The sequence below is a fragment of the Homo sapiens genome, chromosome 20, assembly GCF_000001405.40.
Source record: "Homo sapiens chromosome 20, GRCh38.p14 Primary Assembly".
Lineage (NCBI taxonomy): Eukaryota > Metazoa > Chordata > Mammalia > Primates > Hominidae > Homo > Homo sapiens.
The window spans coordinates 7,881,541-7,953,629 of NC_000020.11; the positions used below are offsets into that span (position 1 = coordinate 7,881,541).

General features: G+C 37.9%; 1 protein-coding gene across 1 annotated transcript, besides 1 other annotated feature; it reads right to left on the minus strand.

Moving 5' to 3' along the window:
- Positions 1,445–58,918, minus strand: HAO1 (hydroxyacid oxidase 1). Its single transcript, NM_017545.3, has 8 exons — positions 58,746–58,918; positions 52,944–53,095; positions 32,624–32,879; positions 24,614–24,789; positions 13,593–13,684; positions 4,166–4,324; positions 3,981–4,050; positions 1,445–2,123 (listed from the first exon to the last, which is right to left on the minus strand). Exons 1-8 carry the CDS (start codon positions 58,880–58,882, stop codon positions 2,053–2,055), a joined length of 1,113 nt encoding a protein of 370 aa, NP_060015.1. The 5' UTR covers positions 58,883–58,918; the 3' UTR covers positions 1,445–2,052.
- Positions 53,835–53,884: an enhancer, noted in NCBI's record as "active region_17535". NCBI's record gives its function as "activates an Ori minimal core promoter by ATAC-STARR-seq in GM12878 lymphoblastoid cells {active_cell/tissue: GM12878}" and the evidence as "EXISTENCE:reporter gene assay evidence [ECO:0000049][PMID:35858748]".

Here is a 72,089-nt window from a genome sequence, read left to right on the forward strand (position 1 = left end):
TCAGATATATTCCAACTCTGAAAAAATAAATGAAAATCTACATTCAAGGAGTTATTGTGGCTCAGGGAATCTTAAAAATTATGAGAAACTCACGAATTAAGACCAGTAATCCCCATTCTCACTGTTACTTGCATAAACCTTACATAAAACACCACTTGGAGATCTCTATTTTCTGGGAAGTTATCAACTTTTAAGCAAGCGCCCACACAACCACACACTGTGATGTAGTCAAAATGGAAATTCTGTGCCAACAGAGAAGGCATTTTGAATCTGTTGAGGGAATTAGAGGTGCTTACTATATACTTATTCATTGATCAATATTAATTGGAAAAGCATAAAACAATTATATGATATGATAGAAATATTTACTCTGCGTATTTTGAGAAAAAGTTAAGGGATAACTTTTCTTTTTCATAAAGTTAAGTGATTATTTTTTACCAGACTGGTATATAATTTCAGAAAAAAGTTTTTTGTGTGTTCATGCTAATATTTAGGAATCTCCTAGCATTTAGAAGGAGAAAGGGAGAGAGAAAGAGTTCTGGGAATAATAAAGCATAATAATAATAAAACATAATATAATAATCATATTTTCAGGTAGTGATTCTCTGAATTGTTTCATTAAGTACCTCACAGTGGTTGAACAACCAGAGAGATGACGAAAAATCAACTTCAAAATTACTTTGGCTACCTAGTTCACCTCCAATTTGTAAAATGCTTGGTTTGGGAATGAATATAAAAGTCACGTGATCAGGGCTTCATGGGCATGCTCCTCATGCAGTGGACAGGGCTCCATGCTCAGAAAGGGGACTTGGGCTTAGGGTTTGATGCTCTGTGGTTATTGGCTTGAAATACTTAATAATGTTATCATTGAATTTGTTTTATAAGTGATGCACGATGCAACAATGGAACTTGTGCCGGGGACACTGAGAGCCTAGCATCATACATTGTTCCATCTCCTGCCACCTCCCCATGTCTGCTAAGTGAGTTCTTGGTTGCTGGCTCAGGCATTCTGCTTAGTATTTTTGCCCTGCACCCCCAGCAGGGTTCTGGGCATGGGCACAGGTAAGATCAAGGCAAGTTGTAAGGCAATACCCCAGGCACCTGGAAGGCTCTACGCTTGCCATGTGGGTATCCCCATGCCCAAGGAAGCATGACATGAAACAGCAAGTCTCCATGACAGCTTAAGAGAAAAACTGTGGAAGGAAGGAAAAGGGTTTTGTCTTGCTTTTTGAACAAGGGGCCCATATTTTAATTTGGCATAGTCCTCACACATTATGTAGCTACCCTTGCACATGGTTATCAATGGTAAAGAATCAAAAGAGTAAAGAAAGAGAAGTAGGAGGTATAGGATAACCAATAAGGTATGCAGAAAGGAAACGAGGAGGTAATTAAGGTTCAGAAAATAAAATTAAAATTTCATATTGTTACAAAAGGACTAGATATATTCTTCCCAAAAATGCTTTATTTCTCTCTAAGAAGTAACATACATCCTAAAACATTTGGATATATTCAGACACTAAAGATGTGATTGGAAATCTACATTCAAAGAAGTATCACCAATTACCGCCACCCATTCCAATTCTCTCCAGTGCTACCTTCTCAAAGTTGTGAATCAGGCATTACCAACACTTTGAACCTGAGCTTACAATTTAAGAACCACTGTTTTAAAGACATGTAAACAGAATACAGGTTAATAAACAATGAGATCATTATCTTTTCACCTTAGTGTTTGCTACCTCCAATTTTACTAAAGGATACAGCACTTTAGCCTGCCAGGGGATGACGTTGTCTAAACACATTTTCAATGTTTTCTTTTTAACAGTTAATATATTTCCAGGATGAAAGTCCATTTCTTTCTAAAAGGTTCCTAGGACACCCATTGAAAAGTCAAAAGCAATGAAATAAAAGGGATTGCTATTTTGTTGGAAAAGAACGACACCCTTTGTATTGAAGTGGGGAATTACAGACTGTGGTCACCCTCTGCACAGTGTCTCTTTGTCAAGTAATACATGCTGAAAAAAAATAATACAGATGGGAAAATATTGTGCACTGTCAGATCTTGGAAACGGCCAAAGGATTTTTCCTCACCAATGTCTTGTCGATGACTTTCACATTCTGGCACCCTGAAAAAATAATGCATACATTTAATATGAACTGAATGCAATAATAATCAGGCAGGTAATCGTTTTCCCAAGGAATGTAAAATTTGACAAATGTAAGGTTTATGATTCAAGGTAGGCTTGCCAAATCTTATGTGGCATGAGACCATTTTTTATTACCTAAACAGTCCTTAACACAAAATGACTGGCACATATTTTTATTAACACAAAGAGTATATTCTTTCTGCCACATTTAATAGAGAGTCAGTGACTGAAAGCTCTCTTTTAGGATATGTCTGTAGCAAATTAAAATGCATAGTGAGGATTCACAGAATGGCATTCTTCTTGTTGAGGCTCTGTCTGCAGACTGAGTACAGTAGTGAGTAGACCATTTATCTGGGGAGTTTTATCTATGGGAACAATCCAGATGATATGGATTACAGAAAAGGAAGCCCTCTTTACCTTCAAAAATGCGGTAGCTGATAATCAACTCACAGCCATTCTTTCTAGCTACAGGTTCTTTCTGAGTCAAATTAGAAATAGTCACTAGTAGTATTTTAATGTGTATTTATTTATTTATTCTTTCAGCAAATATGTATTGTTTGTGTGCCAGGCACTGCTGTAGACACTGAAAATACTGCAATCAAGACAACAAAGCCCCCTGCCTCATGTATCTTATGTTCTAAAGGGGAAACAGACAATATATAATGCATATAATTTTAAAAGGAAATTCTATGATAGCTGATATATAGGAGACAATAGGTACTATGGAAAAAGGATGAAAGAAAACTGGAAAAGAAAACTGGAGTCGAATAGATGGGTGGAGGATAAACTGCTATTTTAAACACAGTAATCAGGATAGGCACCTTTAAGAAAGTACAATTTATGTGAACACATGAAAGATGAGAAGTTTTTCATGTAGCTGTCTGGAGGAAGAGCATCCAGGCAGAGCGAACAACCATTGCAAATACCCCAAGGCTGAAACATATCTCACATAGTCAAGGGACATCATGGAGGCAAAATGTCACATGGGCAGAATAAGTAAGGGTGACATTGGTAGAAGTTGGGATCAGAAAGATGACGGGAGTCAAACCATATGAGGCCTTGTAAACCACTATAAAGACTCTGGCATTTACTCTGAGTAAACCAAAAGCCACTGGGGGTTTTCTGATCAGAAAAGTAACATGATCTCAATGAATGTTTAAAAGAACCGTTCTGGCCGCCATGATCAGAACAGACTGGGAGAGGGGAGATAGGTGAGAATAGACGTGCCCACCCACAATGTCCATGGGATGAGAGACAATGATGGCTCCAGCCAGGGCGGTGGCAGTGGAGATGACAGGGAGGTCAGATTCTGATTATATTTTGAAGATCGAGCCCCTATGAGTAAGAAGGTGTGAGAGAAAAGAAGAGTCAAGAATGACTGAAGATTTTTGTACTGAGCAACTGAAACTATGGGATTAACATGAACTGATGGAGAAACTGCAGGTGGAGCAGGTTTAACGTGGAAAGTTAGCAGCTTAGTTTTGGACAGGTAAGAGTTTGGGATGCCACTTAGATGTCCAAAGGGAGCTGTTGACTATCCAGGTAGATGTATGTGTTCATGTGTTATGAGATGAGGAAGAATATGATGTTACAACCACCTCCAAGTACTCGTACTCACCAAAATATTCCTAATAAAGCTGTGAAAAACAGAGGTTAAGTAATTACTAGAGACTGCACATGCAGAGTTCCTCAAAGCTGTAAATATGGAGTCAACGTCAAATTTAATGTACTCAAATGATCCCACACTCTTCCCTTTCAAATTCACTTCTCTCCACCAAGGACCTTGACTTAAAGATCATAAAAGAAAAGAAAGTTGTAAACAAGAATGAGTCTTACCACTCAGAGCCATGGCCAACCGGAATTCTTCCTTTAGTATCTCGAGGACATCTTGAACACCTTTCTCCCCCTAACCAAGTGAAAAGATACAGAGTGATTCAGAACTAAATCAGTCTGACTTGTTTTATTCATTTGTTTTACTGTCAAGTTGTCTATTTTATATATTCATTTCTTTGTCCAGTTACCTGGAAAGCTAAGCCCCAAACGATTGGTCTCCCCACAAACACAGCCTTGGCGCCAAGAGCCAGAGCTTTCAGAACATCAGTGCCTTTCCGCACACCCCCGTCCAGGAAGACTTCCACCTTCCCTTCCACAGCCTCCACAATTTCTGGCAGAACATCAATCTGGGGAAAGAAAAGTTCAATAATGTGACTCTATTAACACTGAATTGTTATTCAACTCCACCTCCAAAAACCACTGACACATCCAGCTAGGGCTTAGAGTGAAAGAAGCCAAGTAGGTTTGGGGTAAATGGTAAAATTATTTCCTTCTCAAAGAAGAGAGGTACAAATGCTAGTAACTAAAACACCAACTAAATTTGGAAATGAGCAGCTTATTTTTCTTTTAAAGTGCAAGGTTGTCTTTTTTTCTGTTTCTTATATTCAAAGATTGTCATCAAAAAATTATAAACATAAAACACTTGATCTTTCATAACTTTTTTGTTTTTTTTTGAGAGAGGGTCTTGCTCTGTCCCCCAGGCTGGAGTGCAGTTTTGTGATCTCGGCTCACTGCAACCTCCATCTCCAGAGTTCAAGTGATTCTCCTGCCTCAGTCTCCCAAGTAGCTAGGATTACAGGTGCCCACCACCATGCCTAGCTAATTTTTGTATTTTTAGTAGAGACGGGGTTTCATCATGTTGGCCAGACTGGTCTCGAACTCCTGACCTCAAGTGATCTGCCTGCCTCAGCCTCCCAAAGTGCTGAGATTATAAAATGTATAAAAGTAAATTAAGTATTTTATTGACATAAATTATTCTGAACATTACTCATTGCAAGTCAATTGTTAAAATTCATACTCAGATAATAGTGCAAGCAGTGTGTAAAATGCAAACACAACTAATAATAAAACAACTTAGTCTCTTATTTTCTCATCCAAAATATTTTGCATCCAACCATATATTAAAGAACACTCTGTGAAAACATTTTTCTTGTTTTTAAGGAATATGACCACTTGCAACATAAAGATCTTGGTCTTGATTGGCAGTTGGTGATGATGGACATAGGTTGGCATCAAAGTGCACTTGCCTGCACCTTAGCCTTGGAAACTTTGGCTGATAACATGTGAGCAGAGCTGGTAGAATGCCATTTCTGAGCATAGGCCTTAAGCAACCTCATGTATTCCCACTTACTTTTTTGCACCTTGTCATTTGCCATGAGAAGACCATCCACCAGGTATTGTTTCCCCCTCATCTTTGGCCCCAGGATAAATATTCAGGAAGCAGAGCTAGCACAGCCAAGCCCAGCTGGAGCTGACAATTGGATACCAGCCACCTAGCTAGTACCAAGCCTAGATCAGTAGACACTGGTCAATACAAACTTTCATGGAAATCATTTATTTCAATGATTTAAATCACTGAGTTTGGGATTGTTCATTTTATAATGTCATATGGCAGTAGCTAACTAATACAATTGGCTACTTTGATGTGAATCTGCATTTGAGAATTAAAACAATTTACAAGGTGAGCTAGAGGTCAAAATCTGTAGAAATCACCCACATTCATCCCAAAATGTAAAAATCTAAATTAAGTACAATTCCTATTTAAAATGTATGCTGAGGAAGCTGCCATACACTCAAGTCCACCTTTTCCAGAAATAATTGTGCTGAAATCACTCAGAGGTTATCCCACTTCTACCCTAAAATTTTAGAGGGTTTTATGTATGAGGCTGAAGACTAAACAGGGCTACAGATTGGAAGGAAGTGAAGGTAACACTTGGCATGTGGTCCCTAAATGTTTGGCAGGTAAGGCGATTTTCCTCTTTCCCTTTTAGCTTTTCTGCCTTGCCAAACATGCTTTGGATCTATTTACATATGTCCCTTTTCCTATACATAGCCCTCTTTTTGCATTCAGGCAAGTTACATCAACATATAAATGCTATAATTTCCAAGCCATGATGCAAGCTATAATTAAGCATATTTCCCCATTTGAAACCAGAACCAAAAAAAAATACTATCTAGCTTGGGTTCAATACACATTTTCAAAGTCAGTCAAATCAAGTGTGTTTAGGTAATTTCCAATGCCAACCCTGGCCTAAAAGTAAACTAATAAAGGTACTTAAAAATGTGAATCCTGAGTTAAAAAACAGAGCCCAGATTTGTGTTTCGTGTGTCTGTGAACAACAATGTTCCATCTATTGCTAGGTGTTTCAATCCTCCCTTTTTTCTTTCAATAGCTGCAGTTTTACTAGGTGTATATTACACAAAATAATTCTGATCAAACAGATTAGATAAATAAATACAGTAGACAGACTCACTATGTTATGTCCCTGTTTATGTTTCCCTCTTTTCAGCTTTCTATACATCTGTGAGACCATTCATTTTAGCTATTTCCTTAGTGCTTCTTCGGGCAAGTAATTGTGGGTTTAACTCCACTGGAGTTAATCTCCAGGAAAATATGGTAAGATCCCTGTATACTGTTGCTCATTCATCCCTCTATTCACTGTTTTATCAAACACTTTATAAAGGACCTGGTATATTTAAGGCACTAATGTCAGGCAGAGTAAGGGATGTAGAAAGAAACCCACAGGGATCTGACTCGCAAAGAGAATCCTCTTTCTCATTTGTGTTCAAGTCACACTCTTCCAGAATGCTCCCTGCACAACTTGCTCCCCCAACCCCTCCCCCAAACACAACTTCTGCTAGCAAGGAGCTCTCACCTTTCCATCTTCCTATTGCATCGGTTGTTATACTCTTGATTTTTGACATTTTAGGTATGGAAACCTTTGTTCAAATCAAAATAGTTTAAAATAAACAAAAGTAGATGGAACCAGAGGTGCTTAGTTAAACGCAAAAGAGACAGAGTCCAAGTCACTGCCCATAAATCCTCCCTTGACTGTCTACCCACCCTACCCATCACACTTCACCACGCAGCCCTAAGGGGCTTTTCCTAAGCACACTTAGAAAATCACTGGTTCATATACATTTTGCTGATTGTTTGCAACTGCAAAAATGGCTGCAATGATCTCCTCTTTATCTTCATTTCCTTGCAACATTATGGGAGAAAGGGAAAGGAAGGAGGGTTCTGTTCTGCCACCTTAGATATGAATTGAACTTATGATTTGCTTTCATCAGTGGAATTGAGAGAAGTGACAGGATGCCCATTCTAAGCCTAGATCTCAGGAGGCCTTGCATGCTTCCACTCACTCTCTAGGAGACCTGCCACTTCATGAGAATGCTGGAAGATGTGAGACAATGCAGAGCCATCCCTGCTGAGCTCATCCTATGACAGCCTCCTAGTAGGCCTAGTAGCTGGCCACAGACACATGTGAATGAGTCCAGCCAAGACCAGAAAAACACTGAGCAGATCTCAGCCCAAATTGCCAACCCACAAAATTGTAAAATGTAATAATGACGATTGTGGTTTAGCCAGTAAGTTTCAGAGTGGTTTGTTACACAGCAAAAGCCATCTGATACATTAAATGTTTCTCAAAGATGGAATTGCATGGACTCTTTTTATAGAAGAAAATTTAAATCCCTTTAGCACTTCACAGAACATCCCCAAGAACTTAACAACCCAAATGCTTATTCTATAAAAATGTTTTGCCATTGATAATTTTCACTGTGAAAGAAAGTCATTATTTCTAAGCTTGAGGTAGTTTGTGTCCAGATAGCATCAAAATGAAAATGAAAAATTGAAAAAAAATGCTCATAGGATTCAAATACTCCAGAGAATCTTAATTTGAGAAGATCTAGTGCTATGTATTTTAGAAACCAATTTGATTCCATCCTATTATTCTCTAATTACTTCAAATCCAATCTGGATCACATTATAACCATGAGGTGATAAGCGTATTTTTAACACAATCTTATTTTTTAGTTTTTCTGGGGTGTAGCAGAGGCTGGCAACTCTTCTCAGAAGCAACATATTAAGATGAACTGAAGTTAAATTATTGTTCTAGGACTCCTAGTGACAGTAAGTATTTCTCCACATAAGCAAACTCTGTGATTTATATTAGCCTGGTGCAAAAGTAATTGCAGTCTTTGCCATTAAAAGTAATGGTGAAATTACTTGTGCACCAACCTAATAGAAGTGTATAATTCATATTGTTGTCCACTTTCTTTTTGTAAGCAACACAATACTGTGAAGATGTTTGGGCTTAAAAGTCTCATTGGCTTACTCACCTAGCCCTTATCCCCTGAGAAAGGTGAGACAAGACTCCCATTTCGGTGCTCTTCCCATGACATCATGCTGCCTCCATGGCTCTGACTTATGACATAACAAAATCTGCAGTATAGCAAGTTCTTCTGTGCAAGTACTGAGACCTGGACACCACAGCCTCCCCCAAGACCTTTACCGCTCACAGAAAAACCCACACACTGAGGGAACTTTGTACTTTGCGGTACACCAAATGCTTTCTCACATTTCTCTCATCATCATGAGCCTTAAATTTGCTCTAAAGTGTGAGGCAAAACTCAAGCAAGTATCTCCCCTCATGTATACGACATGCAAAGAGGAGGGTTATGGTTTGTTTTTTTTTGTTTTGTTTTGTTTTTGAGACAGAGTCTTGCTCTTGTTGCCCAGGCTGGAGTACAATGGCACAATCTTGGCTCACTGCAACCTCCATCTCCCGGGTTCAAGTGATTCTCCTGCCTCGGCCTCCCAAGTACCTAGGATTACAGATGCCAACCACCATGCCCGGCTAATTTTTGTGTATTTAGTAGAAGCAGTGTTTCACCATGTTGACCAGACTGGTCTCGAACTCCTGACCTCAGGTGATCTGCCCGTCTTGGCCTCCCAAAGTGCTGGGATTATAGGCATGAGCCACTGTACCCAGCTGGTTATTGTCTTTTGTTTGTTTTTTAATTTTAAATTTTTATTTTATTTTCCATAAGTTATTGGGGTACAGGTGGTATTTGGTTATATGAGTAAGTTCTTAAGTAGTAATTTTTGAGATTTTGGTGCACCCATCACCTAAGCAGTATACACTGCACCATATTTGTTGTCTTTTATCCCTTGCCACCCCCTATTCTTTCCCCCAAGTCCCCAATGTCCATTGTATCATTCTTATGCCTTTGCAACCTCATAGCTTAGCTCCCACATATCAGTGAGAACATACGATGTTTGGTTTTCCATTCCTGAGTTACTTCACTTAGAATAATAGTGTTCAATCTCATCCAGGTCACTGCAAATGCTGTTAATTCATTCCTTTTTATGGCTGAGTAATATTCCATCATATATATGTACCACGGTTTCTTTGTCCACTCATTGATTGATGGGCTTTTGGGTTGGTTCCACGACTTTGTAATCGTGAACTGTGCTTCTATAAATATGTGTGTGCAAGTATCTTTTTCGAATAATGACTTATTTTCCTCTGGGTAGATAGCCAGTAGTGGGACTGCTGGATCAAATGGTAGTTCTACTTTCAGTTCTTTAAGGAATCTCCACACTGTTTTCCATAGTGGCTGTACTAGTTTACATTCCTACCTGCAGTGTAGAAATGTTCCCTGATCACTGCATCCACACCATCTACTGTTTTTTGATTCTTGGATTATGGCCATTCTTTCAGGAGTAAGGTGGTATCACATTGTGGTTTTGATTTGCATTTCCCTGATCATTAGTGATGTTGAGCATTTTTTCATATGTTTGTTGGCCATTTGTATATCTTCTTTTGAGAATTGTCTATTCATGTCTTTAGTACACTTTTTGATCAGATTGTTTGTTTTTTTTCTTATTTGTATGAGTTCGTTGTAGATTCTGGATATTTGTTTTTCATCAGATGTATAGATTGTGAAGATTTTCTCCCATTCCATGGATTGTCTATTTACTCTGCTGACTTCATTTTGCTGTGCAAAAAGCTCTTTAGTTTAATTAACTCCCAGCTATTTCTCTTTGTTTCTATTGCATTTGCTTTTGGATTCTTGGTCATGAAATCATTCCCTAAACCAATGTCTAAAAGGGTTTTTTCAATGTTATCTTACAGAATTTTTATAGCTTCAAGTCTTAGGTTCGGTTATTGTTTTTTAAAAAACGGTCTCAGGGAACAAACTCAAAAGCCCTTCTAGACGTGTCCATATTCTCTCAGCGAGAGGGAAATAAGCAACACCATTTGGCTATTTTTCCCTTAAAATCTAGTTAGATTTGATTTCAGTAGATTTATATTTAATTTTTAGAAAACAATTTGGCCCGCCCACTAAGTCTACATCTCCATACACAAGTGAGTCATGAATCTGAGAAAAAGCTTTGTGCTGTGACCAACCTCTCCACCCTACTCAGAGGAGGTCTTCACTTTCCACGTCTGTTTACCTGCAACCAACATTTAATATCACCTAGAACAGTGTGTCTCTGGGAGCAAAACTGAGTTGCAAAGAGCTGACAACTTCCAGTTTTCATTACTTTTCATCTTTTGTTTGTTTGTTTTGTTTTTTGAGACAGAGTCTCACTCTGTTGCCCAGACTTGAGTGCAGGGGCATGGATCTCGGCTCACTGCAACCTCCAACCCCCTGGTTCAAGCAATTCTCCTGCCTCAGCCTCCCAAGTAGCTGGGATTACAGGAGTGCACCACCATGCCCAGCTAATTTTTGCATTTTTAGTAGAGACGGGGTTTCACACATCGGCCAGGCTGCTCTCGAAATCCTGGCCTCAAGTGATCCACTTGCCTTGGCCTCTGAAAGTGCTGGGATTACAGGCGTGAGCCACCACTTGACTGTATAATCCTACAATATACAAAGACTTACTTGGTTCCTACCATTAGTGCTTTAGGAAAAACTCAACGCAATATGCACACCCAATATTCCCTGCCATCATTTACTCCGCCATCACAGCCACACAATTGGTCTATGAATGTCACTAAATCAACCTGCTAGTTCAGTGAAACAACAGACCACTACTAGTTGGCTAAAGTATTTGTTCTACTCTTTTTCCAGTTGTGTGGATAAATTCAAATGGTCATCCCAATTCCAACCATCTATATAATAACTACCACTGAAGGGTTCCGATAAAAGGGAAAATATTTATATAAGAATCCAGTTCTGAGAGAGGTGGTGGTCTGGAAAGTTCACCCACATTACTTAGTAGATAGATAGATAGGTAGATAGATAGTAAATATATATATATGACAAATATATATATTACTTAGTAAATATGCATAGATATATAAAGTTTTGTTATATGATGCTAGTTACTTTGCCTGTGTAAATCACATTATGAAATATTACAGTTGAAAGGTTTAAATTTTAAAAGATGAAGAAACCAAGATAGGGAGCAGAAAGCAATTCCCTCTGTCCTTCTGCAGTTCAGGCCCTCCTTCTCTCTTTTCTTGGCTATGGTAATTTTAAAGACTACCTCATTGGCCTTTCTGCCTCTTGTCATGACAAAATCCACTTTATGAGACTCATTGCTGCTAAGCCAAGGCTCTTCTATTGCACACCCAATGACTCATAATAGTCAAGGATCTCCTTCCTTATCTATCCAGGCAGATGCATTTCCCAAAACTCTCCCACTCCCACTGAAACCGCCTTTGCAAAAATTATAACTGAGAAAAATATGTCAGTGAAAGAGATCTCGCCTAACTGACTCCATCTTGATTCTAACGGCCAAGCTTTCCTTGTTCATTGCTGAGTGTAGGCCAGACTAACTTTGGGAGAAACTTAGTTCATACTTCAATTTTGAAACAAAGATGATAACAGCTCTTTACCAAAGCAAAACCCCATTCCTGCCTGGGGACTAGGCTGCCTTTGCAGGACTAACAAATTAGTCACAAGATTAGAAATTATGGTTTAGGAGTCATGCAGCTGTAGGCTACAAGATTCTGAACCTCCCCAAATTGCTCCTGGGGATAACGTCACCATTGTAAAACCGAAAAGCAATGCTTGAGATGTTTTGCAGACCCTGTACCTGGATCAGTTGGCACCACTGTCTGATAAACTGGTTCATCTGGTATTGTGGCCTTCAACCAGGAACTGACTCAGAGCAAGAGGACAATTCGACTCTCTATGATTTTTATCTCCCACCTGACCAATCAGCACTCGCCACTTTCCAACCCCTTCCCCACCAAATTATCCTTAAAAACCCTAAAACCCAGTTTTTCAGAGAGACTGATTTTAGTAATAATAAAACTCCAATCTCCCAGTACAGCTGGCTCTGCGTGAATTAAACTCTTCCTCTATTGCAATTCCCCGTCTTGATAAATTGGCTCTGTCTATACAGTGGACAAGGAGAAACGGTTGGGCAGTTACAGCATCAGACACTGCAAACAAGATGGATTATTTAGTATTCCCTGAGCACATCTCACTCTTTCCCATTTTACTCTTAGGCTTATCACACTGCAAAGAGGGTCCACATGGGGCCAGAGCAGAAGCAAAAAATATCTGCAACATCATTGCTCCATCTACAAGAGGCTTGGCCAAATCCCCACAAGTGGACAGCACATAAGGGAACCACTTGATAGCACCCCACCAACGGCCCCCGGCCCCCATTCTGGATCATGGATCCATAAAATCCACCCCAGGAAATGTGTCCCTCTCCATGGCTTCGGATCCATTTCTGGACCCCCAGTCTCTGATCTTAAAATCTGCCCTAAGTGCCTCTGTCGGTTTTCTTGGCTTTAGGATCTTCAGGGTCTAATTGCTCTTCGATACAGTTGTATTCAGTCCCACACCTTTCAGGACAGTTTAGTTCACTTTTACATCTAGATTTTGGACTCTGATTTGCCTACTCCAGTGCATAAAAACCAAAGATGCACATTGGAATCTCCTGATAGCTTTAAAAAAATACTAGTGCCTATACACCCCTAAGCCCCAACCAGAGATTCTGATAAATAGACCTGGGGAGCAGATCAGGATTCTTTAAAGTTCCCCAGATGATTCCAATGTGCAGCCAAGGTGGTTCACAACTCAGCCAGAGTAGCCTATTTGCAGCTCACTTCCCGTTGCCCGGACCTAAGCCTTTTTTCTCCTTTTCCCAACTCTCCACCATTTCTCTGCAGCTTTTCAACCGCCACCCCACAGGAAATTCTGATTATGTCCCTCCTCCTGATTTCTTGTCTCAATTGTACTGATGATCTCAGATTCTACCACAGCCTTTGAAATCCCACAATTCTCTGTTAGCTCATGTCCTTGGACATTCATGGCATAATCCTTTCTTTCATACTCCAGTTTACATACCTATTGGTGTATCTATGAATGCCAGAATAATCCTTGCCCACAAATGACTTATTATTTAACAGAGACTTTCATAGGTTACAAATAAATGCACTGGGCTAATTAAACATAAATAAATTTTTAACTTGGGTAGTTATGTGCCACTAAACTTAAAATCCAAGATCTCACATATTTGCACGTATTTCACCTTGAGTGATTACACAAAGTACACACAGAGAGGAGGAAGACATAGAGATAGTAACACAGTGATGGAAATGGGAACTCCAAAAGGAAATCTTAGCGTCTGCCAAAACTCACAGTGGCTGGCACCCCATCGAGTTGTCGAGCCCCATGATTCGACACCAAGATCCCATTCAAGCCATGTTTAACAGCCTCCCTGGCATCATCACCTGGAGAGAGTAAAACAAGCACCTTAGGGAAACTGTAACTTAACAGGCAGCTTGGGTTTAGAGGCCTCCACATTCCAGTCAAATGGAGGCTGACTCCCATCTGCATACCTGGGTCAATAATCTTAGCATAAAAGTATACCCTAGGGTTAGCGCTAGAATATTAGTGGTAGTTTTCTTGGCCAAAAACAACAAAAAAATGTTACTACTTACGGCAATTTAATTGTAAAATATACAAAAGTATCAATAGATAATACATTGACATAAAGCGTGTTTATCTTTATAAGGGTATACTCTTGCTAAATATTTTCAATTAATAAGATTATACCATTTTATCATTTAGCAAAATTATTCCTCAACAATTTGGATAGCCAAAAAAAAAAAAAACATAAAAATGTCAAGCACTGTAAATGTAACAGGCAGTGGACAAACCTATTTCAAAAAACAATCTTTAATAACAAGTTGTAATAGCTTTAGTAACTATTTTAAGTAATATTGTTCTATAATTAAATATATGTTTGCTCATTGAAATGTATAAAAAATTGGCCAGGTGCAGTGGCTCATGCCTGTAATCACAGCACTTTGGGAGGCCAAGGCGGGCAGATCACGAGGTCAGGAGTTCAAGACTAGCCTGACCAACATGGTGAAACCCCATCTCTACTAAAAATACAAAAAAACAAAAACAAAAACAAAATTAACCAGGCCTCAGGCCTATTGGCAGGTGCCTGTAGTCCCAGCTACTCAGGAGGCTGAGGCAGGAGAATCGTTTGAACCTGGGAGGCAGAAGTTGCAGTGAGCCAAGATTGCACCACTGCACTCCAGCCTGGGTGACAGAGTGAAACTCCGTCTCAAAAAAAAAAAAATTAAAATTCTATGCTACATCTCTAATCATGTTTTAAAATATATTAATTTCTGAAAGTTCAGTTTAAAAATAGATTACTGTTCTCTTAAATCTACTTGCAACATTTAAAAACATATTTTATATTCTAAACTATTATTTTTAGCATGTCCTAATAACAAACCATTTGCTAAAAGAATCATGAAAACAACACTGGTTCTCAGGTTTAACATTCAAAATGCAATACTAAGCAAAACCAACTGGTTCAAGAGCGTAGCAAAAATCAGGCCTTGGAAATTTAAGCAAATGGGTATAGGTCATTGGTAATCTGTAAAATTAAGCAATGGAGATAATGGGCAGACTTGACTAAGAATAATTTTAAAAGACAAGATAATTATTTTATAAATTATATGCTATCATTTTCCAAACTTTGTTTTATACAAGGCTATTTTTCAACTATTCTTATTTTTTTCAAATGATGATAGTGATATTTTTCTCCTAAAATTATAGGTATAGGAAACTGTTAAACCTATATGCTATAGACTAAATATTTATATCCTCTCAAAATTTGTATTTTGAAGCTCTGATCCCCAATGTGATGGCATTTGGAGATGGGGTCTTTGGGAGGTGATTAGGATTAGATTAGATTTCTAACTGCCTTTCTTTTCTTTTCTTTTTTCCATTTACTGTGAAACTTCAGAATATTATCCAGTTCTTCAAACTTTTCAATTATTTGATCTAACCTATTAGGTCACCTTATTCCCCACCTGAAGATAACCCCTGGAGCCCTCTGCCTTCCTGTTCCATTCTGTTGTGGCTACTCACAAGACATAATGTCTGCCTTCAGCTTTGAGTTTGCTCTTCTTCTGTCTGAGTTGAATATCTTGTAGTCTGAGTATGCCCTCATTTGGTTTATATTCTCATTTGTTTGTAGTAGATTCCTTTGTTACTTTCTTAAAAAGGATCCAAGGGAGGTAAACTTACAGACCACCTAAATAGCTTCTCTTGTGTGTGAATGACAATTGGATTGGGTATAATAATCTAAGTGGAAAAACCATTTTCCTCAGAACCTTAAAGACATCAGTCCATTGTCTTCTAGTACCCATTGCTGATGCAAGGACTGACACCAGTTTGATTTGAATTATTTTATAAGTAAACAGTTTTATGTTTATTTTATCTCTTTATACACATTACTTTTCTGAAATTTCATAAGGAACGTGATAAGTTGTGATTTGTTTTCTCACTCTAATGACTTACATTATCAGCATTCGGAAATTGTTGGTCTTTAATAATTTCCTCCAGGCCTCTTTCTTTTACTTTTCTACCTGAAACTCCTATCAGTTGGATATTGGACATTTTAAAGTTGTCTTCATGTACATTCATGTAATAATTTTTTCTTTCTATTTATCTTATTGTTCTCATTGTTGTTTTACCCTTTGGGAAATGTTATTGACTTTACTGCTCAGCCATTCAGTCATTTCAGCAATCATGTTTTTAATCTTTGAGAGCTCTTTTTTATATTCGACTTCCCCTTTTTTAAAAAAATCAGAAGTCATTTTTCTAATCATTGGGAACTCTTCTTTATGCTCTAATTTTCTTTTCATGGCAGACTCTTCCTATTTATATGTATATTTTCAACTTTTTTGAGTATCATTTGGATTTTTTAAAATTCTTTTTCTTGTTTTATCTCTTTTTCCTGGGATAAGCTTTTCTATAGATTCATCTTGATTTGTTATGTTTTGGTGTTTCTGATATGCCTAGTGATGCTAAATTTTCCATTTATATTTAAGGAAGAAAGATTGAGGAACTGCCCTGTTTTGTAAATTAGTTTCATTCTTGCCAAGTCCTTGTCTGGAGTGGAAATTCTTTCTTGGAACTCCATGTAAGAAAATGCAGGAAATGTCAACTAAGAGGCAATTAGACTGTGAGCTCCTCAAGTGTCAGAATCAGGACAGCATCATGTCATATTGGAAATGCCACCCACCCATATTTCATCCCAGCCATTCATTAATGTCTTTAGAAAGGATCAGCTACTTTCTTATTGAGAAGTCAGTGCCAAGTGTCCACTGTTGCATAAGAAGTAGGGTGGGAGCAGGATTGCTGGCAGGCATAACAGCTTCCTATATTGATCTTCAGTCAGTCCCCTTGCGTTTCGTCTTCACTACCCTCTCTGCCATCCTTGCAGACTATATACCTACAGCCTCTCAAGCATTCTATTACATAATCTACCCCTACCTCCTCTAGGATTTCCTGAAAGCCTATCTCAAGGTACAGTTTTCTGTATGTTTTCCTGCTGTCAACAGGCTTTCAAAAGTTTCTTAAAATTTCTCTGCTGTTTCTGTCCTCTATCCTCCTTTGCTTTGCTGTCATTGGTGTATACATATTTGCATTTCTGTACTTTAATTTCAGTGGAGTCTTGACTTTAACAAGAGAATTCATATGTACTCAGTCCATCATTTTAAACCAGAAGCCCAGTACACTTTCATCTCAAACGTATTTCATAAATGGTTCTCTAAAGATAGGGCCTCAATGGACTACCATAGAACTTTCTGTGATAATAAAAATGTTCTAGATCTGTGCACTTCCATCATACAGTACCACTAGTCATGTAGCCACTGACCAACTGATATGTGGCAGTGTGACTAAGAAACTGGAATTTTGCCTCTATTTCATTTTAATTAACTTATATAGCTGTCATATTGCACAGCTCACCTTCAATGTTTCCATGAGCTTACCTGTCCTAATAGACATAGCATGGTATTTATTTTAAAAACCTAGGTGTAGTCATAAATAACCTTATTAAACAGTATAAAATAATATTCTGAATTGGTGTGGTTTGCCTGGTTATCTAGTTATGTACAGGATCCTGAACTTCAAGTCAAATGTAAAAAAAAAAAAACAAAAAACCACTTAAACATAGACAATGGTATTTTTTCAAACCTCGTAATTGAGCATACGTATAGCTCTCCAGTTTATATTCCTGTGTCTGCCACCATGTAGCTACAACCTGCATTATGAGAAATTAAATATTATCAATAAACAGATCCTGTACAGGAGGAAGAAGTGATTCACTGCTTAAGGTAAGTCATCAGTCCACCCGGACTTAAATCCCACATCTGCTGCTCGCTTGCTGTGTAAGTGGCAAGTTTCTTAACTTCTCGGTGCATCATTGTCCTAAGCCATAAAATGAGGATAGAGATCCACATATGATTAGCTTGTGGATTAAATGAGTTGAATGTGTGTTTAGAAAGTGCCTGATACATGTTGAACACTCAGATAAATATTAACTATTATTACCATTTTCCTCTGATGGTGCAGGGAATATAAACTAAAAAGATGAGTAGGTGGAGAAAGATTTATTTGCAGGATGCGTTTGGCAACTCTATTTGGGTTCTGTTTATAACAGTTTTATCCTAGTCAAGATTACTATGATAAAGTGCCTCCCATTTGAATTAAATGTTTCTTAAGTAACAGTCTGTTATCTGCCATCATTTCAAGTGGTTTTTATATTCTTCAGGTAGTATTGGGAATATAGGGAGAAATGACATAATGATTTGCTCAGAGGATAGGATTGTGAATTTCTAGAGAAGCAAAGACAATAAGGATAATTTATAACCAGATATAAGCCCCTTTTATTAGCTGCTTATGCAGCCTCGTCCACAGTTTTACAATTTATTTTAACACAGAGAGAAAAGCAATTTTGCCTTAATGAAAGGGCCAAAATATTCCCACTTAGCAAAATGTTCATGAATCTTGGATATTTTTATTAATTCTTAGAGTTTAAGAGTGTGGCATTCCATATTTGTGAATTTGCCATTAAGTACATTGATTGATAGACACAGTCGTCAATGGGCAGTGGCATTGTTTGCTATCTTATTAATATTTTATTTCCATATTTAATTTAAAACAAGGTATAAAAGTGAAAAATAAGTACTCAAGTACTCAAAACGTAAGTACTCAAGATTTGAGCTCAAGCCCTTGGAGCTTTTGGCCTAGGAATCTGTTCTGACTCAGAGGAGAGTAGTAACTAAATCCCGGACACATGACAGCAATTTTAAAACACAATCCAGGAACATTAAGCGCATATTTTTTTAGAGTATCTTGAACAATGTATACAGGCATACCTTGTTTTATTGCACTTTGCTTTATAGCAATTTGCAGCTACTGAGTTTTTTAGAAATTGGAAATCACCACCTTGATCTGTTAGCAGCCATCAACATCTAGGAAAGACCCTCCACCAGCAAGAAGACTACAACTCGCTGAAGACTCAGATAATCATTAGCATTTTTTAGCAGCAAGGTATTTTTAATTAAGGTATGTACAATGCTCAAGTGGCATTGTGGCAACCCCGCATCAAGCAAGTGTATCAGCACTATTTTTCTAACAGCACGTGCTCAATTGGTATCCCTGTGTCACAGTTTGGTCATTCTCACTCTATTTCAAACTTTTTCATTGTTACATCTGTTACGGTGATCTGTGATTAGTGATCTTTGATGTTACTATTGTAATTGTTTTGGGGTGCCATGAACCATCGCCTTTAAAATGAGGAACTTAATAAGTGTGTGTATTCTGACTGCTCCACTCACTGGCCATTCGCCCATCTCTCTCCCTCTCCTCAGGCCTCCCTATTCCCTGAGAAGCAACAATATTGAAATCAGACCAACTAATAACTCTACAATGGCTTCTAAGCGCTCAAGGAAGAGTCACATACCTCTCACTTTAAATTAAAAACCAGAAATTATTAAGCTTAGTGAGGAAGGCATGTGAAAGGCCAAGACAGGACAAAAGCTAGGCTCCTTGTGCCAAACAGCTAAGTTGTGAATGCAAACAAAAAGTTCTTAAAGGAAATTAAAGCTACTACTCTAGTGAACACAGAAATGATAAGAGAGCAAAGCAGCCTTATTGCTGATAGGGAGAAAGTTTGAGTGGTCTGGATAGATGATCAAACCAGCCACCATTCTCCCTTAAACCAAAGCCTAATCTAGAGCAACACCCTAACTCTCTTCAATTCTATAAAGGCTGAGAGAGGTGAGGAAGCTGCAGAAAAAAAGTTTGAAGTTAGCAGAGGTTGATTCCTGAGGTTTAAAGGAAGGAGCCATCTCTATAACATAAAAGTGCAAGATGAAGCAGCTGAGGGCTGATGGAAAAGCTGCAGCAAGTTATCCAGGAGATCTAGCTAAGAAAATTGATGGAGGTGGCTACACTGAACAACATATTTTCAATGTAGATTAAACAGGCTGTATGGCATCTTCTTCCAAACAAGCCTTCCTCATACTGGAAGAAGATGCCATCTAGGACTTTCATAGCTAGAGAGGAGAAGTCTATTCATGGCTGCAAATATAACCCTAGGAATTATACCAAATCTACTCTGCCTGTGCTCTATAAATAAAACAACAGTCCGAATGGCAGCACATCTGTTTACAACACGGTTTACTAAATATGTTAAGCCCACTGTCGAGACCTGCTGCTCAGAAAAAAAAAGATTTCTTTCAAAATATCACTGCTCATTGACAGTGCACCTAGTGACTCAAGAGCTCTGGTGGAAGAACACAAAAAGATTAATGTTTTTATGCCTGTTAACACAACCTCCACTCCATAGCCCATGGATCAAGGAGTAATTTTGACTTTCAAGTCTTATTAGTTAAGAAATATATTTAATAACATTATAGCTGCTATAGTTAATGATTTCTCTGATGAATAAGAGCAAAATAAATTGAAAACTTTCTGGAAAGGATTCACCATCTAGATGCCATTAAGAACATTTGTGATTTACAGGAGGAGGTCAAAATATCAGCATTAACAGGAATTTGGAAGATGTTGATTCCAACCCTCATGGATGACTTTGAGGAGTTGAAGACTATGGTGGAGAAAGTCACTGCTGCTGTGGCAGAAACAGTAAGATAACCGAATTAGATGTGGAGCCTGAAGCTGTGACTAAATTGCTGCAATCATGAGATAAAACTTAAATGAATGAAGAGTTTCTTCTTATGATGAGCAAAGAAAGTGGTTTCTTGGGATGGAATCAACTCCTGGTGAAGATGCTGTGAACATTGCTGAAATAACAACAAAGGATTTAGAATATTACACAAACTTCACAGATAAAGCAGTGGCAGTTTGAGAGGACTGACTCCAATGTTGAAAAAGTTGTACTGTGGGTAAAATGCTATCAAATAGCTTCTCATGGTACAGAGAAATCTTTCCTGAAAGGAAAAGTTAATCGATGCATCAAACTTCATTGTCTTATTTTAAGAAGTTACCACAGCCACCTTAAACCTTCAGCAACCACTACCCTGATCAGTCAGCAACCATCAACACCTAGGAAAGACCCTCCACCAGCAAAAAGACTACAACTCGCTGAAGACTCAGGTGATCATTAGCATTTTTTAGGAGTAACGTATTTTTTAATTAAGGTATATACATTGTTTTTTAGGCATAATGCTGTTGCACAAAATAGACTACAGTATAGCAAAAACATAACTTTCATATGCACTGGGAAGACAAAAAAATTATGTGACTTGCTTTATTGTGGTGGTCCAGAACTGAATCCACAATGTCTCTTAGGTATGCCTGTATATGAAGAGCTGACTAGAGAAAAGTTTCTCAGAAACACAAAGCCACAGTAGAAGTGAGACAGCCTAATTTAAATAAATTAAAAGAAAAAGAAAAGAACTCTAAAAGGCACCATGCCTTTGCTGAAAAAAGCCATTTGTTTGCTAGTGTGAGTTCTGACAAAGACCAAATTCTGTCTTAAGTACATGTTAGGAGCTTGCGTTGAAGTTCTCTAAGGGCAGTTTAACCACACACAGTAAGAGATTACATCTTCCATTCTAATTTGCATTCATTAAAATACAATTATTAAAATGGTGAGACAGTCAGATGTTTGGTCTAGATCTTCACAGTTGCTCATGATTTCATGTTCCTGAAAATATAATCTGCACTTTTCTGAAAAAGGAAAATGAAAGAGGATGGGTGACTCTCAGTCAATCCATGTGATTTCTGCATGAGGACCTGTGAAATGGAGAAAATTGGATTTCCCAGAACTGGCCCTGCCACTGCTCCCTTCCGATCCAGATTGAGCATATGTGTTACTTGGTGCAATTGTTGTCATAGAGATGATTCTTGTTTGTTAAATAAAAGAACCAAATAGTTACAGAAAAGTAGACGATGTAAACTGTACATGTATAAATAAGTTATTTCCCTTTAAATGTCAAATGTCCCATCTCTCCTTATCTTTTTTTTTTTTTTTGAGCTTTCTCTAATTAGATAGACTTATAGTTTTCATCAAGAAGTTCAGTAAATAAATATTTGGGCTATCTACTATGTGTAAAATGTCACAAAAATATTTAGAAACAAACCAGAAATCCATATGGATGAGAAGAAAAGAGAGGTGGTGATGATGGTGGTAGTGGTGGTCATGGTGGTCATGGTGGTGATAGGAGTGGTGGAGGTGGTAGTGGTGATACTGGTGGTGGTGGTGGAGGTGGTGGTGGTTGTCTTGGTAATGGTGGTGTTGATGGTGGTTGTGGTTATGGCGCTGGTGGTGGTGGTGGTCATAGTGGTGATGGGAGTGGTGATGGTGGTGGTGATGATAGCAGTGGTGGTGGTGGCAGTGGTGGTGGTTGTTCCTGGTAATGGTGGTGTTGATGGAGGTTGTGGCTATGGTGGTAGTTGTGGTGGTGGTGGTGGTCATGGTGGTAATGGGAGTGGTGATAATGGTGATGGGAGTGGTGATGGTGATAGCAGTGGTGGTGGGTGGCAGCAGTGCTGGTGGTTGTCCTGGTAATGGAGATTGTGGTAGCGGTGGTGGTGGTGGTGGTGGTGGTGGTGGTGGTGGTGGTGGTGGCAGTGGTCCTAGCTAAAGTGATAACAGAATGAAGATCTAGAAACCAAAATATTTTTCAACATAACATGTGATAGTAAATCTAATTCAATTGATTTGCACATATCTTAAGGAATAAAGTTGTAGAAAATGATATACACTGGAAATCCTAGATTGAAAAGGTGGTTAAAAAATAAAATGACCTCCTTCTTTGTTCCTTATTTGAAACAATTATGGAACAAGACTAAAATTCTATTCTTCCTTAGTGTTTTAAAGCCAGATCCCCTGGGCCGTCTCTGTGATTAACTGTCTTAATTTTCTAATTTAATTATACCTTCTCAGTCCCCTCCCTGCCATTACTCTAGGTCATCTCTACAATTATCTCTTTTCTGGGCAACAACATTTCCTAAATGTCTTCCCTGACCACAATTTTGCCACCTCCATCCATTAGGTCCGTTGTGCAAAGCATGATTTCTGTAAAATGCTTATATGATGAGGTTGCTTCTCTGATCAAGACACTTCAGTGGTTCTCAGCCACTTTAAAGTCTAAATTCTCTAAATGGCTTATGTGTTTTATAAATTGTTATGCATAATTGCTTTATTCTGCCAGTACTTCAGTCTGAAGTAGAGTCTATTGGCTTGATATCATGGCAAAACTCAAGCATCATCTTTCATTCTGAAAAGTGTTTTCTAACCCACTCTTACATTATTGCCCATATTCTTTTTTAAGCCATGCCCATAGATTTCTATGCAACATTTTATTGCACCCAAAATGCTTGTTTATATAACTGTCTCCTACAAGAATAGACTGTCATTTTATCCAAGGATCTAAAATTATTTTATTTCATAAAAATATTTTAGCACACAGTAGTTATGATATTTATGGAATGAATGAGTGAGTGAATAAGAGAATGGATGAATGAATAAATAAATGAATGGCACAGAACCTTCAGGTTAATATTATTTAGTCCCCACAGTTGAATGCAGCCACAGTAAGTAGCACTAGTAATCATGGATAACAACATGGATGCAAGTAAAGGAAGTGAAACCATTATTTAAAGGTGTCTGTAAACCAAACCAATACATATTCATTGAAGTATAATCCACAAAAATTTTGAACTAGGACAATGATTAGTAGGAAACAGTGAACAATTTTTGTAGAAGTACAGAATAATGTTTGAGATGACGGATATGCTAATTACCCTCATATGATTACTACACATTGTAGGTATTGAAACATCACTATATGCTCTATGCATATGTACAACTATTATATATCGATTTAAAAAACTAATTTAATTTGTTTAAGCACAGAATAAGAACATCTGGATTTAAACATATCTCCACTACTTAAATGCTGCACTGGGCTTAATTTCTTTTACTTTTATAAGCTCATTTCTTCACACATAAAATTAAATAGTCAAAGTAGGTAGACCTTTATAAATAGGGACCACATGACTCAGACATGTTCAAGTAAAATCTATGAAAAAGTTTTGATTCAAAGTCATTTAATAGACATACATTAATGGACAGACTCTCATCTTAAAGTCACTTACTCAAACATTTCAGTTAAAAAAAAGTTTTTGGCAGTTATCTATATAACCAAAGGTTATATACCACAAAGGTTTTCTTGCCTTTGTGGGTAAACACATTTACACTCCAAAATTATTATAGTCATTGGTATCTCCCTGTGGGATCTGAATACATGGGGATGCTGGAGGAAATAGTTAAGTTTCTTATTACCCATGGCTTGATAATTGAGCATTTGACCATACTAGTCAGCCATTCTCTTCAGAGAGGTGATGTGGGTTTGACCACACTCAAAAACTAGTCCTAGCCATTTGTACTGGAGGGAGCACAAGAAAAAGAGTAAAAGCTCTTAAAACAAGTCTGTCTGTCATAATATCTCCTTGGGGCTTCTCTTTGGTCTGAGAGCAACTGTTGCAGCTTTCAGGTAAAGCAATGAACTCATGACGTTCTACCAAGATCTTGCCAGGCTTCATGATTCAGTAACAGCTCTGAAATAAGGCAATAGCATCCCAATTCTTTGAAAAAGCTCACTTTGTGCTTCATGAGAGTTTAGCTCTGCTTCAGAATATTACCTAAGAATGAAGAAATATTTACTCACTAACATGAAAACAGAGAATTGAGAGTTGGAATGTCTCTCTCAATTTCCATGTTAATTTTTCCTTGTTATTTTCCTTTAAGAATATTATGAACGTATCCACAAAGGATCACAAAGTCAGTATGAATTCAAGTAGAGAAATAAACGAACCTCTCAAAATGCCCTTTGCAACAATTGGCAATGATGTCAGTCTTCTCAGCCATTTGATATCTTCCCAGCTGATAGATGGGTCTATTGCTTTAGCCACATATGCAGCAAGTCCACTGTCGTCTCCAAAATTTTCCTCAGGAGAAAATGATAAAGTACTGGTTTCAAAATTTTTCATCCTAAAATAAGAAATGCATAAAATGAGAAATTTGCCAAATTAGAAATACGTTTCCAATGATTCATTCAATGAAAAATGTTACCCTTTTCAAATCAATTGGCTGTTCACTGCTCATTTATCTATAAGTCAATTGCACACATATTTTCCATATTTTGATGTAGGACTCTAGACTAAATGTGATACTCTAGTGGTCTTAATCAGTGACCTAAATTTTATTTTACATCTTAGGCTGTGTTTACACAAACAAATCTGTTTCAAGAAAAAAAAATGTGTTCATATTCAAACATCTCATTTTTAAGCCAGTTTATGGATATAGACAATAGAGTTGACACGATTTTCAGCCAGCAATGCAAATTAATCACAATTTAAAAAGCATTTTTATGGTGCATTATAATTTACAAAGGGTTTTGTATGCCAAAATTATCACAATTTTTCTTTAAAAGACTCTTAGAAAGTAACATTGATACTCTATGATTCCCATAGAAAATAAAAACAGAGGTACAAAATGAATTGCCTCAAATATAGAACTAGCTAATAGCAGTATTTGAGCTCCAAACTGGGTCCCTTGACTTCATTCCTAACACTATTCTCTTTGCTCAGATCTCAGTTTCCTCCTGGTTATTGCACCTGACCTCAGGAAACCTTCCAATGCCCTTGTAGAAAATTCTAGAAGAGGTTGGAACCGCAGTAACAGGTGTTAACATGACTGTCTGTTGCCCCTGTAGACTCCTTCTTGCCTGCTATTGCAGTAGTGATGGTGGTGGTGGGCATGGGAGAAGTGGGAACTGTTTCCCAGCAGATGAGTTGTCACCTCTTGCCTTTCCCTCCCCCTTTTAGTTGTTCTCTCTGAACTTCTCGGTCTGCTGACTCAAACTTCTCTAATCTTCCAGACAAGTTTGACAACGACAAGAGCTTTTCAATTATCAATACCTTCATTTCTCTGCCAGTGGTTTTTTCTTGCTCCTGGGCCTGAGTCACAATCCACACAGCAGACTGGAGGCATTAGGGATGTTGAAGTGTAAATACCCCAGCTCCCTCACCGCTAGGTAGACTAACTCTGAGATAAATTCTGCCTAAGTTCCCAGAATTTTCCAGCAGGGTTAAGCTTCAGTTGCCCCGACTGTAGCTGTCTTGGTATTATGCCCTTTGTTCAATGCCTTCCCTCCTTTGCCTCACTTTCCTACTCCTCTAGCAGTATTCCCTTCACCTTCCCTATTAACTACTTGCACTGAAATCATAGGCTCACAGCCTGCTTCTAGGAGAACCCAACCTGAGACAAAGTACCACTGAGTTGCTTCCTTCCCGTATGACTATTTTTGTTGACCCAGCTTAGCCCAGTATTTCTCTAACTCACCTCTAAGATTCTGAAGCTGGCTTCCCCTGTGCCTGAGGTCTTTTCTCTTGGCCTAATATCCTGGCTAGATTTTGGCAGTTCCCCACTCTAGGGGCAATGTCTTTTCAGCCTGCACCTCTGACTCCTAGCTGGATGGATGACTTCAGGATACACAATAGAATCATTCCTGTGACTTATCTGCCCACAGTCCCAAATTCAGTTGCAAACTTCTCCTGAAAGGCTGTTTTTGAATAATGACAGTGACTGGACTCACCTTGCTCTTCTGCATACTATTAATTCCCCTGCCAGTCAATCTCCCTTTTTTTGGTCAAAGTATAGTTGTATGTATATTGATCTCTGGCTTAGTCCCATCTCTTTCTTCCCCTCCACCAGTTCTGTCATTAAATGTAGAGAAGATCATGGAGCCATATAAAAATTTATATATCGGCTGGGCGCAATGGCTCATGCCTGTAATCCCAGCACTTTGGGAGGCCGAGGTGGGCAGATCACCTGAGGTCAGGAGTTCAAGACCAGTCTGGCCAGCATGATGAAACCCAGTCTCTACTAAAAATTCAAAAAAATTAGCCGGACATAGTGGTGGGCACGTGTAATCTCAGCTACTTGGGAGGCTGAGGCACGAGAATCGCTTGAACCCGGGAGGCGAGGTTGCAGTGAGCAACTCCAGCCACTGCACTCCAGCCTGGGTGACAGAGCAAGACTCTGTCTCAAAATAAAAAAAAAAAAAAAATTATATATTATACTAGAAGAATCTAGGCACACTATTTAAAAATTATTTTTAACAATCATGACTTCCTTTAATAGAAAACTATGATTTTTTACACTTTAGAGTATTTTAGCTAACACAGCTGGTTATGTAGCTTAGGTGGCATATATTGTCATAAAGATATGAACATTCCTATCCCATATAACTCAATTCAAGCTATTAACAAGGCTTTCTCAATAAGGATTGAATAGTTAGTCCTATAGTTTCACGGACTCAGATGGCCATTTAAGATCATAGAAAATTTCATTGAGTCATATGGATGCCCATCTAGTCATTGGGCTTTGGTGGGGATTTTAGCTGAAATGCCTGGTCTTTCTTTTTATTTAAATCAAACCACTTAGGATTGTACATTATATCATAGTCCTTGGTCTTCTATGGTCACCCTAATTTGAATAAAGCTAACCGCTGGTCAATAAACACATCTTTACCATGGAGACCTATTTCATTACATACAAATGATTAAATGATAATAAATTCCAAGCTTTTAAATAATATTGTTAATAAGAAAAAGTCCAGTCTGTCTATCCCATAGCAAGACCGGGAAAAGAAAAAGAAAAACATCTGTATGTGTATGTAGTCTGCATGGCACCCCACCCCCATCCCAAACAAGCTCCAGTGTTTCAGCAGGGGTGGGGTGAAAGGGTGAAATGGATAGGAAAAAACAGAAACGTGGATAAAATTATATAAATAACTGTTGTTATTCTTGGATGGTGAAATGCGAATCAACACTTGAATGAATGTTGCCTTACAGAAATTTCAGTGCACAATGAAGCCTTGTTGTTACTCTGAAACTTTGTTCAAAGCCAGAAGCCAAGAAAAAGTTTTCAGATATCTTGACAGAGACCCACGATGGAGTGTTTTACCAAAGGCTCCAAAAGAAACCTCCATGAATGCTATTTTTATTCGGATTATGACATATATATATATATATATGTATATATATATATATATATATATATGCTTAAAGTGGCTTCTGATAACCAAAGTATTCCATTTCATAAGAAAAAAAGGGGTGAGATCAAAATAATAACACTATTACTTAGGGCTTAATTCTCCAAATCCTGATCTGTTTAATGACGCAAAGGTGAGAAACAAGATTTCTTCTTTGTAAGGTACTCATTATCTCTTGAGTGGCACTCAAATATACTTTTTAATATAGAAGTTGTTTTAGCTGTTAGTAATTTAGCATCATAAAAATAGTAACAACTGCTAATGTAAGTTAAACATTATTAAATAACCAATAGTAACACTATTAATCATGAATATTGAGTAATACATAATATTATTTATTATAAGTATTGATAATGCAACATTAAAGATAAAGCCACATAATTCCGTCTTGGGAAACAAAAAAATAACATGACCAGTAGAAGCTACAGCATCAACACAATATGAAAAGAAAGAGATTGAAAGAGGGGCTCATAAATACAGACACTGATACATGGGCCACCAGCCTTTAATTCTGTGGTTCGGAAAACACTTGTGTTGAGAACACAGCCCTGGTAATTTCTTCCTCAATGTGGCTGCTAGAAGAAGGTTCAGGGAATGAATTTTGAGTTCAAATCCCGGTTCAGCCTCTTACTAGTTATGTTACATTGGGAAAATCTTGTATGTTCTAGTATATTTTATCGATTGAGTCAACAATTACTTATTAAGCATCTACTACATGCCAGTGTTTTCAATGTTTAAGATATATAAATAAATAAAACAGTTAAGAATCCCTGCCCATGGTAAGCATAATCAATAAATTACAAAGTGTAGCAGAACATAAGCACTATACAAAGCCAAGAAAAAAGTAGAGCAGATTAAGAGAGATGTGAGTTTTCAGAGACTCAAAATGAAACTTTAAGTATGTATGGTAACCAGCGTTGGCAAAATTGAGAAGCTACCTTGAGAAAGAAATTAGTAGAACTGTGTTTGTGGTTATTTGTTACAACAGCAATAAAAATAACATGAAGGTATTATATTACAGTTCCAAATGTCAGAAGTCTAAAATAAGTCTCACTGGACTAAACTCAAGATATCAATAGGGCTGTATTTCTGGAGAATCTAGGGGAAGCCCTATTCCCTTGTCTTTTCCAGCTTCTAGATACCCCCTGCTTTCCCTGGTTCCTGACCACATCATTCCAACCTCTACATCTGTCATTTCATCTCTTTCTCTGACTCTGACACTCTTGCTTCCCTCTTATAAGGACCCTTTTAATTATATCAAGCCTACTGATAAAAACAGGAAAAATCTTCCCATCTCAAGCCCCTTAAGTTAATCACATCTGCAAAGTCCCTTTTGCCACATAAAGTAACAGGTTCCCGGGATTCACTCATGGACACCTTTATCCTGCCATACTTATCAATGTGAATGATTTCTTAACCAAAAATTTAAGAGGCTATTGTGCCATTTAAGAGGCTACTGTGCCAAGTCCTCCACTGACCTCTCTCCCCTGCCCCCACCCTGTTATCTTGCTCATATTTGCATCTCTACCATCAATTTTTATTGTGGTTTCCCAATATAGACATGTATATCCATTCCTAATGTCAAGACTCAATGGAAGTGAGGCTATTAGTCATGCGTTGATTCTGCGAATGACTGTTACAGACAGAGGGAACAGCCAGTGCAAAGGCTCCGGGGTTCCAGCATGCCTGGCATATTGAAAGAACCGCAGGGAAGCCAGAGTGCAAGAGTGGGTGAGGATGTGAGTGCTACGCAGTGAGGCAGAGGTCATGGAGACCTATTCACATTGAGTCTACTTTAAAGCAGGCCACTTTAATCATGAGAGACCTGAGAAGACAGTGGCAGGCTGATCTGTTTTAGTGTGATATATTCTGGCTGCTGCGATCAATAAATCATTTCTGGGCTTAAGAAAACATGTCACTGGCAAATCATAGAAAGGATAAGTGTCATGATTTACCTTGATCTTAGTCAATGATCAGAAATTACTTTTCTTCTCTTTAAACTGCCTTGGCACTGCACCGAAGGGCCAAATCTTAATTCAGGGTAAATGAACCATCTCCATGGGGATATGGAGAAAGAAAAAGTTCCTGCCCCAAAGCCTCAGGAATCAGTCTACTGAACTGGCTTCATTCCTTGCTTCTTCCAAGAGCAGATGAGAAGTCTCCTTACTCCCTCTCAGTTTCAGGAACCCCCTTGCCATTAATAATGTATACACATACATGTGTTTTGCATATGGACCAAGCAGAGACTACCAAACCTCTGAACTCTTGCTGGGCCCAGATGCCAAGAGACAGGACCCTCCCCCACACTTGGGCAGAGGAAGTAACAAGGGCTGGAAGGAGCCATGCTTTACAGGCTCATTCTCCTCTGGATTTCCTGCCTCCCTTGCCTGCCAAACTTCACTTATGAAAAGCCAGGCTTCACTTTCTATGAGTCAGGTCAGTTGCAGAAAGAAACCGATTTCATATCAGGCTATAACAGATGAGCTTTTGGGGTGTATTTGGCCTCAGGCGGAAGCCTGGACCTCCCGTTAGCATGCTCTGCCTTTAAGAGCTGAATGTGGGCCACTGAGGAACTGACCAGAAGGCACTGGCCTACTCCGAAGTCCACTAGGACAAACAACACCAATGTGCACTCTGAGGGGCTGGGGTACACCCAGCTGCGGGGTGTTTCCCGTGTTCCCTATAACCTGGATGTGTTGCTCATTATTTGATCATCTTCAGACCGGAGATGTGACAAGCTAGGAAGCCGCAGCCAGTTCTATGCACACCGACAGCTGAAAAGAGTCTTTGTTTCATGGCCCGTCACATCATCTGGGAAGGAGCCCAGGAGCAAAAGAAAAGGGGGGAAAGCAAATCAACCTTCCTGCCACTCACTGAGTAGCCCCAGCAGTGAAGAAGCAAGAGGTACCTGCCAGAATTAACAACTGTGTCATCTGCACCCCATCTAAGTAGATGCCTCTGTGAAACATATTTTGGTATCCAGAACAAGAAAGTATGTCTTAAGTTAAAAACAAAACAAAAAACCCTACTGTACTTACTATTGTTGTTACTATTGTTAGTAGTAGTAGTGTTAAGAGATGGAGGAAAAGGAAGAACAAATTCCTTTTCAAATAGCCAAGGGGAAATAATGAGAAATGTTTCCTCTAAGAAGCCTCGATAGTGGGAAACTATTTAGAAAGTCTTTAAAAAAAAAAAAAAGTAGTCAAAATAGAGAAATAATGTAAATACGGGATTCATATTGGGGGAATTTGAATCCATCAGCTTTCTGACGAATTTGGCAAGGAGTAAGACTATGTCAGAGGCTTTTGTTTTTGTTCTCTTTAAACACAGGTTGTTTAGGTAACCCTGAGTCTGGGATATGTGGAACAGTTTTATTGGCCAGTTTGGCAGGGAGAGCACTTTCTTTTTCTGTCATTGGTCTAATCCTGGTGCCACATACAGAAATGATATCCTAAACCAGCCTGGTAGTAACAGGGAGGTAACATCACACAGCTAATTCACACATGGCTCAACAGCAAGATTTTATGCACAGTAGTTTATTCTCACATAGGCACAAACACAGTAAAACTATGTGAAACTTATACAAGACTGCAGCAACTTTCGTGGTGAGATTCACTCCACAGTCACTGAAATAGATATGAAATTCCAGGGGAATATTAATTTGATTTTGGATCTTTTCATTTTTTAATATTTTAGAAGAGTAAACACAGTATGTTTACATGTGGCTTCTTTCGTCTTTTATCTTTTTTCAATTTTGCTAGCCCTAGTTTTTTGTTTTTTTTTTTTTTTCCAAATACAATTCAAACATAGAGTAAGCAAGGGCCTCTGTGGCATGAGATCTGGGAACACAGGAAGACATTCCTCATCATCTTACATATTCTGATGGATGCTGTAGGAGTCCATCATAAAAATGTCCTCCATTAAAACTAAGATTTTGATCCCTTTTAAAATACTTATAGGCCTGAGGTACATTATACATTCATATGAAAAATCCAAGAGCACATTTTGGTGGAAACTGAAGGAAGGAAAATCTGATGGGGAAAAGAGGTGTATAGCTTAAGGAGGTTTGAGTCTTTCCCAGAGACTTCCACTCAGTTTCCAGCTTTGACTCAAGATGATTGTAATCCCAAAATACAACCAGGAAAGAGATAATAATTCACAGCTTGTGGACAGGGTGAATGAATGACCTGATGAAACCTTTATAGTTCAACATCAGATTATGTGATATATTGTTTTTGCTAAGATGAATGATTTGAGTGAATGAATCAATGAATCTTGACCCATGGATGAACCACAGTGAAAGGAATATTGCTGAAAGAAGAAGTAGACAGTGAGGGATCAAAGATGTGGCTTTTTTAAACCTTCATTATTTTCTTTCTTCAATCTTCTTAGCCTTAGCTGTCCCATGTACCATTAAAAATAAAAGGTAAAGGTGGCTCTTTGACTTTAACAAAGAAATAGGGCACCAGGATGATAATAATAAACTGCTGCTTGGGCAAAATTCAGTATCTTCCATCTGTATAGCAATTCATACTTCCCAAAGCCAAAGCCCTTAATGCACTCTGGTCTGAAAATTTATTGGACTTTTATAGAGGCCATTTCTGTTTCTATTGTGTATCTCAAAAAAAGTGATGTCTACAAAAGGGATGTGATTAGCTGAAGATTAACTAGATGTTTAGCAACGTTGCTATCAGTAGAACCCAGACCCTAACATTCCCAGTCAAGATCCCTTTCGCCTCAGCTCGGGGCCCACATGATCATGGTTACCTGAGTTGTGGCGGCAGTTTGAATCTGTTACGCACATCATCCAGACGGTTGCCCAGGTAAGGTGTGTCCACTGTCACAAATATGGCCTTGTAGCCCATCTTCTCTGCCTGCCGCACTAGCTTCTTGGTGACTTCTCGGTCCTTGTAGATATACAGTTGCAGCCAACGAAGTGCCTCAGGACCAGCTTCCGCCACTTCTTCAATTGAGGAGGTGGCCCAGGAACTCAACATCATGCCCGTTCCCAGGGACTGACAGGCTGAGAAAGAAAGGGGATGATCAAGATGGGCCTGGCATTGCTTACCCTCCCAAACCTTTGAATTGTAGTTGGATGAGTAAAGACATCTAGAAGGGCAATTTGGCAATATGAAGTCAAATCTCTTAAAGAGAGAAGAAAGTCTGGCCCATACCATCTATTTCCTGATTCTACCTCCTCTGATACAAATGGCTACTGGAGTTATTTCTGCTCAGTGTTTATTTTCCAATGATTAGAAATATACATTTCTTTCCACACTTTGTATATTGTTCCTGAAGAACAAAATAAATCCAATAGTCAAAGGTGTCTGTAAATACGGGCAAAAAATATTAAGAACCTGAACATCCAGCCTTAGGGGATTGGTTAAATTGTAGGTCATATATAAAATGAAATGAACACACCCATTAAAATTAATATTATTGCTGGGCACAGTGGCTCACGCCTGTAATCCCAGCACTTTGGGAGGCTGAGGCGGGTGGATCACCTGAGGTCAGGAGTTCGAGACCAGCCTGACCAACGTGGTGAAACCCCATCTCTACTAAAAAAACACAAAATTAACCGGGCGTGGTCATGGGCGCCTGTAGTCCCAGCTACTCAGGAGGCTGAGGCAGGAGAATCGCTTGAACCTAGGAGGAAGAGGTTGAAGTGAGCTGAGATTGCAGCATTGCGCTCTAGCCTGGGTGACAAGAGTGAAACTACATCTCAAAAAAAAATAATATTATTATGATAATCAATTTTCTGCATCAATATGCTAAACCATGGTGCCCAGATATTTGGTGAAACATGTCTGAATGCTGCTATGAAGGTGTTTTTTAGATGAGATTAACATTTTAATTAGTAGACTACAGGTAAAGCAGATTATCCCTCATAATGTGAGTGGGTCTTATCTAATCAGCTCAAGGCCTTAAAAATAAGTCTGTGAAGGAGAATAAGAAGAAGGGGAAGGAGAAGAAGAAGGGAAAGGGGAAGGAGAAGGGGAAGAGGAAGGGGAAGTAAGACTGCTAAGAAAAAGAAGAATTCTGCAAGGAGCCTGCCTTCAGACTGGAACTGCAACATCAACATTTCCCTGGTAGCTTGCCCACCTACTCTGCACATTTGAACTTGCAAGCTTCCACAAACACATGAGCCAATTCCTAAAAATGTCTATCTATGGATAGGTGTTTTAGAGATAAAGATAGAGATAGAGAGATAGACTTATGTATGTATCTATCTGTATCTATCGAGAGAGAAAAAGATGAGAAATCTCCAAGGGGGAGATCCTATTAATTCTGTTTCTCTGGAGAACTCTGGGTATTACAATTTTAAAATAATATAGACATAGAAAAATGTTTATGATATATAGATATATTAAGGAAAGAAAAAAGTTTACAAAATGACATGTATTACATGATATCAAATTTGTACAATTCTACTTATTGGTAGATGAATCTAAACAAACTACATGCTAATGATGGGTGGGAGAATTATGGGGTTAGTTTAATTTTTTTCTTCCTTTTTAATTTTAAAATTTTGTCTTTCAAAATTGTATTAAATATATAGTTTACCATTTATGTTGTCTTTTAAAATCTCATAAAATGTGTGTGCTAGATATCCCAAGTAGACACATCCTTTTGAGCAAGGTAGCAGTTACATTTTGGGGGGAAAGGTAGCAAGAAACGGGCAAATAAATGGAAAATTAAATAGAGTCATCTAACTAATAGTTTTAGAGGGTACTTGAGAGAACATGAGTGATAGGTAGGCTTTCTTCCAAAAATTGGTAGTAAAATTGGAGTAAAATTGGAGTCAGCCTTAGTGGAGGAGAAACTGATATAATGTTTATATGCAATATATAAAACAGTCAAATCTGTTATAAAGTATAAATATATTAGAAGTATAAATATATAAAAGTATATTATGTAAAACTCTATTCCTTCAAGTCATTTGACTCATCTGTGTGCCTACCATGCATCAAATGGGTATAAATATACTTGTCCAAATGACACTCACAGGATGTTGATAGGAATCCAGTGAGTTGCTGCTTATAAAGCTATAATGAGAGGTTAAAAAGCTTCCATGATTCTCAAACTTTAGCAGGACAATCCCCTGGAGGGCATGTGAATGAAACACAGATTTCTGGGTCCCACCCACAGAGCTTCTGGTCCAGTAAGTCTGAGATGTGGCCCAAGAGTTTGCATTTCTAACCAGATTAGGCTGATGCTAGATCACACTTTGACATTTAAATAGTACCATAGCCATTAGATAGTAAAGGTCTAAGTTCAAATGAAATAAAATGTATTTTGTTTTTGATAAATGTTAATTTTTCAATGCCTTTGAAGATGTTTTTCATACATGTTCTCCCGGTCAGTGGTTAGCTACAGAAGATCTGAGTTGGAGGTCATCATGTCTATAGATCACTAGTCTGTTCTCCCAAAGAGTTCCTTCTATAGGAATTCATGACTGGCAAAATATTGTCTAAAACCCACATTTTATTAAGTAAGAACACAAATGAACATATAGACCATTGTCTGATTTTCATTAAGATTTGGAAATGTGGAAAATAAATTCAGGTCACTTACTGCTGTTTGAAAGGAACACCAAGGGACATTGATTGCTTGGATCAAAATCCTCCAACAATCAATTCACCTGAAATAAATTATGTCCTGGCCAGGGTTGGTGGCTCTCATCTGTAATCCCAGCACTTTGGGAGGCCAAGGTAGGCAGATCCCTTGAGGTCAGGAGTTCAAGACCAGCCTGATCAACATGATAAAACCCTATCTCTACTGAAAATACAAATATTAGCTGGGCGTAGTGGCGCATGCCTGTAATCCCAGCTACTCAGGCGACTGAAGCACTAGGATTGCTTGAACCCAGGAGGCGGAGATTGCAGTGAGCTGAGATCACACCACTGTACTCCAGCCTGGATGACAGAATGAGACTCCCTGTCAAAAAAAAAAAAAAAAAAAAAGTCCTGAAGAGGATGTTACCTAAGGTCACACAGAAATGAGCAACAAAGTAGGAGAACTCAGCATGGCTGAGCACTCTCCCAGGGCAATGATCTTTCTAGACTCCCTACATGTCTAAATGACTCCCTGGTACCATGCCTAGATAAATGTACTCCCTCAATATTTCAGGGCAGTGACATCCAAGAGAGTAGGTTTGCCATGTGCATGAGAGACACTGCCATGCATTGGGAAGGCATGGAATCTTAGAATCCAGTGGGAAGGTCCTCCGTACACTGGAGGTGCAGAGTGTGGATGCACAAAGGGGTCTGGCAGAGAAAATCACTCAGATGATAGGGCATGTTTTTGTAGTTAATACAAAGACATCATGTAGTCAAGCAGCAGCTCTGCCAATAGGAACATCAAAATCCACAAAAGGATTCCCTTGAACTCATGAGAAATATCTACAGACACTCCACACAGATTACCAAAATGCTGCAAAACACACATAATTTCTACTTCTCTTAAACCATCTGACTTGCAGGAAATGTAAGCCCTTCACAAACATTTTACCCAAATCACTTGGGTATGCATATTTAGAGAGAAGCAAGTTTGGTCCATACCATCTATTTCTTGATTCTACCTTGATACAAGTAACTGCTGGAGTTATTGCTGCTCAGTGATTATTTTCCAATAAGTAAATCATACATGGCTGAAATTTTGAATTGGCATCCCCAAAATTATTCCAAGAGAATGCTCCTGCATGTAGGAGGAATATCAGAGTCTGTGCTAAGGTATTATCATTTGAAGCTAAAATACTAGTCCTAGGAGAAAACAGGAGCAAAACAGCAGGCTCCCTTCTCCCCAGAACAAATATGAGTGATCACTCTGATCTCAATCCACTTGTGACTATTTGCTATGACAAAGGAAAATTATTGATGAATTACATTCATTATTTTTAATACAGTTTTATGTTAGAATGAGCTAAGGGAGCCTGGGAATTTATATGAACCATTCAGAGAGGCAATAAAGAATTTGCCTATTTCTTAAGGACAGATCTGAGATGAAGTTGGTACATACCAGAATGGCAATTATGTTTGTTAAAATATTAAAATACTTACACTCCAATTGGTAAATAGCCACGGCTCTGAAGTTTATCACCCCAGCCCCCGAGTCTCTTCAATATGTCGTTGTGCTTCAATATGTCATCACTTCCTTTTCTCCCCAAGGAATCCCCAGACTTCCTCATAATCCAGCAACTTAAACATCAGTGCCGGCAGAGCGGGGGGCATCCACCCTGTTAGAGCGCTAGAGACCAGCAGCTGAGTATCTCTTCCAATTGCTCAAAGTCCTTTGCTAAATAATTCAAATATTACCTTTGCCTGAGAGACAATGATAAACCCTTTGAGTTCACACTGCTCATTTTGGGGTAATACTTACAAGCTTCAAAATTTTATAAATGGCGTAGCATGGTCAGACTTCATCAAAAAGTTCTGACTATCGTTATCCTAGCCTATGGCTTGAAAGCACAAATGTTTTAAGCCCTTTTACTCACCTTATCCATTGTCCACAATGAAATTCTGACTCCCTGCTCCCAAAGCAGACACTGTCTCATTGCATTTTGCAAAGGACAGGGGTTGGATTTCATTCTTGCTCCCAATGTGTGGCTATGTATTAGACTGTAACGGAAGATTCCAATGATATGTGTTGCAGTTTTAAGATGCCTGGCAAAATGGAGCTCACAGCTGAGGTCATATTAACATAAAGGCAAAACCTGGCTCTTGCCTAGAATGAAGTTCCCTAATGTTGATCCAAATCTAAAAATCTTGGCTTTTGTAATAGACGGTATATCCTAAAGATGAAATACCTAGGAGCCTACACCATCAAGTAACACTGATCTTGTATGAAATCCCAGGACTCTCTTCTCTTACTCACTGACTCTTTCATTGTCCTTAAGACATATCTTCAAAGATAGACACCTACACTTTTAATGTTACAGATATATTCAGACTTTATTCGTATGTTTGGCATTTCTTTCTCTTCTTTAATTAAACAGTGATACACTGTGCCATTGCTATAAGGAAATTGCATATGACACACACACACACACATACAATCACTAAAAGGGACACTGGCCAGGTCTCAGGTATTGAAGCATCAAAGATAAGGCTACCTATATAAACTGGGAGATAAAACTTTCATTTCAGAACAACAACAGGGTAGAATGGATTGAAAGCCTGTCCTAGAGTCCCAGTCTTGCCATCCATGAAGTACGTTCTATCTGCACAATTGCTATAGCCACAGCTGTTCTGCCTACTTCATAGCATTGCAAGATCATCTACTGGGGCAATGTTTCTGAACGTTTTCTGTGTAATCTCTGAAGCCATGCAATTGTAAAGGGTAAGGTGAGAGGACGCCTAATGCATTTGGAAAAATAAGTTCTGGATAGCTTTGTATGTATTTCTAATTTTGCCAAGGACCTGAATTTCTTAATGTCATTATTTGTTAATCTTCTCCACAGCCAGCTTTCCTTTGCAATTATTTTTAATTTATTTATATTTATTTTTAATTGGAAAATAGTAATTGCACATGTTTATGGGGTACAAAGTGATGTTTTGATCTATGTATACATTGCAGACAAATTTAGACAAGCTAATGACCATATTCATCACCTCACCAACTGATAAGGTTTGGCTTTGTGTCCCCACCCAAATCTTATCTCAAATTTTAATCCCACGCATCAAGGCAGGGAACTGTAATCCCCATGTGTTGAGGGAAAGAGGTGATTGGATCATAGGGGTGATTTCCTCCATGCTGTTTTCATGCTAGTGAGTGAGCTCACACGAGATCTGATGGTTTTATAAGGGACTCTTCCCCCTTCACTTCACACACAGGATCTCTTACCTGCCACCATGTAAGACATACCTGCTTTCCCTTTCACCATGATTGTAAGCTTCCTGAGGCCTCCCCAGCCATACAGAACTGTGAGCCAGTAAACCTCTTTTCTTTATAAATTACTTAGTCTCGGGCAGTTCCTTATAGCAGTGTGAAAGTGGACTAATACACCAACTTACCATTTTTTTGTAGGGAGAACATTAAATACCTAATCGTTTAGTAATTTTAAGATATACAATACATTACTATTAACTGTGGACACCATGCAGTACAATAGATCACTAAAACCTATTACTCCAGTCGCACTGAAACTTTGTACAACTTTGATCAATATGTCACTTTCCTCATTCTTTTCCTTCCTCTCCCAGCCTCTGGTAGCCACCTTTTTATGATCTGTTTCTGTGAGACCTACCTTTTTAGATTCCACATATAAGTAAGATCATATAGTATCTGTCTATCCATGTTGTTACAGAATTTCCCACTTTTTAAAGGCTGAATAGTATTCCTTTGTGTACATACACCTCATTCTTTATCCATTCATCTGTCAATGGATACTTAGGTTGATGGCATATCATGACTATTATGAATAATGCTATAACGAACATAGAAGTGCAGATATCTCTTCAACATGCTGATTTCAATTCCTCTCAATAAATATCCAGAAGTAGAATTTCTGGATCATATGGCAATTCTATTTTTAGTTTTTTAAGGAATTGTGTGAAACTAAAATGTTTCTGCACAGCAAAGAAAACAATTAACAGAATCAAGAGACAACACAGGTATTGGGAGAAAATATTTGTAAAGTGTATATCTAATGAGTGCTAATATCCAAAAAAAAAAATAAGGAACTCAAACAACTCAATAGCCAGAAAACAAATAACCCAATTAAAAAATAGGCAAAGGACAGCAAGAGAAACAATCAAAGGAGTAAACAGGCAACCTACAAAATTGGAGAAAATATTTGCATACTATGCATCCAACAAAGGTCTAATATCCAGAATCTTTAAGAAACTTAAACAAATCAACATGACAAAACAGATAACCCCATTAAAAAGTGGGCAAAGGACATTTGCAGATACTTCTCAAACAAAGGCATAAAAGAGGCTGATAAATATATGAAAATGATGCTCATCATCTCTAATCATCAAAGAAATGCAAATCAAAACCACAATGATATACCATCTCATACCAGTCAGAATTACTTTTGTTAAAAAGTCAAAAAATACTATGTTGGTGAGTCTGTGGAGAAAAGAGAAGGCTGATACACTGCTGTAGGGAATGTAAATTAAATAAGCCACTATAGAGAGCAGTTTGGAGATTTCTCAAAGACCTGAGAGTTTTTCTACCATTCGATCCAGCAATCCCACTAACTGGGTATATTCCCAAAGGACAATAAGTCATTCTACCAAAGAGACACGTGCACCTGCATGTTCATCACAGCACTATTCACAATAGCAAAGACATGGAATCAATCCAGGTGCCCACCAATGGTGGATTGAATTTTTAAAATGTGGTACATATCCACCATGGAATACTATGTAGCCATAAAAAATAACAAAATAATGTCCTTTGCACCAACATGGATGCAGCTGGAAATCAATAACCTAAGTGAATTAATGTAGTAACCAAAAACCAAATACCACATGTTGTCACTTATAAATGGAAGCTGAATATTGGATACACATGGTCAAAAAAATGGTAACAATAGATGCTGGGGAATACAACAGTGGGGTTGGGAGGGGGAAAAGGGCTGAAAAAAACTACCTGTTTGGAATTGTGGTCACTACCTAGGTGATGGATTCATTTGCACTCCAAACCTCAGCATCATGCAATATACCTTTGTAACAAACCTGCACATGGCTCCCTGATTCTAAAATAAAAGTTGAAAAAAGAAAAAAAATTGGCAAAGGATCTGAACAGACATTTCTCAAAAGAAGAGATATAAATGGCCAATAGATATATGAAAGAAGCTCAGTATCACTAATTATCAGGGAAATTTAAATTAAAATCATAATGAAGTATCACCTCCAACTGTTAGAATGGTTATTATCAAAAACACCAATGATAACAAGTGTTGGTGAAGATGCAAAGAAAAGGGAACCCTTGTGGAGAAAAGGGAACCCATTGATGTCAGGAATGTAAGTTAGTACAGACATTTTGAAAAACAGTTTGGAGATTCTTCTACAATGATTTTGATGCTCAAGAGACCCATTCCTCTTTTCCCTTGCAAATATAGTGTCCAATGCTCAATACCTTTATGGAGAAAGCTCCTAAAGGAGAGTGGAATCTTCTCCAATTCCAAGAATTCCCTGTGAGGACATATATAGGGAGAGAATATCTAAGGAGATAATTTCTGCATTCCCAAGGTACACATTACTTTGGAGAGCCTGGAACAAATAATCCAAGAAGTGAAACAAGAACATGCTTTTCCCTATCCCCACCCTAACCTGTTCACAAATTTCCATGGGGGGAGCTGCAGAGTGAGTCTAAGGGGCTGGCAGCACTTGCATAGTCCAAACATCAATCAGTAATACTTGGAAGAAAAATTGTAAAGTTCCCAGTGTAAGTTTTTGGTTTCTCTACTCTTCCATTTGCAATGTAACTATAAATATAATGATATAAAAATAAATGAGATTAATATCCTTGTTTACTATCATCCATTCCCCCCACTCCATCTCAAAAAATGGGCTACGGCCAGTGGCATGATTTCTGTTTTATAGAATAAAAGTTAATCTCAGACCCACCCATAATAAAGATTTCTATTAGAGTTAAATCACATGTCCTAGGGTGGAAAAATGCCACAAGGGTCTGCAATAACCTGACATAAGGTAAGTGTAGCTCGACCTTTCTAAACTGCCATTCAATAGAGGGTTGGCTAAATTTCCTATACTATGGAACCTACAATCAATGGCTGAGATTTAAAAGAACTCATCAAGTATGAATGCAGCTACCTCTGGGGACGCTAATCCGGAACTCCAAAGTACAGTGATTTAAATGAGCTAGGACAGGTAAACAGCTTTGGAAAACAGCAAAAACTGGCAGTGTTCTCCCTCTGGCTGGGAAATGCAATTGTTCTTCTAGAGCTTGGCAGAGTTTTGTTTTGTTTGTTTGTCACATCAAGTCTTAATGAAAACATTTATTTCTGATCCAGGTAATCTGGATGTGAAGAAGCAAAAATAGGAAATCCATTGTGTACATAAATTTTAGGGGCCTGCATACTAAGCCTGCCTGTCCCAGGTTTTTATCAAAGACTACTGTGAACACATCTCTTAATTATCTAGAGTCTCCTTGTGACTTCTCACTCATTTCAGGCAGTCATTCTGAACTTAATAGGCTCTCAGAAGACCTTGAGGGTCTTCAGAAGGGAACAATATCCATCTACATCTAATAGTGTCATGTGTGAAGACCTGAACTATGCCTTTGGCTTGGAACCAACAGGAACTTTCATCCCAGGCTCTGATCAGGGCTTCTCAATCTTTGAGGAATCACATGGGTATGTTAACAAAATTCAGATTCTGACTCAGTAGGTCTGTAGTGCGACCTAAGATCTGCATTTCTAACAAGCTCCAGAGTCCTGCTGACGCTGATGTTCCAAGGACCATACTTTGAGAACCATGAGGTAGATATTTTCTTTCAAAAGGACTCATCCAAATTAGTAGAATATGTGTGATGTCCTGAGCAAAGTTGGGGCTCATTGAAAACGGGAGGGAAATATGGAGCAATGGCAGTGAAGTTGGTAGTGGTTGTCCCATGGTTTGCCAATGGCCCGCCATGCCTTGCTGATAAATCTGCCTTTCTTCTAGCCTGGCACCCTCTGGAGAGGGTCACAGGTACATTTGCCACATTTGTTTATGTATTCTTCTCTTATTAGTTTTAAAGCCAAGGAATTAAACTGTGTTCGCATAATGGCCCCTCAGTACACTTAACCATTATCCCATGATTTTGGTTTGGTTTAGTTTGGGTTGTGTTGTTGTTGTTGTTGTTGTTGTTGTTGTTGTTTGTTTGTTTAGCTTGCTTATCTGGGATTTGTCCAGCTTCCTAGATCTCAGATCAGAAGCAGAAGTGAATAATAAATAAAAATAAAATGGTATAAGATGAAGAAGAGAGCGCTTACTCAAAGCTGAGAAAGCACAAGTTATCAATTATAAAATAGTTTCCAAATGTTTAATGTCAAATCCAACAATCTTACACACAGAAATAAGATGATGAACCATCAGGCAAAACTGAAGTTTATCATGCTGGGCTTGATGAGGAAGGGAATTATAATATATTTGAGAATGATGTTCATCCACAGCCACCACCACCACCACAAAACAATAGAGGGAAATAGAAAATATTAGTTATCAATGAGAGTAAATTATTTGGAACATCAATTCATATGGGACTAATCATATACCTAGATTCAAGCAGAACAATTAAGTAACATGTTAATTTAGACCCAAATAATTTCTTTGAAAATAATTCTCTTTTATGGGAAGGCAGAATCAAATTTCCAAATTATGGTTTTAAGGAAAAAGAGGAAAGAGGAAGCAAAAAAGTGTAATATGTTCAAAGGGCCTAAAGTGTTGGGGTTTTCTTAGGTGCATTTGATTAAAAAGCTCCTACAAAACTTAGTCATCAAAACAGCTGCACTGAAAATAATTTTGTTGAGAAAACGCATTTTGTCATCTGCACAGGAAGTCATTACGTAATGGGGAAAATATGCGATGACCAAGTACCAAGCAGTTGTGTGGTTCTAAACTCAGGGCCTGTCATAGTGAAGTGTTTGTATAACTGTGCACCATAATGTCCATTGAGTGTGTCATCCTATCTTCACAGGGGAACTACCATCATAAAGGTCTTCACAGAGGATCTACCATCACATAGACGCAGTCAACATTGTTTTATGAATGTCTAAAATTACAATTGAGATTAACCAGAAAAATAAAGTTCTGAAGTCAGTGATCTAAAAGAACAAACCTTCAACTACAATTATGCTTGAAATACTTAAAAGTTGTCAAACAGATCTTAATTTACAATTTATGGAACTGAACCAATTTAAACACTGCCAAGAAAGACCAAGAAACCAGATTTAATCGTTGCCGTGCTTTCATCATGGCCCATTGAACGAATCCGGAGCTATATAATCTTGAGTGATCACACTGCCACTACACCTCTAGACCTCTTTTTTACTTATGAAAATATTTTCAAGGAACAATTAGTCTCAGGGACATCTTAGCTCTCCCTTCCTTGTTTTCACTGTATTTCTAGGGCAGAACTCTGCAACAGACTAAAACATTAGCTCTACTGCAGTGATTCCTGTGTTATTATTCTGTCATTTTACTGAATTGTCAAGTCCTGGCATAAATGGCAGATCATATGGAGACCATAACACAGTGATAGGCCTTTAAATAATGGTTTTAAGGAGTATTGAGTTTGCACACAACAACTTCAACCAACCTCCCAGTGTTTAACAACTTCAGTGTTGGGATACACATGTGAGCCTCTGACTTTTTTCACTGTCACATTTTAATGTCATCAGGCACATTAATAATTCTGAGAAGAAGCAATCTCATGCTCTCAAGAAAGCCACCCAATAGCTTAAATTTTGGTGCAAAATCGTAGAAATCACTCCATTCGATGACTGTCTTTAATATGGCTAGATTCTAATTTTTTAATAGGTGTTTTAATCAACAATCTTGTTTCATTGCAAAGTGATTTTAACACTGAAGCCACTATTTATATGAAAATACTTTAGCAATGAATTATACATTTTAGTATATGTATATATATCAAATGTCCATAATCTTTTAATACATATATAAGCATATGTAATACGGATGTGTGTTTGTGTGTGTGTGTGTGAGTGCTTACACACAGAAAGAGCATGTCACTGACTTTTTATTGTTAGAAAAGCAAGTCTAAAACATAAAATTTGGTTACACTTTAGAGTGAAACAGACTTAGGTTCAAACCCCATCACCACCATTACTGGCACTAGACCTTGGTCAAGGGCTTCCTTCTTCTCTACTGTCAAACAGAATGAGAATTACTTCACAGGCCTATTGTAAGGATTAATCACAAGAACGTAAAGTCCAAGCATTGCACCTGATACATGACAGGCACTCCACTTCAGAAAGAGTAAAAATGTTCCTTAAAGCAAGTCCAGTGCTTTGCCTGGATTAGGTAAAATTGAGAATAATGGGGATATTTTCCTAGTAGGTATGCTGAAACATATATCTAGTCGGTCGCCTAGCACAACACATAAATATATAAATCAATAAAGCTTTCAAAAAATACATCGTTTGGGTTTAGAGCAAAGGAAATGACAATTCTTCCTGTTGAATGGTCTTTCACTCATTGTTAAGGTTGATCACTTAATCTTGGAAAATCCAGAAAATTCAACAGCTAAAACTCTCACCTACACCCTAATGCAGTCATCTGGGGTCTGTGTGGCTCTTTGTGTTACTCTGCAATCTGTTCCACCTGCATCTTAATAGGTGGTCAAGTCATAGCTGAGTCCCAAAACTTCACTTTGGAATGTTCTGGCCTTTTAGGCTCAAAAAGAAAGTGTTTAGATTTAATGGTTTTATGGCCCATCAAATCCAGTGTGGTAGCCTCTAATTGCATCCAGGGGCTGGAATTTCTTTTAAAACTTTTTTTTTTTTTGACAGTTTAATAAGAATTTGCTAATATGCTGAACATTCCTGGAACGCATTAGGTAGGTTTTAATTTTTCTTGATATGAGGTCCCAGCACTCCCTCATGTGGCACTTGCCCACATAACAAGTCAGAAGCAAAAGGATAAATGAATATTTAATCCTTCTTTTCTCTTTCTTTTTGATTTCTCATGTTTAAAGGGAGAAAAAAAATCTCAAGTAGCTCCATGAAAGATGAAGGAAAATTTTATTATAGCTACTGTGCATAAAACCTGAGAGGTTTCCATGGCAATGTTCTTAAAGCACCAAATGGTATAGTAAGCATTTTATTAATTGGATATTTGAGAAGTCAGAGATGTTCTACTTATCCTGGAAGACTAAAATTTAGCCTAATGATACCACCTATTTTATATGTGTTAGCATTTATGTTTATTATTGCTATTTCCTTCCATATGTTAAATATTCATAGAAATAATTTTGTATCCTTCTTTAAAGAATATAAAGAAAAAAATTCAAAAAAATAAATAAAAATGATCTGCTAGAGTTTCAAACGGATGTGCCATTATAAGTAGAGGCACTTATAAAACAGCTTAAATATTATAAGATTTACAACTATTAAAATGTTGATTAAGTAATCCATTGAATCAAATTTTTTATTCGTAACACAGTGCATGAAAAACTGCCCTCCATTCAGTATTTTTCAGTTATTTTTTTCCACTTTAAAAGACTTCTTAGAATTTTATCTTTTGTTTGATTGTAATTCATGACCCATTGTTTATGCTCCCAAATTTTGCAAAAAGCGAATGATTTCCCAATTAATTTCACTTCTGTGGCTTATTTTATCTTCTCAAAGTTAAAAAGATAAAACAATAAAACATAGGATGTTTGCAATAAATATTTTAAGATGATAGCATAGTGCTTGCCTTAGGATTCTTGCTACAGTTAATGACGTTTGGAAATACCAGTAACAGAGCAGGATATTATAGGTAGCACTGCCTAAGTGATTAATAATCTGAGCAAAGCATTAACCTCTCTAAGCCTCGATTTCCACACCCACAGGAGTTGGAGAAAGTTTCTCAGGGTTTTGCACTCACATATTTTAAGATGGTGGTAAAGATAGATGAATAAATAATAAAGTCAAATTGCGTGGCACATACTAATTGCTGTATAAATGCTGGTGATCATCATTTTTCACAAGACTTTGAAGTATCACTTTCTGAGTTTATGCAACATTTATTAAAGACGTTTGTGTTTTTAGCAATAGTCAGAGATAGTTACATATCTTGTTCCTCTCCTATAGACCAAGAATGTACTTTGAAAAATGGAAATTAAAAGCATTCAAATGCTCACTGCCTCATCTAAACCCTCCAAGGCTGACATAGTGCAGTCGAAAGAAGTGGGCTGACATAAAGTGCGTCTAAACCCTCCAGGGCTGACATAAAGTGTAGATTTCAGTAGAGTAAGAAAAGGTAGCTCTATACTTTGAATTGTTTCTTTTTGCATTTGATAAAATTTTAAATGGGATCAAAATCATTTATTTATATACTGAAAAAAATTGCAAAGATCATCCACTTCTATGCCAGTTTTCTGGGTTTTTGTTTTTGGAGATTTTTGTTGTGAAAGTTTTTTCTTTTTTTTTTTTTTGTCTTTCCAGCAGAACTATTTAAAGAACTTTTCTTTTGAACACCAAAATGCAACACAAGTAGCTCATGCTCAGTATCACACCTAAGTTCTGTAAGATCCCTGGAAACAACCCCAGCCTCCTTGGGACGTGGCATTCAATCCACTGGTCTTGCTCAAGTAGCTCACTTTATCAATGAAGAAACATAATCCTAGAAAGTGAAAATGACCTGCCACAGAAATAAAACTAGTTCTCGGTAAATTTCCACATAAATCAGATGTCCCAGATGTACAGCCTAGGGGACACTTGTAGCCCACAAAAGTATTTACTTTGGCCCACACATTGTTGCCCCAAACAGTGTTTTAGGGAATTTTGATTTATTTGCCCACATTTAAAAACCAGGAGATTGTACATAGAAATCAAGATTTCTGGCTTCTTAAAATTTTGGAAGATTTGGCAACCCCACATCCCTGCTCCCTTGGGTCATCAAGAGCTAAGATGTGGCTGCCCCCTTCTGATGGAACATGCAATCTCAGACTCACTGCAGTCTCCACACAGGAGCTTGCACTGTTTTTTGTTTGTTTGTTTGTTTGTTTGTTTGTTTGTTTGTTTCAATTTCATCTTTTTTGGACATTTACATTACAAGCCTGGCTCCTAAAAGTACCTTTTTTTCCCTGAGGTTTCTGCATAAAGCTTAAAATAAAAATATTTTTCACAAAGAAAAAGAACAATTTTTATTTCCACTAGATGTAAATGGAATATACTTTTCTGAAAGTGAGTTTTTGTGTGTGAAAGATAAAGATTTCAGAGACTTTGGGCTCTGAGGGGCAAATAAAGATAGTGTGTAAGCATTTCTAGCATTTATTTCATGAATCCTCACAAGAAATCCTCAGGTGAGAGCTCTTATTCATCCAGGGTTGCCAGATTGAGCAAACATACAGGACACCTATGATTTGTTGTTTATCTGAAATTCAAACATAATGGGCCCTCTGTGTTTTATTTGATAACCTTGTATTCATCATCATTTTGAAAATGAAAAAAGTATAGCTTCATTGGTCACTCTACAAACATGCAGCAGTGTAAAAAAGTAGAGTTCAGACAGGGCGCGGTGGCTCACGCATGTAATCCCAGCACTTTGGGAGGCCAAGGCAGGCAGATCATGAGGTCAGGAGATCAAGACCATCCTGGCCAACATGGTGAAACCCTGTCTATACTAAAATACAAAAAATTAGCCAGCCGTCGCGGTGCGTGCCTATAGTCCTAGCTACCCAGGAGGCTGAGGCAGGGGAATCGCTTGAACCTGGGAGGCAGAGGTTGCAGTGAGCTGAGATAGTGCCACTGCACTCCAGTCTGGTGACAGAGCAAGACTCTGTCTCAAAAAAATAAGAGTCGAGCTCAGTTCTCGGTCCCAGTTAATAAGGTGGATTATTATTATTCCACAGTTGTGAGAGGAAGGGCAGAAAGGCCCTTGAAGTTGGACTCTGAATAAATCTGGAGAGTCAACGGGGAAAATGAGACTATGGCACCATAGCAATTCCCAGAACTTTCTGGAGGCCCATTCTAATTACTCAGGCCAGACCATTGCCTGTGGGCACCAATGGGTTTCACTTACTCTCACTGACCCTGCTGAGGGGGACACTTCTCCAGGGAGATTGATAACTAACCCGTTTTCTGAACCTGGCCCCAACTTCTCTTCCTTGCTAGGGTCTAAGTCCCTGGAGACAGGAATGCTTAGCGGCCAGATATTTAGGAGGGTAACAAAAAAAAAAATACTCCACAACAAATTGCATAGATTTCCCAATATTCCCAAGGACTGGCTTGCTTGAGAGGATTTCCATATTCTTTCTGGGAATGATGGAATAAATACAATAATAACTTCATAATTCCATGTGAATTTTCTGAGTTTTTATAAATAAATCTCTGCCAAGTATGAATATTCTTACACTGTTACTTAAATTTGCCTGTGGCTATCTATAGCCTTCAGTTAGCTATTATCCTGGTTTGCATACTTCAAGAAGCCAAAAATGACACAGAGATGTGAGAGCAAGTCATCTTATTTGGAAACAATCTCAATGAATTGAAGGAATGGGGAAGTGAGAAAAGAATGGGAAGGAAGCCAATAAAAGAGGGTGTGTTCATGGGCAGGCAACCTCAGGGGGCAACTGGGACTCAATCCTTCCAAGGAACACTGGGTGACCATATTAGAAAATGCTTCAGTTACCTGAGCAAAGAGAGCTGAGGTATTTATCCACCTACTGCTGTACATCATTAGCTAGGGAACCCTCTCTCCCATTCCCCTACTTCAAACACACCTATCCATGGGCTCATGTTGCAACAGATAATGTCAGGCAAAAAGTGGTAGGTCTGATGGAAATGGGAAGTAAGAAGGGAATACATGCAGAGCACAAGCACCATCTACTCCAGCCATTCATCCTTTCCTTGCAAGTAACCCACTGTCCCACAACATAAACACACCAGCCAAAGAACACCTGCTATGAGCTGATGACCATCAGCTTTCTGGATACACCTAAATATTAAATAGACTAATAACCTATAGATAGTCTTTAAAACATAGGTGAAAACTTAGAAACCCTGGAGAGAGGTTTCTAGTATAAATACAGAATAGAAACTCTGATGTTGCTGCCCTGATAGGAACCCAATGGAGGACCCTATGTTTTTGAGGGCAACATGTGTACACTTCCATTGCCTTCTCCAATTCCTCTGCAATCTCGATGTCACCACCCTCTCTTTGTTCTGCTGGATCCACCTTATCCAAATGTCTATTGTGTAACTTATCTTCCTGAGGGGTCTGCTTTGCATGCTCCTAAAACTATAATTACTTCTAGGGGATCATAATGGGCTTCTCCTCATGACACTTCATAGGAGTTTCTGAAATTAAAGCTCTTGCAAAGTGGTGAGGAGCCCAGATTCTGGAGACAGAATACCTCTGTCTGAATCCCATCTCTATCACTTATGAATTGTGCATCCCTAGGCAAGGTTATTCACCTGGCGTGTACCTCAGTTTCTCCTGTGTAAAATAGGTTTAATAATATGATCGATTTATTTGGGCCGCTCTGAGCCTTCAATGCTATAATACTCGTAATATACTTAAAATAGTGTCTGGAACATGATAATTGCTTTATAAGTGTTAAATAAATCTAAGGGGATAAGACTGTAATAGGCATTTAATATCTTCTTATGGTTACTTCTGGAGGAAATAGTCCTACTTACACTGTCAAATCATAGTTTCTAAGGAAGCTTTCTTTTCTTCTTTCTTCTCCTCTTTCTTCTCAGCCCAACTCCACCAAGAATAAAGACTGGTCTTGGAACCATCAAATGTGACTTGGAGAATAAGTCTGTCATTGACGAGCTATGAAAAACTGTTTTCTCTGGAACTTTAGCTACTTGCCCACAAAACAGGGACAGAAACACCTGTCAAATATCAAATAAAGCAATATGTGTTGGTATGGTTAGGCTTTGTTTCTCCATCCAAATCTCATCTTGAATTATAATCCCAGGTGTTGAGGGAAAGACCTAGTGGGAGGTGATTGGATCATGGGGGTGGTTTCCCCCATGCTGTTCTCATGATAGTGGGTGAGTTCTCATGAGATCAGATGGTTTTATAAGTATCTGGCATTTCCCTGCTTGCACTTCTCTCTCCTGCCACCATGGGAAGAAGGTCGTTCCTTCCCCTTTGCCTTCCACCATGATTGTAAGTTTCCTGAGGCCTCCCCAGCCATGTAGAACTGTGAGTCAGTTAAACCTCTTTCCTTAATAAATTACCCAGTCTCGAAGAGTATCTTTAAATCAGTGTGAGAAGGAACTAATACATGTGGTAAAAATAATTTGCTGGCTCCAGGGTGCCTTACCAAGTGAGCTCTGCTTTTTGCTTTCTCTGCTTCCTTTCTTTATTTCCATTCTCTTCATGGTCCCTTGTCCCTTTATCTCTACTCTTTTAAATCTAATTGTTATCATTTCCTCCTTACAAAATAATTCAAAGAAGAGTTTATAAGGTTGAGCCAAAAATCAGAAGAGTATAAAGTCAGGAGTAATCTCATCACTTATAAATAAACATTTGTAAATTGTGATCTTTGAAACTAAATGTATTTTAGGACCTGACTATTGTTTGCAACTGATTTCTCACAATTTTAAATTAAAATATCATTCTACATTATTGCACTCTTCCTATAGTATAATTTTTAAATTTGATGTCATTTTTATGCATCATATTTTTTGCAAACTATCTCCAATTATAAGATGTTTGGGTATTTTTTTCAAATTATTTTCCTGCTAAAAATAAGAAGCATGAAAATCCTTGCAGAAATGATTTTTTTCCTCAAAAATCATAATTATTTCCTTGGAATTCCTAGAAGAGAATTTTTAACATCACATGGAATTTACATTTTTAGAGCTTTGATATACAGTGCCAGATTATTTTCTAGGAAGATTATTCCACTTTATACTTTTCTCAACACTGTTTGAAATGCACATTTTCTCCCTAACCTAATCATACTGCCTGATCTTAAAATAAAAATTCGATATACGGAAAATAAAATAGATGGTCATAATTTCCATGTCTTTGCTTATTAATGAAATTGAATATTTTTCATATGTTTATTGGTCACTTTTATGTCTCCATTTGTAAATTTCCTATTTATATCTTTTGTTCACTTATTTCTCTTTTTCCCTTTGAGCAATATATTATTTTCTTCTTCAAATATAAGGGCTTTTTACGTGGAAAGGACATTAACCCTTCACAGTCTCATATTTTTTTTCCATTTCTTTCAGTTTACCATTTACTTTTTATTTTCATTGAGATTTAAGAGCACTAAAGTTTTAGTTTTTTGATGTTCATTTGTTTTCTTTTGTTCTAAGGTTGTTGCCTATAGTTTCAAGCCTGAAAGGGCCTTTATTATCTTGATTTTGTATAGATATTTACCCATTTAGTATTTCCCTTTTTTTTTCTTCTCTCTACTTATGTTTCAGGATTACCATAGACAAAAGGCTGAGGCCCCAAAGCCACTTATTTGTATGTGGTCCTAGAATTAAGGAAGCTGCTAAGTCTGTCCAGCAAAACCTCATTGTGCCATTCTGATATCCCTGACAGAATTTTATGTCAGACATTTCAAGAAGGGAAGTGAATTCACAAGATCCTTAATTCTTAAAACTAAAATGTTTTAAAATATTATATAGTCGTGTTCTTTTTCTGCTCTGCTTAGCATCAAAATAATTCATTTCCAACTTTTATATTAGTTTCTGGAGCACAATTTGGGGAGATTTTTTACTCTGCACAGCCTTTCAAATGTTCACAGTTGCTAGAGAACTGGAAAGTTAATAAATTAGCCCTAATAAGAGATTTCTTTACATCATATTTGATTTTCTCATCACTCCCTCCTAAGACAGCTGGAACTGCTCTATTGGGAATATAACTCATCCATAAAAAAGAATCATGACCCAAAACCACGGAAGAAAACACAACCAACCACGTTGCTCCATTTGCAATTTGGCTGTGAGAACCACTTTGGTTTGGGGGAAGCAGGAGGGTTTTGAGATAAGGTAGCCACAGGGCTGAATTCCAATTCTGTAACTACCTAGCTGTGACTTTGGGCAAGTCTACCTGTCAGAGATCCATTTCCTGAGACAGTACTATTAATACCCATAATATAACCAACAGTTACTGAGCCCCTACTCTCTGCCATGAACTTTGTATACCTGAACTCATTCAATTCTCACCATAACCCAATGAGGCAGGTACAATTTTTGTCCCTATTTTACAGCCAAGGAAACCAATGCAGAGAGAGGATATCTTGCCCAGTCACACAGCTGGAAAGAAGAGGAGCAGGACATGCAAGAACAAGTATTTTGATGATAGAGTCCATGAGCTTAATGTTTCTGAGTGTAAAAACATCAAGGAACATATTTGCTTGGTGCATTCAGAGAAGGAGGTCGATAAACGTTAGCCTCCTTCTGTCCCTGTGGTGACAATCTTCCTCCTACCTCTCACAGTGGCAAGCTCGCCGTCCACATGAGCCATGCGCTGCATGGCCGTAGCCCCCACACATATTGGCATGCTGACCCTCTGTCCTAAAACAGAAGTCGACAGATCTGTTTCAGCAACATTCCGGAGCATCCTTGGATACAGCTTCCATCTAGAATTAAAAAATAAAATAAAATAAAAGGCTTTAGAGTTTCAGAATCATAACCAAAACTTTGACATTACATTTTAGTTAAAAGAAAAAATATAATTGGATTTTTTCCAAACAAGCAAATGACTTCATAAAGCTAATGGAAAAGAGGCAATTTTACTGTTTGTTTGGTTAGAAAGTTAACAATTAGAGGATAATGAATTTCCCAAGCAATTATTTATTAAAGTATAACTAATACATAATAGTATTCACTCATTTTAGTCTGCAGTTTTGTGAATTTTGACAAATGCATACAGTGGTGTAACTGCCATGACAATCAAGATCTAGAAAAAGTTCAATCATTCCCAAAAAAGTCCCCATTTTCTTTTGCAGAGAAACTCTCCCCAGTTCAATCCCCTGACAACCACTGATGCATTTTTTCTTTGTCCTGATAATTTTGCTTTGCAAGAATATCATGTAAACAAAATCATTCAGTATGTAGCCTTTTGAGTTTGGCTTCTTTCACTTAACATAACGCATTAGAGATTTTCTCATGTTGTTGTACGTGTCAATAGTTTGTTCCTTTTGGTTGATGAATAATATTCCATCATACAGGGGTACTATCATTTGTCCAGTCATTCCCAAGCTAAAAGACATTTTGAATACTTACAGTTTGGGGGGAAATTCTAAATAAAGCCACTACAAACATTCACGTACAGGTTCTTGTGTGAACATAGTTTTCGTTTCACTTCCCCAATCTTGAAAATCAAGATGGTATACAAATGCATAGAGTTTAGATTAGAGTTTAAGAAGATATGCTATGTCTAGTTTGTCTTCTTTTTATGTGATAAACAGCAGCTTCAGGCAATTACTTTTAAAATTATAATTTGGTTTCTTCAAAATTATTTAGTTATATGCCATATTCATTAAAGTCTAATGATGAGGGAAGGTTTTTTATTAGTTTAATTTAACACTTTTCTCAAAAATGTTATTTGACAAAAACTGAAATTTGGGTGTTAAAAAGTTTTTGACTCCGGAAAATTATTTTAAATGAATGTTTCTGTGATTCTTCTGTGTTGGAATGAAAATTACCAATAAACCAGCAACCAAAAATTCACCAGTAAAATTTACAGAAGAACTAGTTCTCTTTCCTCCTGGCAAAATATATCTCTCCTATTTGTTTTGATTTATTATTCTCATTAGTACTGATTAAAATTGAAGAAAATACAGCCCTATTTCTAGTATGCATGAGTATAATAAACGTGTTGTTTAGGCACACATGCATATCTAACCAGCATTCACCTAGTATTTCCTAGATGTAACTCTACTTCCAGAAACAGCATGACTTTTTAGTAAATATAGTGAAGTATGATATAGTAATGCAGTAACTTAAAGAAAAAAAAAGAAGAAAAAGAAAAAGCCCTTAATCGAAGCGTGCTTCCTGTAGCGGAAGAAGAAATTCTGCCTTCTATTGCTTTGTGGAATAGCTAAGGGTCTGTAATCTAACCCTTCCTCACATAATAAAGTAAAAACATCCAGTCCCTGAAAAGCATAATAAAGAAGTTTTACTGTGTGATTTCTATGCTATTCCTTTGAACATTATAATTGTCATTATTTTATGCCACACCACATGCTCTGTTGCTGAAAGTCTTTTCTTCTTGACGGACCCTCACAGCATGATTCTTTGATCTCCATTTTGAAGGGGGAGAAGCAGAAGCCTTGAAGAGAGTTTTTATTACCAATCATCTCTAAGTGTGTTATTAGAATGAGAGAAAACGATCTTAATAGCAGCCATTGGCATGCCAGCCTTGGAAGGCATTAATATTTACTTAGAGCTAGAGAAACAATGAAAGCTTTATGACAAGAACAAGCAAATCTGCAGGGCAGCAGCCGTGTGTGTGTGTGTGTGTGTGTGTGTGTGTGTGTGTGTGTGTGTTCGCGCGCGCGCGCGCGCGTGCGTGCCAAAAGGGACATTTTTAAAGGTCAAATTCCCATTTATAAAGCAAAGCTGAATCCTTCCATCTCCAGACAGTGGCTTTACACTTGTCCACTTGGTGGCGCAGTCACTTTAGTAACTGCGGGCTCTTAATTTCCCTTAAACAGTATTTTCTGTTCTGAGGATAATACAGAGGCTTGTCAACCAATGCACAAAACGTAATTGCTACGTAAAATTAGATAAAATCAATGGAATGGGAACAGGCATGTTATCTAAAGAGTCCTCCATGTTTTGATATTTTTCAAATAGTAGTAACAACTATGTCAGATAGCTCACTAGCTTTCCAAGCCTTGCCCAACCCCACTCCAAATTTAAGTAAATTTCCCACAATCATACATAAAATAGCACCTCACTATATTCTCGGACTGTGCTTTCCTGGGCCTCCACTTTGGAAAAAGAATTGGTTCAACTGGCAAACAGTTGAACCAATTGAATAATAAACCGTTTTCAAAGGATAGAAAATGAGATGCCAGAGTAAAGGAAGCGGGGTAACGGGGAGAATCTGTTCACAGGAATTTTGGCCCACCCTCACATCTAACAGGGGCCTCAAATTTAACTTATAAAAAAATCAAATGATATATACACTCCTCACAAAGTAGCTGCCCTGTTGAAGGAAGACACCCATGCCTCACCCAGCTTTATAACTGCATGCTGTTTCTGAATCACACTAACTGGACATAGTGGATTCATGTTTTGTAAGTTGTGTAATCCTATAATACTGCATTCCAATTTTCTCCACATTAATTTTTTACTCTAAACAGTTAAAATATATAAAGCAAAAACACCTTATTCACCTATTGTGGATACTAGATAAATTATTTTGTGACATTTATGCCTATGAGAACACAATGTCACTGGTAACTTCATATCACTTCTCAAATATTAAAGTGAAAGAATGACATCACTTTTACCCATCTGTTATTTAAAAGAAAATGATGCCATCTTCAGTCTCAATAGGTAACGCAGCAGAAAAGAGTTTCCTTTTCTGAAATCATGAGGGCTTCTAAGTGTCGAAATTGTTTAATCATCTTCCATCATTGATAATTTCAGAAAAAAAAGCTACAACAACGTGAAGACCATAGTTGAGAAGGCTACTTTGAATAAATGTGTAAGAGAAACAAATTACTGTTCTTCGTTGAATTAATCCCAATCAATTCCAGCCATGCAAAATGTAGCAAGTTGACATTTACCCTGTTTTGTTATAACCACCGTAAGAAATTTTGTTCTGGGTGGTTCCATTTACTTGTCCTTTTAAACATTTTTTTCTACTGCCACAGTAATATTAGTCTGAAGTCTTACCCAAAAATATCTCCAAGCAACTGCTGGGTCACATGAGTGGTCCATGTCCCCAGAACTCCAAAATGTGATTATCAGAGCTGAGTACAGAGAAATAAAAGCTGTCACGGTGAATGACCTTTTGTTGTACTTGCGAGATGGGGAGGTGTATAAATTTCATAAATGTGTTTGAAATACTCTGGCTTTGTATCACAATGGGTTATCTGAGGTTTGATTGTTTTGCACTTTTCATTAGAATCAGAATGTGAAATTTCAGGTTGATTTCCTTCATGCCATCAACCCAAAGTCTCCACAACCCTGGCAGAATTTCTATTCTTAGTTTCACGTGACCAGCTACATGATGCAGTGTGAGGAATCAAGGTTCACCTAGCGAGTCATACAGCAAAAGAGGACACATTGCAAAATGTATTGCAATAAAAACTCAACTAGTTGATAATAAAATAGCATCAGCTGTCCTCCAAAGAAAGTTGATTGATTTTTTTTTTTAATTTAAAGCTGAACAAAAGAGAATGATCAAGGTTCATGGAAAAGGTGACACTGCAAATTCATTTTCATTATCTGTGTCCTATCCCTAAGTTACTCGGTACACACATAGGATGGGAATACTCACTTGAATACCATGTAATTCACATAAGGCATGAGGCACTTTTCCAGTTCATAACTTAGAAGTCACCAAGCCTTCTATGTCTCCCAAAGTTTCTACATTTTAAAGGGTTGCATAGGTGATCCATCTGCTTTGGGGCGCCCCTTTGCATCCTCTCTGAGACCTCCACTTGGCCAACTATTTTGGGCCCATTTTGCATCAATTCAACCCAACAGCATTATGGAGGCTGATATGCATCCAGGGGAATGTAAGTTCCTAGGGACAGGAACTTTGTCTGGCTCACTGCTTTGTCCTCAGCATGTAGTACACAGTGTAGCTCATGGAGACTCCTAATTAGCTCTAGTTAATTAGCTAGCATGCGACAAAGGGAATTAAGAAGTAAGGAAAGCTGTATACAAATGAAATAAATAATCACTTGAGCATTGGAGGTCTAGCAATGCTGAGACACTAACTCTATAAATCTGTCAAGGGTCTGAAATTTCCTTGGTTGTAATAACCTATTTGGGTTAAAGTGTTTTCAAGAGACCACTCATAGGCAAATTTTGGTGGACAAAGTTAATATCGGCCCAAGAAGGGGCATCTTCCAAGAGCAGAAACTTTTAAATGAGTCCAAAATAGTAAATAATGATGCAGAATTTTAAGCCCCTCTACTCTCAGTCAACTTCCCTTCCCATGACTTCCCTGGCATTTGTTGAGCTCATTTGGGTTCCAGGCAAAACCTGAGACAAAGTCAAGGCTTGAAAGGGTTGGGGAGAGGCCGTATCCTTCACCCCATTGCCATTTTCAGTCTTCTACATGGATTTGTGGGTGAATCAGTGCTGCCTACCAGAGACCACCTTGGCCAGGATAATTTTATTTCTCCTAATTTAAATATGGAAAACTGATTTTGAGTGATTTTGTTGTAGACTAAAGAAGAAATCAGGGAGGAAGGCTAATTCTCTCCCCCTGCATATTTTCTGCCTTTTTGTCTTTATCACCATCAATGAGTACCCACAATACCGATTGCCTTTACTAACAGCCATAATGTTAGATGGATGAGACTGAGTGTAGTGTAGTGAAGGCACTCCTCTCTTGCTCCAGCAAATAAACCATTTTTGTAACTGCTATAAAAAAAAACCCTTTGAAATGATTTTATTTCTTGTTTTTATTACAAACAGAAAACATAAACCATGTCACCCACCATCTTGTGCTTTGAAATATGAAAGTCAAAGGAAAACTAATTTGGGAAGAGAGATGAAGTGCTTTGAAGGAGAGATGAAACAGCAAAGTTGAAAGATTAATGCTGCATAGACAAATTGAAATCTAAAGTGAAAGTTTAGACAACAGTAATCAAAATGAATGATAACACGAAAAGCCAGCAGGAAGAAAACATTTGAGCCAACAATCCAGTCTGGTTCATCCGGATAAGATGGTTATCTGGCATTTAATGCTGTTTCCTACACCATGAACATAAGCATTTACTGTCATACTAAGAAAAAGAAAAGTCATCCGAATTTATCGCTATTTTTACATGTAGTTAAATTAATTGTTGTCATATTTCCAAGTGAAGTAACATAGGTTTGGCTTTTGCAGTCAGTTCCTCAAGATTCACAGGCTTGGAATATTTTTTAACAATTTAAAGGCCCAAGATTTCTTACAGCCCCAAGAACTTTTCCCTCTCTACTAAGCACAAATCTGAACAAATAATTACACACCACCAACGTAAAACTAGGAGATCTTATTTTGGTACGGTCTTTGTGTAATTTTAAAACATGATTTTAAAAAATAAATTTTCTTACCTGGAAAATGCTGCAATATTATCAGCCAAAGTTTCTTCATCATTTGCCCCAGACCTGTAATAGTCATATATAGACTTTGGAAGTACTGATTTAGCATGTTGTTCATAATCATTGATACAAATTAGCCGGGGGAGCATTTTCACAGGTTATTGCTATCCCAGATGGAGTTCGTTGTTTTTTTTTTTTTAATGTATTGCTTTCTACATCCTCACTGTTCTGTTATTTGTCAATTATTAATAGACTTTTGCCAAAGTTCAGATTTAGTTCTCTGTTGCTTACATCAAGTGAGCAAACATTATATGCTTAGCCTTTGAAATTTCATTTGTAGGCTATCTGCCAAAGAACACCGAAGTCACTATCTGCCAAAGAACACCAAAGTTGAGGTTGGGAAGGCAGCAGAAGGTGATTAGGTGTCTATCACATTAAAAAGGGGAAAGGAATAAGTAAAAAATTAAAGACTTAGAGGAATACCTGTATGAAACCACTCTTGGTTCAGTTTTGCCTAAGGCTGCTTATTGCACATGGTCTGTGCCTGTGCTCTTTGCTTGATACCCAGAATAGGCTGCCCACTCATTTTCTTTCCACATTTGGATCATGCACAAATCATGTAAACAAGAGCTTATGAACTGAACGGGGCATCCATGAAATATGGGGCATCCGTGAAATTCAGGGCTTCTGCACAATATAAAATTTAGCTGATTACAAACATAGACATTTGGCTTTAACATGGAACATTAAGGCCAAATTGACAGCTAATTGTTTTATTCATTCTGTATATTTGAGGTTTACAACATGATATTATGAGATACATATACACAGAAAAATGGTTACAGTAGGGAGGCCAATATAATATATGTATCATCTCACCCGTAATTACTTTTTTGTGTGTATGACAAGAACAGCTAAAATCAACTTATTTAACAAAAATTCCTAATATGATACAATTTTATTAACTTTAGTCCTCATTTTGCACGTTTGCTCTCTAGACCAGGGGTCCCAAACTCCCCAGCATGGACTGGTACTGGTCCGTGGCCTGTTAGGAACCAAGCTGCACAGCAGGAGGTGAGCAGCCGGTGAGCAAGCTTTACAGACTGAGCTCCGCCTCCTATTGTGAACTGCACATGCGAGGGATCTAGGTTGCGCCACTCCTTATGAGAATCTAATGCCTGATGATCTGAGGTGGAACAGTTTCATTCCAAAACCATCCACCTACCCCCACTGCCCATGGAAAAATTGTATTCCACAAAACTTGTCCCTGGTGCCGAAAAGGTTAGGGACCCTGTTGTAGATTTATGTATCCTACGTGTCTACTATTTTGTATCCTTTGACCTATATCACCCCTTTTCCTCTTCCCTGCTTCCCACTAGTGGTATTCACTGTTTCATTCTCTAGCTCTGTGCATTTGAAGTCTTTTTTAAAACAAAATCCCACCTATAAGTGAAATAATGCAATAATTTCCCTTTTGTGCCTGGCTTATTTCACTTAGCATAATGTTCTCTGGGTTCTACTGCAAATGACAGGATTCCCTTCTCTTATAAGGCTGAATAATATTTCATTGTGTGTATATCTATACATTTCCCTTATCCATTTGTCTCTTAATGGGCATTTAGGTTTACCATTAATTCTTTTTTTTTTTCTTTTTGAGATGGAGTCTTTCTCTGTCTCCCAGGCTGGAGTGCAGTGGTGTGATCTCGGCTCATTGCAGCCTCTACCTCCCAGGTTCAAGAGATTATTCTGCCTCAGCCTCCCAAGTAACTGGGACTACAGGCATGTCCACCACGCCTGGCTAATTTTTGTATTTTTATTTAGTAAAGATGGGGTTTCACTATATTGGCCAGGCTGGTCTCAAACTCCTGACCTCAAGTGATCCAACCACCTCGGCCTCCCAGAGTGCTGGGATTGCAGGTGTGAGCCACTGCACATGGCCTACCACTAATTCTTAGAGTCTTATCTTGCCCTGGAGAGGGTATAGGGAAGTGCTATTCCAAAAGACCTGTGGTCTCAGTCTATAATTTCACTCAATCATGGAACACCTGGGGAAGATTCACATTAGTAGGATATGCTTGAGAAAGCAATGATTTTAACTACAGTTAGACCTGAGTTTCAATCTAGGAGCCGCCACTTAAAGCTGCTTGCCAGTTGTTCACTATCTACATTCCAACCACCTACACCTGTAGGAGAACTTGCTCTTGAACTTGGAGCCTGCTTTTTTCATAAACATAGCATGCCAAATAGTATAGTTCCATACCCTGTGGAACAGCCCTCAATCACAAGCCCAAGAAAGTTCATTCTTCTGGTGGGATTACTCCTAGGATTATGTTCTACATTGCAGGTTTCAGTTATCCACAGTGTGAGCTGGTTGATAATCTATGCTGTGTTGGCTATGTTCCTTTTTTGTTTGTTTTTTGTTTTGAGATGGAGTCTCACGCCGTCACCAGACTGGAGTGAAGTGGCGCAATCTCGGCTCACTGCAACCTCCGCCTCCCAGGTTCAAGCAATTCTCCTGCCTCAGCCTCCCGAGTAGCTGGGATTACAGGCTCATGCCACCACACCCAGCTGATTTTTGTGTTTTTAGTAGAGATGGGGTTTCACCATGTTGGCCAGGATGGTCTTGATCTCTTGACCTCGTGATCCGCCCAACTCAGCCTCCCAAAGTGCTGGGATTACAGGCATGAGCCACCGTGCCCGGCCTGGCTGCCTTCCCTTCTAATCAGACTTCCCTACTCCTCATTGGTGCTCCCTTCACCTCCCAAATAAACTCCTTGCATTTGAATGCTTGCCTCTCAGTCTCCTTTTGGTGAAACTCAAACCAAGACAAAGAGAAATATTCATCCCTACCCTGAGGAGTGACTGTGAGGACAAAGGATATATCATCGCTTAAACACCTGGCATATAGTAGGCACAGTTGACCTTTGAACAAAAAAAAGGGTCCACTTATATGTAGATTTTCTTTAGATTCTTCCACCCCTGAGACAGCAAAACCAACTTCTCCTCTTCCTCCTGCTCCTTATTCTACACAATGTGAAGATGACAAGGATGAAGAGTTTTGATGTACCACTTACACTTTATGAATAGTAAATATATTTTCCCTTCCTTATGATTTTCTTAATAACATTTTCTTTTTTCTAGCTTGCTTTATTGTAAGAATACAGTATATAACACATGTAACATATAAAATATGTGTAAGTTGATTTTGTTATTGGTAAGGCTTCCAGTCAACAGTAGGCTACTAGTTGTTAAGTTTTGGGGGAGTCGAAAGTTTTACACGGTGGGTCGGTACCTCTAACCCCCATATTGTTCAATGATAAACTGTATTTCATTAATATTACCCACCCTCATCTTCTCAATATACTTTACCAACACATTTTTCCAAAAGACTTTTGTTTAATGTCAATTATATAAGGACAATTCCCTAATGTACGAGAGATTGGACAAAGGGATTCTTGAGCTTCTGGAAGGCCATTGCCATTTTTCTTCAAGTAAGTTAATCCCTTTGAGTATTTCTTTGCTAGATTTGCAATTAGTCCAGTTTATTTTCTACACCCCCAAGAGAAGTGTCTTTCATAACTAATGTATATTTATATTATCAGATCTTTTTGAAAATTGCCTTATCCCATGCTTCATGAGGCTTTATATGGTAGAAAGAATAGGGTGTAAAATCATATCTTACAGTGGGTAAATACCCTTTGAGTTTATTTTGGAGAAGGAAAATCGTCTAAGATGAAGAAGAATACTAAGGGGTTCAGTATGTAATCTGTGACTTAGTTTTGACCTGTGGCCACAGAGTGAACACAAAGCACGGTCACCTGTTATATGAAATTCCCATGCTGTGGGTCACCAAAAGGAGCAGGAGAGAGGATATGGATCAAATCTATTTTTACTACTGACAAAGCAACTAGAAACCAAAGATGCAGGCTCCATAGCAGCCTATTAGGCAAACTGGGAATGAAACCAGAACCAAAAATATAAGCCATTAGGTCTTTCCCAGCTGTAATGATATAGTATATAAAAAATAAAGGGTTTTAATTTAATCGAAGGGTCATATGCTGTTAAAATTGACATAGAATTTTATAGTACATAGGTTTATTCTCAAAGTTCACAAATGCTTACTTTTTGCATCAATGTAGTGACAGATGAAATGACATATTAAAATCGCTATTAGGATGTGAAAAATCTGCCAATAAGATAAGCAAGTTCTAAATAATTCAGTTTCATAGTTAACAAAATTATTATGAAAATGTGGTCAAAGGGATCTTAATTATGGCTTATAACTCATTCAAAATGTAAAGATTAAAGCATGACCTTTTATCTGCATATTTATGTGCAAATTTAGCATTTATTAAAATAATTAGCATCCTGCAACTAATGTGATTAGAATGAAGAGGCAATCTAATATTGTTAATCAGGTCAAGTCCCGGTGAAACTAAAGAAGACACATAAGGGCCATTGGTTCTTAAAGTGTGACTTTGAACCAGCAGCATCAGCATCACCTAGGAAGTCATTAGAAATGCAAGTTCCAGGCGTCATCCTAGTCCTACTGAATCAGAAACTCTACAGCTATTTGTGCTGTAACAAGCCTTCCAGGTGATTTGATGCACAACATTGTTTGAGGACCATGGTTTAGGCGAGATGGAATGTAAAGGGGGACTTTTTTCTTAAGAGGCTTATTCTTTTTTATAATTTCAACTTTTATATTAGATACCAAGGCACATATGCAGCTTTGTTACCTGGGGATATGGAATGACGCTGAGGTTTGGGGTACAAATCCTGTCACCTAGGTAGTGATCACAGTACTCAATAGGTAGTTTTTCAATCCATGCTCCCTTCCCTCCCTCCCCACTGTAGTAGCCTGCAGTGTCTGTTGTTCTCATATTTATGTCCATGTGTGCTCAATGTTTAGCTTCCACTTCTAAGTAAGAACATGCAGTATTTGGTTTTCTACTCTTGCATTAACTCACTTAGGATTATGGCCTCCAACCATCTCCATGTTGCTGCAAAGGACATTATTCCATTCTTTTTTATGGCTGTACAGCATTCCATGGTATATATGTACCACATTTTCTTTATCCAATCTACCACTGAAGAGCACCTGGATTGATTCCATGTATTTGCTATTGTGAATACTGCATCAGTGAACATATGGGTGTATGTGTCCTTTTGGTAGAATGATTTATTTTCCCTTGGGTATATGCCAGTAATGGTATTGCTGAGTCGAATGGTAGCTCTATTTTAAGTTCTCTGAGAAATCTCCAGACTGCTTTCCACAGTGGCTGTACTAATTTACATTCCCACCAACAATGTATAAACATTCTCTTTTCTTCACAGACTGTCCAACATCTGTTGTTTTTTTTGACCTTTTACTAATAGCCATTCTGACTGGTGTAAAATGGTATCTCATTGTGATTTTGATTTGCATTTTTCTGATGATTAGAGATGCTGAGAATTTTTTTATGTTTCTTGGCTGCTTGTCTGTCTTCTTTTGAGGAGTATCTGCTCATATACTTTGCCCATTTTTTAATGAGGTTATTTGTTTCTTGCTTGTTGATTTCTTTATGTTCCCTATAGATTCTAGATATTAAGCCTTTATTGGACGCATAATTTGCAAATATCTTCTCCCATTCTGTAGGTTGTCTATTTACCCTGTTAATAGCTTCTTTTGCTGTGCAGAACCTTTTTAGTTTAATTATGTCCCACTTTTCCATTTTTGTTTTTATTGAAATTGCTTTTGGGAACTTAGCCAAAAATTTCTTGCCAGGGCCAATGTCAAGAAGAGTGTTTCCTAGGTTGTCTTCTAGTAATTTTATAGTTTGAAGTCTTACATTTAAATCTGTGATCCATGTTTAGTTAATTTTTGTATATGGTGAAAGGGGTCCAGCTTCAGTCTTTGGCATATGGCTGGCCAGCTATCCCAGGACAATTTATTGAATAGAGAGTCCTTTCCCCATTGCTTGTTTTTGTCAGCCTTGGCAAGAGTCAAATGGTTGTAGGTATGTGGCATATTTCTGAGTTTTCTTTTCTGTTCCATTAGTCTATGTGTCTGTTTTTGTACTAGTACTATATTATTTTGGTTACTGTAGCTTTATAGTATAGTTTGAAGTTGGGTGGTGTGATGCCTCCAGCTTTGTTCTTTTTGCTTAGGATTGCTTTGGCTATTCGGGCTCTTTCTTGGTTCCATGTGAATTTTAGAAGTTTTTGTTTTTGTTGTTGTTGTTGCTGTTGTTTTTTCTAATTCTGTGAAGCATGACATTGGTAGTTTGATAGGAATAGTGTTTAATTTGTAGATTGCTTTTGGCAGTATGGCTGTTTTATGATATTAATTCTTCCAATCCATGAGCATGGAATGTTTTTCCATTTATTTATGTCATCTTTGATTTCTTTCAGCAGGGTTTATAGTCTCCTCGTACAGCACTTTTACCTCCCTGATTAGCTGTATTACTAGGTATTTCATTTCTTTTGTGGCTATTGTAAGTGGAATTGTGTTCTTGCTTTCACTCTCATCCTGGACATTGTTGATGTATAGAAATGTGACTTATTTTTATACGTTGATTTTGTATCGTGAAACCTTACTAAAGTCACTTATGAGTTCTAGGAGCCTTTTGGCAGAGCTTATAGGATTTTCTAGGCATAGAATTATATCATCAGTGAACACAGATAGTTTGATTACTTCTTTTCCTATTTGGGTGCCTTTTTTTTTTTTCTCTTGTTTGATTCCTCTGGCTAGGACTTCCAATGCTATGTTAAATAGACATGGTGAGAGTGGGGAATCTTTGTCTTGTTCCAGTTTTCAAGGGGAATGGTTTGAACTTTTGCCCATTAAGTATAATGTTGGCTGTGTGTTTGTCATAGATGGCTGTTATTATTTTGAGGTATTTTCCTTCAATACCTAATCTGTTAAGGGTTTTTGTCATAAAGTGATGTTACATTTTATCTCATGCTTTTTCTGCATGTATTGAGATAATCACATAGATTTTGCTTTTAATTGTATTTATGTGGTGAATCACATTTATTGATTTTTGCATGTATTTCCTACTTGATTGTGGTGTATGAACTTTTCGATGTGCTGCTGGGTACGGTTTGCTAATATTTCGTTGAGAATTTTTACATCTATGTTCATCAGTAATATTGGCCTGAACCTTTTTATTTCTGTTGTGTCTGTGCCAGATTTTGGTATCAGGCTGATTGTGCTTCACAGAATGAGTGAGGAGATTCTTCTCAATTTTTTTAATAGTTTCAGTAGGATTGGAATCAGTTCTTCTTTGCACATCTGGCAGAATTTGGCTGTGAAACCATCTGGTTCAGGTCTTTTATTTTCTTGGTATGTTCTTTATTACTCATTCAATTTCAGAAGCTGATATTGGTCTGTTCGGGGTTTCAATATCTTCCTAATTCAATCTCAGGAAATTGTGCGTTTCCACGAATTTATCCATTTCCTTTAGATATTCTAATTTGTGTGCAAAGAGTTGTGCATAGTAGTCTCTGAGGATCTTTTGTATTTCTGTATTTTTGTATTTTGTATTTCTGTAGTTGTAATATTGCCTCCGTTATTTCTGGTTATGCTTTTTTGGATCTTCTCTTTTTCTTTGTTAGTCTAGCTGGTAGTCAATCAATCTTTTTTTTTTTATTTTGAACAACCAACTCTTGGTTTCATTGATGTTTGTTTTGTTTGTATTTTTGCATCTCAATTTCATTAAGCTCTTCTCTAATTTAGCTCTTCTTTTCTTCTGCTAGATTTGAGTCTAGTTTATTCTCTTTTTTTCACTTCCTTTAGGTGTAGAGCTAGTCTGTTGATTTGAAATATTTCTAACTTCTTGATGAAGGCACTTAGGGCTATAAACTTTCCTCTTAACAATGCATTGGCTGCATCCCAGGGATTTTGCTAAGTTGTGTCCCTATTTTCATTAATTTCAAAGATTTTTTTTATTTCTGCCTTAATTTCAATGTTTACTCAGGAGTTATTCAGGAGCAAGTTGTTTAACCTCCATGTATTTCAGTGGTGTTGAGAGATTATCTTGATAATGATTTCTGGTTTTATTGCACATAGTCTGAGAGTGTGCATGGTGTGATTTCAATTCTTTGAATTTATTGAGACTGGCTTTACGACTGAGCATGTGGTCAACCTTAGAACATGTTCCATGTGCAGATGAGAAAAATATATATTCTGTGGTTGCTGGGTGGAGTGTTCTGTAGATGACTATTAGGTCCAACTGGTGAAGAGTTGACTTTTTCCAGAGTTTCTTTGTCGGTTTTCTCCCTTGATAATCTGTCTAACACTGTCAGTGGGGTATTGAAGTCTCCCCTATTAGTGTGGGGTTGCTAAGTCTTTTCTTAGACCAAGAACTTGCTTAATTAAACAGTGGGCTCCAGACTGGGTGCTTATATATGTATGATAGTTAAGGCTTCTTGTTGGATTGTACCCTTTATCTTTACGTAATGCCCTTCACTGTCCTTAATATTTATTGGCATAATGTCTGTTTTATCTGATGTAAGAATAGTGACTCCTACTCTTTTTTGTTTTCCATTTGCGTTGTAAACCTTTCTTCATCCTTTTACTTTGAGTCGTTGGTGTCATTACATGTGCAATGGGTCTTGTGAAGGACAACAGATGATTAGGTCTTATCATTTTATCCAGCCTGACACTCTATGTATTTTAAGTGGGGCATTTGGCATATTTGCATTTAATGTTAGTATTGATATGTGTGATTTTAATCCTGTCATCATGTTGTTAGCTGGTTGTTATGTAGACTTAATTGTGCAGTTGTTTTATAGTGCCTGTGGGCTATGTGCTTACACATGTTTTTGCGGCAGCAGGTATCATTCTTTTGATTCCATGTTTTGCACTCCCTAAGGGCCTCTTGTAAGACTGCTCTAATGAAATGTACTCTTTCAGCATTTGCTTATCTAAGAAGTATTTTATTTTTCCTTCACTTATGAAGCTTAGTTTGGTTGGATATGAAATTCTTGTTTGAAATTTCTTTTCTTTTAGGGCAGTGAAAATAGACCCCTAACCTCTTCTGGCTTGTAAGGTTTCTTCTGAGAGGTCTGCTTCTAGCCTGATGGGGTTCCTTCCATAAGTCACCTGCCCCTTCTCCCAGCTGCCTTTAAGATTTTTTTCTTTTGCATTGTCATTGGTGAATCTGATGACTGTGTGCCTTGGGGATGGTTATCTTGTATAGTATCTAGCTGAGGTTCTCTGTATTTCTTGGATTTGCATGTCAACTTCTTTAGAGAGATTAGGAACATTTTCACAAATTACCTCTTCATTAAATATATTTTCCAGGTTGTTCATTTCCTCTCTTTCTCTCTCAGGAATGCCAATGAGATGTAGATTTGTTCTCTTTACATAATCCCATATTTCTTGGAAGTTTTGTTCATCTTTCTTATTTCTTTCTTCTTTATATTTATCTGACTGAGTTGATTTGAAGAACTGGTCTTTGAACTCTGAGATTCTTGCCTCATCTTGTTCTTTTCTGCTGTTAATACTTACAACTGTTCAACGAATTCTTATAGTGAATTTTGCAGTTCAAGGAATTTAGTTTAGGTCTTTCTTGAAATGGCTACTTTGTCTTTCAACTCGAATCATTTTACTGGATTGCTTGGCTTCCTTGGATTGAGTTTTAACTTATTCCTGGATCTCAATGAGCTTCCTTGCCATCCAGATTTTGAATTCTATGTCTCTCTTTTCAGACTTTCACACTGGTTAAGAACCATTGCTGGAAAGCTAGTGGGCTCATTTGAAGGTAGGAGGACACTGACTTTTTGAATTGCCAGAGTTCTTACACTGATTCTTTTGTATCTGGGAGAGTTGATGTTCCTTTGACTGTGTTATACATTGAATATAGTCCATTGGCTTCATTTCTGGAAGTATTCAGAGAGCTAATGCTCTGTACAGGGTCTTTGTTGTTGAATTATTATAAATATTATGGCATCGATGAATGCAGGAACACTAGGTTTTTTGTCTTGAGTTGAGTTAGATAAGACATGAGCACCCATAAGAAGCTTAAATTAAAAAAAAAAATCCACTTTTTTTCTTTTTGTACTACTGCAGCCCAACAGTTGATTTGGTGTACCATCTTAGTAGGTAAATTCTGAAATGCAGTCCCCACATTGCTTAATCTCTTGGTGGGTAGAATGAAAACAGTGGTTGGAGATTAGAACAGCTTTTGTTAATTTGCAATGATTGCATTGTTAAAATATCTCACATTCTATCAGACACAATACATTCTTTAAAACTTCTCTCCAGGTCTCTGAAGTCAGATGCTAAAGAGGCACACCACAGCAAAACAAGTTCAGGTCTTTTCAAGCTGCTAAATGTTACATTTGCACACTCATTGCCCCCACTATCCCCACAAGTTTGGGAATCAGAATGGTAAACATCAATGCAAATGGCATCTGCTGGGTTCAGGCCCCCTCCTTCACCGTGGCCAGAAGAATAGGCTTTGGTGTTTTTGTGTTTTCTTGCCACTGGACTTAATAAAATCTTAACTTCTAATCCTCCCTAATATCCCAATAAAATCTGCAGAATAGGCAGGGTATGGTGGCTCACGCCTGTAATCCCAGCACTTTGGAGGCCGAGGCAGGCGGATCACCTGAGATCGGGAGTTCGAGACCAGCCTGACCAACATGGAGAAACCCCGTCTCTACTAAAAATACAAAAAAAATTATCTGGGCGTGGTGGCATACGCCTGTAATTCCAGCCACTTGGGAGGCTGGCACAGGAGAATTGCTTGAACCCTGAAGGCAGAAGTTGTGGTGAGCCAAGATGGCACCATTGCACTCTAGCCTGTGCAACAAGAGTGAAACTCCATCTCAAAAAAAAAAAAAGAAAACAAAACAAAATCTGCAGAATAATGTCCCGACATCTCCACAACCTTTGGATATTTTCCAAACCACAAGGCCATCTTGAGGAACTCTCTCCTGTTCCTTTCTCTCAAGGGTAACTAAGCACAACCTGGAAGGAAGCAATAAGAACTTCACATCCTCAACTGGATTTTTTTCATTATTTGTCACAGATGTAATTTATACTATTACATCTATTACTATTACACTGTTTAGAGAAATGTCATATTTCCTGTTTTTATCCTTTTAAGAGGCATTTTATTTTAAATGAGGGATAGAGTTTGGTTGAGTCTTAGTTATTTCCATCCTTCTAGACATTAGAAGAGGTTAAGTTGTCTCAAGCGCTAATGGCTGGGAGAAACGGGTATCCTGGACAGCTGGAAAGAGTGCCCCTTACAAGTATAAAAACCATTTCATAGTGGTTTTACTTTACATCCTTTTTTTTTAATACATGTGCACAACCTGCAGGTTTGTTACATATGTATACATGCGCCATGTTGGTGTGCTGCACCCATTAACTCATCATTTACATTAGGTATATCTCCTAATGCTATCCCTCCCCCCTCCCCCCACCCCATGACAAGCCCCAGTGTGTGATGTTCCCCACCCTGTGTCCAAGTGTTCTCATTGTTCAATTCCCACCTACGAGTGAGAACATGTGGTGTTTGGTTTCCTGTCCTTGCGATAGTTTGCTCAGAATGATGGTTTCCAGTTTCATCCATGTCCCTACAAAGGACATGAACTCTTCCTTTTTTATGGCTGCATAGTATTCCATGGTGTATATGTGCCACTTTTTCTTAATCCAGTCTATCATTGATGGACATTTGGGTTGGTTCCAAGTCTTTGCTGGTGTGAATAGTGCTGCAATAAACAGACGTGTGCATGTTTCTTTATAGTAGCATGATTTATAATCCTTTGGGTATATACCCAGTAATAGGATCACTGGGTCAAATGGTATTTCTAGTTCTAGATCCTTGAGGAATCGCCACACTGTCTTTCACAATGGTTGAACTAGTTTACAGTCCCACCAACAGTGTAAAAGTTTTCCTTTTTCTCCACATCCTCTCCAGCACCTGTTGTTTACTGACTTTTTAATGATTGCCATTCTAACTAGTGTGAGATGGTATCTCATTGTGGTTTTGATTTGTATTTCTCTAATGGCCAGTGATGATGAACATTTTTTCATGTGTCTGTTGGCTGCATAAATGTCTTCTTTTGAGAAGTGTCTGTTCATATCCTTTGCCCACTTTTTGATGAGGTTGTTTGATTCTTTCTTGTAAATTTGTTTAAGTTCTTTGTAGATTCTGAATATTAGCCCTTTGTCAGATGGGTAGATTGTGAAATTTTCTCCCATTCTGTAGGTTGCCTGTTCACTCTGATGGTAGTTTCTTTTGCTGTGCAGAAGCTCTTTAGTTTAATTAGATCCCATTTGTCTATTTCAGCTTTTGTTGCCATTGCTTTTGGTGTTTTACTCATCAAGCCCTTGCCCATGCCTAGGACCTGAATGGTATGGCCTAGGTTTTCTTCTAGGGTTTTTATGGTTATAGGTCTAACATTTAAGTCTTTAATCCATCTTGAATTAGTTTTTGTATAAGGTGTAAGGAAGGGATCCAATTTCAGCTTTCTACATATGGCTAGCCAGTTTTCCCAGCACCGTTTATTAAATAGGGAATCCTTTCCCCATTTCTTGTTTTTGTCAGGTTTGTCAAAGATCAGATGGCTGTAGATGTGTGGTATTATTTCTGAGGGCTCTGTTCTGTTCCATTGGTCTATATCTCTGTTTTGGTACCAGTACCATGCTGTTTTGCTTACTGCAGCCTTGTAATATAGTTTGAAGCCAGGTAGTGCGATGCCTCCAGCTTTGTTCTTTTGGCTTAGGATTGTCTTGGCAATGAGGGCTCTTTCTTGGTTCCATATGAACTTTAAAGTAGTTTTTTCCAATTCTGTGGAGAAAGTCATTGGTAGCTTGATGGGGATGGCATTGAATCTACAAATTACCTTAGGCAGTATGGCCATTTTCATGTTATTGATTCTTCCTATCAATGAGCATGGAATGTTCTTCCATTTGTTTGGGTACTCTTTTATTTCATTGAGCAGTGGTTTGTAGTTCTCCTTGAAGAGATCCTTCACATCCCTTGTAAGTTGGATTCCTAGCTCTTTTATTCTCTTTTTAGCAATTGTGAATGGGAGTTCACTCATGATTTGGCTCTCTGTTTGTCTGCTATTGGTGTACAGGAATGCTTGTGATTTTTGCACATTGATTTTGTATCCTGAGACTTTGCTGAAGTTGCTAATCAACTTAAGGAGATTTTGGGCTGAGACGATGGGGTTTTCTAAATATGCTATCATGACATCTGCAAACAGGGACAATTTGACTTCCTCATTTCCTAATCGAATACCCTTTATTTCTTTCTCCTGCCTTATTGCCCTGGCCAGAACTTCCAACCCTATGTTAAATAGGAGTGGGAAAGAGGGCATCCCTGTCTTGTGCCAGTTTTCAAAGGGAAT

Coding starts and splice junctions, on each gene's coding strand:
- HAO1 (NM_017545.3), bottom strand. CDS start 58,882: ATGCTCCCCCGGCTAATTTGTATCAATGATTATGAACAACATGCTAAA. Junction 53,096..58,745: donor AATATTGCAGCATTTTCCAG/GTAAGAAAATTT, acceptor TTTTAATTCTAG/ATGGAAGCTGTATCCAAGGA. Junction 32,880..52,943: donor CGAGCTTGCCACTGTGAGAG/GTAGGAGGAAGA, acceptor TTTCTTTCTCAG/CCTGTCAGTCCCTGGGAACG.